Below are 65338 nucleotides of genomic sequence, written 5' to 3' on the forward strand. Positions count from 1 at the left end.
TGTGGAACAAGATGGTATGGACATAGAAGAAATAGAGCCAGAGTGGACACGATTTAAGGCAGATGTGTACAACAGGTATCACTTCATTTCTATTTATATCAATGAACTAGGCTAGCACTAGATGGCACTTATGGTATTTATCATATGTGTACGAGTTTATGCAATGAAACCTAACTTATTACTTTTTTGTCAAAATACTTAAGCAAATTATATTCTCTCATTGAAAATCTATTCATTAAACATGTCATTTTCAACAAAATATTTTAATGGTGCATTTATTATTTCATCAGTCATTAATATCAGTATAGCTTTTGTGCTTTTTCTTTAGCAAGAAGAACATGATAAGATCTCTGTCATGGTCCACATTGTGGGGGTCTTCATCTGAAAAGTATCCAAATTTATTTGGACTAGTCAGTTACCTTCTATCTGTGCCATCCAGCTCAGTTGATGCAGAAAAAGGCTTTTTCTATGTTATTAAGATATTAATTAATTATATTAAGATATTTCGTTGTTCATAAGTAAATATTAATGCTATCATAAAACATTATTAGTGTGTCTGTCTTGCTAAATGATTGCAAACTCCTGATAGTGGTACATCCAGTTTTATCTGTAAAAATTAAACAGAATTTAACACATTATTCATTTAACTATATCTTTAAACAAGGGATATAGATACATAATAATATATCAGTAATGGTCAGTACATGTACTAGTATAGTATTTACATGACAATACATTAACACTTGGATCAATACACATTATATTATATTATTGAAGTAGAATTCGTATATAAAGAAAATGATTGACTTCTAGGATTAAGATTCTGAAATCAGATTGGCGGTAATGCCTGTCAGATAGGCGCCTTACTGATCAACTTCTGATATCCACAGAAGGAGAAGCAATAGGGGACTTTGATCCTGATCCTGCTATGGTCCACTGGGAGTCTTGTGGTACAAGGCAGAGAAGGCCATTCTACAATGACTCTTTCAAGCCAAAGGTACTTTGATATTGAATCCATTGTTCGCTGGCTTGATAAACTCTCCTAAAAGCAAAATACTCTCTTAGAAGTGTAATTGTAATTTAAAACGTATATTCTAACATTAACAATTTTATCTGGGACAAGTCTCCAATTTATATGTTAGACATTTAGTATTTGAATTGTGTTTCAGAATGCTTCAAGTTCATCGCAAGTTGATTCAGTGAAGAATCAGATAAATGATGCTGGGTGTCAACTATGAGCAGCTAGTGGATGACTTGTCAACTTGTGGTGTGGATAATGATGATGACTTTGAATAAGAGGCTAGCCGGGACCTGCATATTATGCAGAACAAAGCTTATAGACTGTAACTTGATCTCATGTATTTTTGTTGTTTTTTGTTTTTGTTTTGTTTGTTTGTTTTTTTCAATAAATTTGAAGAGATCTGATGCCATTGTTTTTTTACCTTCAGATAAATACACTCAAAATGCCTTTAAAAAGAATGAGAAACATTGTTTTATGTTTAACATTGAGGACGACCTAGATTTTGCAAGTACTACCTGATCCTCAAAGTAGGTAGTCCTTCTGACTACCTCTAGAAAAAAGTTAGTGCCAAGCCAAATGAAGTTGAAGTTGAACAAGGTGATTAAATATAAAATAATGAATAGCTAGCTAATTTACCGTATTTTGCGTTATTACAGCAATATCTCAAGGTTAAAAAATATATAAGCAAAAACGGTATACCTAAGAGCTCCAAACCGCCCATGAATACGTCCCCCTAGCACAGGCTTAAGCAGAATTAACATTGCTAAATTTTGAATTTCGAGCACCAAAGAAATGTTTATACGGTTGTAATAATGTAACTTTTATATCAGCACGCCTCCAGATTCATCCTATTTTGCGTGGAAATTTTGAAAATATATTTAAACGTAAAATATTGTAAAGTGAACAAAGAAAGAAGTTGACACATTGCAAACAGCACTTATAGTACATATAAATTACCAAAAGGAGGTCAAAATATGCAAAAAATAGCCACTACTGCGTTAGTAACGCAGTAGAAATATGGTGATAAATACTGCAAAAACAAGTCATTTATTGCACACAAGATATAAATTATCACTTGAATCTTTAATTTTTTAGTTTTCTTAATATCTTAGTACATTTTCCGAAAGTTTATTTTTCTTGAAATATTTTGGATTAACGAGGCATGCAGTTTAGACGTATTTAATCATTATTTATAGGAATAAGATACCTTATCATTGTGATTTAAAATAAGGAAAATCTAGATTAATATCGCTTTTGAGTACTAAGTCGGTTCAAAATTGTTTTAGAGCGAAAGTAAAACCTGATTTTAGGAAGCGTGTTTCCCATCAAAACTTATCAAAGAAATTGACAGCAAACGTCTTGATAAATAAAATTACAAGTTGTTGCATAAATCATTTCGTCTAAGTTAATCAAAAGTGCACGGGATTTTCGGTTATGCTAACAAGATCACGAGGAAACATTCATTATTTATTAATTTTGCATTTGCAAATGTCGTCGTCTTTCCTACTTGTGAAAAGAATACTTATTTGAAAATGAAGGAATGATGGGAATGGTAATGGTACACAGAACCAACAAAAAATGCAACAATATTCTAAATAATCGGTTTTGTCATGATTTTAAACGTCTTATAAACTTAAAATTTATTAAGAATAGTAAAATAATCGCGTAAACCTTTTTTTTTAATTTACTGAACATGAAAATTTTTTGTGTTTAACCAATTACCTACTGATTTCTTAGCAGCTTCCGGCCCAAAATCGCACTTTTTAACAAATAAAATAAAAATCTGTCTACGGACGAGTCAGAACAAAGTAAGGTACTTGTCCAGAATTACCATGTTTTCAAAGTTGCTCTTTTACTTTACTTTTAATTGGAGTACAGGCCTGAATGTAAAACCTTTTCTCGCTTTTATTCAAAATTTCATAGCAGTTTTTTCGGACCTTTTTTATATTTAATATAATTCAGTACCAGTAAGAAATGTTAAGATGATTTTATCAAAGAAATAGAACTTCCTAACCTTTTCCGTGTCGTCTGAAAATATATTGTTCAAAAGTATTGATTTACCTGGTATGGGGTCTCAGTTATTGTGCATGGGCATTCAAACTAGAATCCCCCAAGTGTTTCTTATTTTTAAATGTCGAAAGTTCTCTAAGGTATCTTTAAACATCAGAAAAAACTTCAAAACAATCGGTAAAATTACTATATAAAATATATAACGTATATAATATTTTAAGAAGTGGTTAATTATGCAAAAAAAAATCAATTCTCGTTTTATTTAGTGTTTTTTTTTTACTTAGAATTCACTTGTTCAACTTTGAGTTACATCTGAATGAACCATGATGCTCCAGTTTCTACCATCATGATACGTAACATTTATATTTAAATGACTGAAAGTTGTTCAAATGCCCTTTAATGTGCAACGATATAGTAACTTTATTTTTGGGTTAACCAAACCTAACTTCGTTTTTTTTTTAAAAATCGATATTTCAACAAAAAAAAGGTCCGTTATTATTATTATTATTATTATTATTATTATTATTATTATTATTATTATTATTATTATTATTGTTATTATTATTTTGTTTCAGTTTTAAAAGGTTACTTATCTGCCGTAAACCATTATACCGAAGTCATAAGATTTGGGTTTTTATATGGAAGTAAAATTTCACTATGTTTACTATTGCTCCTCGAAAATTGTTTCACATTCAGTGTCATTTCCGCATCTCACATGTTCTAAATTTATTGCTATAACATTGTAAAACATGTTTGTTCTATCTACAGAAGGAAAGAAATATTCATTTCTGAGGCATAATCTGTCCTTAAAATAACTGGAAATAAACGGAATGATAAAACTGCAAAGCCTAGTATAGTTTTTCTTATATTGTAATTACACAATTTAAATATGCATGGGATTTCAAAAGATTTTTTCAGATGGAAAAAAAAAATTCAGATAAAAAAGATAACAATTTCAATACAGAATATGCAATTTAAAGTCGTTATTGATATATTTTATGCTACAAAAAAATCTGCCATTAAATTTATAACACATGTTTAGGCAAGAATCATATATGTTTTGTGTTAAGTTTTTGACAGGATTACAGACTTATCAAATGGATATTAGACAATTGGTAGAAATAATGATATTAATATATAAAATACTATATCAAATATATAACTAATGATTTAAGTAGTGGTTTATTACGTAAAAACTTTCGTTTTATTAAGTGCTTATTTCACTTTGTATACACTTGGTCAACTTTGGTTTATATTTTAATAAACCATAATACTCTCCAGTTTCTACCATTATGATACGTAAGATTTATATCAAAATGACTGAAAGTTGTTAAATGCCCTTTAATGTGCGACTATATAGTAACTGTAATTTGTGTTAAGAAAACTTTAAAACTAGTAACTTTTTTATTAGAAAAAATCACGTAAAGATATTTCTTTTTTTTTAAGTTTTCAAAAGGTTTTTAATTGGTCATATATCCGGCTCATCTTTTGCTTCTTGTATTGATTTAGGTTTTTTGAATGGAAGTTAAAATGCCACTATGTTTACATTTTGTTACTCTAAGATTATTTTATTATTTTACATTTATTTCCTTCTGAAGATACCAGTCTCACATGTCCTAAATCTAATGCTACAACATTGTAAAAAATATTAATCTGTCATTAAAATCACTGCACTGATGAGAAAATTTCAATACAGAATAAACAATATGAAGTTGTTATTGGTATATTTTATGCTCCGAAAAAAATCGTTTCTGCCAAAAATGTTATAACTCGTGAATTTGTAGTTTTATTGTGTACATATTTACTAAAGACTACATACACGAAGAGTGTTTAAACATAAATGCATAAAAGTACAGAGAGAATTGATTCTTCAAAAGTTTCACTGATTTTTTTGTTTTGTTCCCTCAAAGTTTTCACCTCCAACAGATATACACAATTTCAGTTTCCGAATCCAATCTTTGAAGACATTTCATTAATATGAGAACACATGAATATTGCAAAACATGAATATTCCAAAACAGATGTGTTTGTGCTTAACCGATTTTCGACATGAAAGGTATTTTTTAGATTTGGAAACAAAAAGAATCACAAGGGAATAAGGAGGATGTGGAGCACAACGACTTTTCTGCTTCAGATATTATTGCACTATAGACGCCTTGTGTCTTTTCTGAATAAGATATGAACTTGTATCCATAACCATTTTATGGTAAATAAAGGTTCAATTTTTTTTCTCAGATTTTAGATGGGAACTTGTGATGATTTATTTACTGTATGAATATATAATGTATCCTGATAGATAAGTTATCTCTGTATCTAATGCGTTTTAATGTTATTACATCAGATTTTAGACATGAACAAATAGGTACTGTCTGATGAAAACAAGATCTCCCAGGGTTCCTTTACGGTTATCACGTGCTTTATCTTTGAGATTGATGGACTCTGAAATATATCGGTAAAATGCTCCTTTGAAATGATATAAAATTAAACTTAAAGGAAATTGATACAGTTTTTTCACTGTAAGAAACTGTCAGTTACTATCCCGATACGTAATTCCGTACCGCAAAAAGAACTTGTTGAAATGTAATGCTTAACCTAAATAATAAGGCTTGGCGAACTTAACTAAAGACACGGTATTTTGTAGTATAATTTTATTTTTCCGCAAGACAGAGTTTTGCTTTTTCTTGGCCATTCTTAAAAAAGGAAGACATACAAATCCATTTCTGATCATTACAAAATTGGATACGAGTATCCATTTAGCCACTGTTCTTGTAAATTTTGGGTATGTTATAATATTTATTAATGACAAAAGTGTTTACAGGAAGCAAAATAAATATAAACCAGTATGTGAGAAGGTTTTAAGAAGATTGAGCAACACGAGTAAATGTTACAAGGCATCGATATATTTTTATTATTTCTCTTTTCATTTTTATTTCAAAGTAATGCGGGTGGCGTAAGTATGGTTTTACAATCACAAATACACGAAATATTTCCAACATGTCTCTGCCATTCATATTTGAAATAAGATATGCATGCATCTCATTAAATAGAAAAATTATATTGCATTCCTGTCATAATATCAATATGTGAATTCAATAATCACTTCAGTTTATGATATTGGGCTACATTACGGTCCGCTCACTAAATGGTTGTTTGCAAGTCTGAATGTTTTTATGGACTTATATCATTAACTTCGAATTATAAACCGAAAAATTTGATATGCATTGTAGAGAAATATTGGGTTTTAACAAAGTGTCGATGTTGCTCTAAATTCTTCTTGTAGAAAACTGATTTTCATTTAACATCTTCACCATTTTGGGCGTTCTGTTAGTTATCAATATTTGTTTCAATAGTACTTTAGTCATCATAACCATAAACATAAGGCAAATGTATGAATAAAAAATGGCTGTAAGGTAAAAATACTACAGGGAGGTTCTGAAGTTAGTTATGAAATTTATTTCTTTGGTCATTGATTTGTAAATATTTTTATCATGGAAGATAAGCATTACAAATAACAACTTGGATACATGAAATACGAGTGCAACTTATTTTGTAACCTCTAAGAAAAAAATATATACTATTGTATGATTCACTTGAAGAAAACATGTTGTGTACAATATTCGATTTTTAGACATAAGGAAATATAAATGAATATAAAATCATTTGAATAGTTTTACAAAAATGCTTCAGACATTTACAAATCCATAATATTTTAAACACATTTTACAGCATGTTAATATGCTATTTTTGTCAGTCAGTGCACACCATAACGTTTTAACATCTATATACTTACAAACTGCATATGTATTATTCATGTTTATAATGTAAGACAATCATCTTTACGAAAACAATTCGTATGCTTTGTATCAAAGACGTGTGTTTTAAAACAATATCTTAAAGGGGAAAATATAGGATATGAGAATATCATCTCAGGAACGTTTGGACCTGTCGAGGAACAGACTGTAAATTGTAAGCAACCTTCTACGCTCCCTAGGACCGGAAAATCATATCTTCATGGCGTGTGCAAATATGGTTATAGACGGGTTGTTTCAGACGGCTTTCATTTAAACATTTAGGATTGGTTCTTGCAAACGGATTCCATTCATCCAAGATAAAGTGTACACACGTGTAATTTATATGCATGCAACCTTACAATTTGTAGTATTTGCAGTCTGTTAATCTATACCAATCTGGAACAGGTACATGGTATTTAGGCCATGATTTAAGAACATGCACAATGCATTTATTGTGTAATAGGTTTAATATACATGTATTATTGATATAACTCTTGAATTGCGGTGAACAACATGACTATGTCCCAAGCTATGCACCTTTATTCATGGCTAAGATAAAAGATTACTTCTTCAATACGCATTCGAACCAACCAGTAGATATCTGCTGGGTGATACATTTGCAAATTGGAATCACGGTGAAAAACAACTGTTGAATTTCCTAGATGATATACCGGGTAAATCAATAACATGAAACTATTTAATTTACATACAGTTATTTCCATTAAATTGTTAACTTTTTATTTATGTTTAAAGTACGAAAATTCAAAATGGTGAACTTGAAACAAGTGTGCATGATAAATAAACGAATTGTCATCAATTTATCGAATTTTCAGCCTTCTGGAGCCTTATCATATGGTGGCTGATTTGTGCTTTCGCCCCGCTACCCCGCCAAGCGCAATGTCGAGAATTTACAAGTTTAAACGACCATCTGATCTTAAAGATACGTGTATACTGTATTGCTTCTAAATGTGGTCGATCTCGGTTTAGTCACTGTACATACATAAATGAAACATACACTTTTTCTAGTACTACTGTCTCTTGCAGATTCGATATGAAATCCAATTTAAAGTTTTCTTCAAATGATCTTATTTATCTAATAATTTGTAACAAACAGAAACAGAAATCTGGCACCTGCAGATCTTCTTTTGTATAACTTCTATATTGGTTGAACATGGTACGTATAGAATTCAGTTAAAAATATACAAGTAATATTGTTCAGAATTATTTTTTTTTATTGCACCGAAAAATGTTTAGCAACTCTTACAACTTTCTTTGTAATAATGCTATATTTATATTGTAAGTTTTCTTGAATAAATCTCCAAGTGTGAAATATTTATATAATTATATGTTCCTTGTGCAGGTTTATGTTTTAAAGCAGACCAGATTATAAATCAATTTTCTAGCTTTTTGTGTGCTATTATTATGCATTCATCAATTAAATTGTCTACCAGTTCTACCAAAAGGTGAGCTCTAAAAGCTTTTAAATATTCTTCTGAAAGTGTCTGGAATGTTGCAAAATAAACATTTGCAATAGATTTTGCAATTTATTATGTAACTATAAAAAATTCGTTGGACATGGTACGTAAAGAATTCTAATATTCAATATAAAATACGTATATATATTTTATTGCACCGAACAATGTTTAGCAACTCGTAAAAACTTCTAATAGCTTTTAAATATTCTTCTGAAAGTGTCTGGAACGTTGCAAAATAAACATTTGCAATAGATTTTGCAATTTATTATGTAACTATAAAAAATTCGTTGGACATGGCATGTAAAGAATTCTATTGTTCAATATAAAATACGTATATATATTTTATTGCACCGAACAATGTTTAGCAACTCGTAAAAACTTCTAATAGCTTTTAAATATTCTTCTGAAAGTGTCTGAAACGTTGCAAAATAAACATTTGCAACAGATTTTGCAATTTTTTATGTTAGTATTTAAAATAATGGAATAAAATCTTTCCCATTGTCATCATTTGAATTTGAGCGAAGAGTTTCTTCCATAGTTATAAATAAGGCTTTACTTATAGATATGGCATTATCACAAAGTTTTTTTTCTGAAGAAGACTAAACGTCAAAAGCTCAAGAAAAGCGTTTGTTTTCATTGAACTGATTATATATTATCTTAGTATACGCATAAATTATGAAACGGTGAAATGCCGGTTTTACAGAACTTCAAAAAATGGGTAAATGAACATATATGAGTGTGGGTATAGAAATGTAAGCTTCGCGTTGTGTCTTGATTCTATCTTTTAAATTGGTTTACATTTACATCCCGTCTTATGTGAGACACAAGCAATTTAACGGCACAGAGCATCGAATTTAAAATAATCAGAACACTGAATAAACTTAATTTAATACCAAAACTCAGTCTTCCTTCTTTAACTTAAATAAACCATTCCGTTAACAACATGTTTATTCGTAAAGTATTTCAACTGAATTGACAGCTACCATCTAGATAAAAGAAATAATTAGTAGTAGTTTGTATTCTTTCCTGCAAATAAATCACAAGTGTTGAGGATTTACGGTAATGTTCATTGTCGCAATCCATCATAATTATCATTGATTTATTTGATTTCACATCAACAAAAGTCAGGATTTTTCCAAGCTTGTAACATTTCATTGTTTTATGAATAAAATGTTCTTACAAAAATATAAAAATAAAAAATGCAGACGGATTTATATCCCGCATTATAATGGTTTTCTACTTATATCAGCGTCTTAAAAACTCATCTCAATTGATTCTTAGCTATTGTTACATCCTTCATCTTCTATGATAATAAAGTCAGTATTCAGATCTGCAGTATTTAAATGTCGTTATATATATATTAGTATGTCTATAGATTATTATAGACTATAATACCTTTTTATTTTATGCATGCTTTTTAGTGGATTACTGATTTATCCGTGAAAATTATATTTGATAATTTCACAGTGAAAATTATCAAAATATAATTTCACATTTTTTAATGACGAAACTACTTTCTTAAGATTTTCCCCATGTAGTACCTCAATTTTATTTTTGCTGACAATTCTGACAATGTCAGGCTGTTCAGAGAAAAGCAAAGCTGAAATTTATAAAAAAAAAACTTAAATGTCAAAAATAAAAAAAGAAGAAAACTTACTTCTATTCATTCAAATTACCAATCCCCAAATATCGTCTCTGATTTTTTTGTTTCATTTTTACAGTCTGAAAAATACATTGCTTCCACATGCAAAACTGCTCTTGATGACATTTGGGCATATTTAAGTATCCTACGAGCAATAACTGCCGTATGCTTTATGAACACTTGAAAAGCAATGACAGCCATCAGCCCGAAGAATAAATAAACAACCCAGCGTTCGTTAGGCAGCCTTTTTCAATTTCCTAACCGCTTTTTGAATGTTTACACTTCTGTCAACACTTATTTATTGTCTGTTAAATCCTCAAATATTTTTCCTTTCTTTTAAAAAGGTGTATGACTAACAAATCCAAATAATATCCCTCTGAATCAAACACAATTATTTTCCTCCTGTAAAATATACAACTTCTAAAAATGGCGGCCGCTTACATTTAACAAAGCCAGGTCTAATATAAATTCGCAGTAAGTAACAGAAATATGGATGAATGGTTGGACTTTTTCTCCTACTATAATTGTTTGTTTTTTATTATTAAAACAAGCGATCATTCATATTTTTTTATTAAAATGAATAATATCATCGCCATTTAACGTTGATTGTCGAACTTATTTATTTTAGTCCATGACGTCTTGTATTTTATGAAAAATTCGACTAATACATGTACATAATAGAGGCTACCAGTGGGGAAAACAGATTTTAATATTAAGGTTAATATCAAGGAAATTTCGTTTTAAATTGTTTTAAGATAAAATAAAAAAAATGTTTGTTGTGTAAGATGTAATTCTATTTCATCTCGTGAACTCTAAAAACTGTTTTTAAAGCCCACGAGATGAAATAAAATTTCCTCTTACACACAAACAAACAAATATCCTCTATATATTTCTTAAAATGCTTTCTCATTCACAAATAGTATTAAAATAAGTATTCAATATTGATATCATTGCTTCGTTTGGTGTAAATTTCATCTCGGCTGGGTTTTTCAAACGGCGCGTTCTTATGTGGCGCGTTGTCGCGATAACGCCCTGTCGCTTGGCTTATATATATACAAATAGCCAATCTTTCAAATCCCTGTTTCCAGAAAACATATATGTTATATTTAGGCCTACATTTTTGTTTAGAAATACCAATAATATAAGGAGAAATATCATTATTGGTTTAGAAACGATACGTGATATAGATTAGTAAGGAATATAAATAACTGAGGGAGTGGGTAAAAAGTTTGGAATACTTGAAGCGCCAGTTCAAATCGAAAAATAAAGACAACAAGGTGATTAATAATTAAAATATTTGAATAGTTAATTTACCGTATGATGCATTCTTGGATTAAAAAATAGAGAAAACCGGAATCCATAAGAACGCCCAAACGCCCTTATATACGCCCCATAGCATCGGCTTAAGAAGAATTCAAAGGGCGGCAAAATTTTGAATTTCGAACACCTAAAGATATGTTTATATAGTGTATTCTTAAATGTGTTTAGATATATTTAACCACTACTTATAGGAATAAGATACTTTATCATTGTGATTTAAAATAAGGAAAACCTAGACTTAAATTGCATTCGAGTACTAAGTAAACTCAAACATGTTTTTGAGACAAAATTAAACCTGATTTAAGTAAGTGTGTTCCTCATCAAAACATATCTAAATAATTTACAGCAACCGTCTTGATAAATGAAACGACAAGTTGTTGCATGAATCATTTCTTCTAAATTAATCATCAGTGCACGAGATTTAGCGTCATGCTAACAAGACCACGAGAAAATATTCATTATGTTTTTAATTTACAATTGCAAAAGCCGGGTTTCCTACTTTAATTGAAAATGAGGGATGGTAATGATACACAGAACCAATTAAAAATATAACAATATCCAAAATGCTCGGTATTGTAATGATCTTAAGTGTCTAAAAAACTTAAAATTGATTAAGTATGGTAAAATAGTCAATTTACTGTACTGTAAAACGGTGGTTCTACTCAGGTTTATTATGCAAAAGATACAATAACGGTGCTTTTTCCTTTTATCTCTTCTTTACTCGTGAGGGATTTGCCCATATCTAGATTTTGAAGTCAATGGGTTTTCTTCATGACATATAAAAAATGGCTTTTCACTGGTTTTTTTTTGTATGTGCTTCTACAAGTATATGACTTTTCGATAAAAAAAAATCAAATGTTAATTTCAGAGTTCCAGACGCTTTCAAAACATATCTAAAGGCAATTAGTTCACACCGTTTTACTAGAAGACAATGTAATTGATGTATGCATATAAATAGCAAACAAAAAACTAGAAAAATTGATTTATAATCGTGTCTGTCTTAGAATATAAACCTGAATATTATAAGAGCATCTTATAATTATATGCATTTGTTTCACCGCGGAAAATTTGAATAAGAATCATAAATAATACATATCGTTTTAAGACCTGATAAAATACTGTTTGATGCAATGAAAATGTTATTATTTCTTATTCTGAACAATGGAATAATTACCAATTACGTTTAATTACTTCGCGTGTCATTCAGAACATTACAAAGGATCAGAAGATTCAATATGTTTTTTATGTTGTTGTTTGCCAAATAATGTCAGTATAAAATAAAAAAGGCTATTCTGGGGACATAAATTAAAATAGTATCGCATGTGGTATAAATTTATGAACCATGCTAGAAATATGTGGCCACTTAAAAAATCATATTAATGGTAATTTGTATATTTTCCAATCAGAGATGCTAATTGTAATAAATTTACATCTAAAAGTATCGGCTTGCGTGTTCTAATGACACATTAATTTTAGTGTATGCGACCGGGTAAAAGAAACTCATTTAGTCACTTAGATAAAATTGCATAACGGTTTCCCAATCTAAACATAATTAAAAGTAATTTTCTCAATTCATTACATTATATTTCTTAATATTTCTTGTGTGTACTCTTATAATGCAGCACATACGCATACTGCAAATGCATATAAACTGTTTGGCAGATGTTTTAAATATTTGAAAAGCTGTTAGTTCATAATGCTCTTAAAACTGATCTGATATATGATGCATCGAAAATAACAAACAAAAATCTAACAATAAAAAATGATTTATTACGTTGTCTGTTTTCAGATATGAACATGAATAATACAGATGCACATTGTAGATGTACAGATGTTATGCAGCTATGGTTTGTAAACAGATAAATGTTATTTGATTAACAAAAACAAAGCACCCCTTGCCGTAGAAATATGCTTAAACTATTACGTATTTGTAAATGTTTGACGCATTTCTTGCAAAACTATCAAAACATAATTTTCAATTCCTTTTCACTAACCATTGTAACACAAATCATTCTTGCATCTCTAGAACAAATTTGCAAATATTTTTATTTATTTATTATTATTTTTATTTTTATCACTACTACTACTACTACTACTACTACTACTACCACTACCACTACCACTACCACCACCACCACCACCACTACCACTACCACTACTACCACCACCACCACCACTACTACTACTACTACTACTAACACTATCACTACCACTACTCACTACCACTACTACCACTACCACTACTACTACTACCATTACTTACTACCACTACCACTACTACTTCTACTACTACTGTCCTTTTTTAATGGAATGGCAAACTTGTAGCAAACAAAACACATGGCGAGGCTTACGTTTTTATGTCTATTTTTCGCTGTTTTTTTTTTTTTTTTTTTTAAAAACGTTCTTCTACAAAAAGCAAAGACATAAAACTGTATCCATTTTCTTTGAATTTTATTTTTATATCATTTCAAAGGAATAAATATAACCGATATATTTCAGAGTCCATCAATCTCAAAGATAAAGCACGTGATAACGGTAAAGGAACCCTGGGAGATCCTGTTTTCATCAGACAGTACCTATTTGTTCATGTCTTAAACCTAATGTAATAACATTAAAACGCATTAGATATAGCGATAACTTATCTATCAGGATACATTATATATTTACTGAATAGCTAGCTAACATTTACGTGTGCTGAAAGTAATCATGTTCAATGATTTGGTATAATATATTTCAGATATCACTATCTTGAAAATTTACAGTTGTCTATCGACATATGCTGTTTGTCATTAAACCAATTATACCTTTAATAAACCTACCACCACGGGACGAAGGAAAAATGATTTATGGAATGTCGCCGGTGCTAGGGGGATGTAGACGGAAACTTGCACTGCCCAGTATAAGAACAGACTCAATCAAACCGAGCCAGCAACATTTTCAAATTTGTCGTTTTGGGCTTTCTTTGGGAATTCTTTATTTCTCTTTATTCAACTTCGGGCCTGCAAGTTCACCAAAAGTATTGACATACGGTTGGTTTAAACAGATTTATTTAAGCTCGATTGCGAAACAAGTTCTTGCAATTTACATTAATCACTTTCGAGGCACTTCCTGGAACCAACCAGTACTGGTATTATATGAAGAAAAATGATCGTGACATGATTAGGACTCGACCCCATGCTCCCTGTGTTGATAGACAGACACCTTAACCCCTAGGCCACCGCTCCCCTTAACATAAGGTTAATTTCGACACATAATATAAATAAAGCAGACAAAATAATAAAATTTATTTGTTTATATACATCAGCATCACACTTTACAACAGTTGTGAATATTTGTTATGTGAAAATGTAACTTGTCGCGTTTATCGATACAAATTCGAATTTCTTACAAGAAGAAAAGAAAAAATATTAAATGATTATATATTGAGAATTACAGCTATATCAGTTCCAGCACATCAAAGGCTCCCTATTCAGTATATACACTATAAATTTGGTACGGTGGAGTAATTTCCCTTGTTGCGGATATAATTGTATCTATAAAAATTGGTTTAAGTTAAAATGCATTAATCTTACTATAAACATTGAGTATGCATATCATAAGTATAAGTGTTTTGAAGAGTATTTTTCAAAATATCAAAAATCGTTTACGATATTTTTCAATGCAGGCAAGAGAAATCATTTCAGCAATCTATGATCGTAGGTGTCCATCCTTTCTTACTGTTGTTTTACCCTGTGTGTAATTGGATGTAAACGTTCGAAAAGAAATAAGATTGTATAAATGGTAAAATGTTTTGAGTGGTAAATAGTCTAAGGCCAGAAAGATTGAATATTGTATGCAAGTACGGATTTAGACATAATTAGAGATTGTTATAGGACTGATATTTCTCCTCTCCTAAAATTTCCGTAGCTAGCAGAGCTGATTTGTGTCATTTACTAATCGATCAAAATCCATTACAACTATGAGATATCGTTGAAATTGACATTTCTCGAGATTAACAGTGTTATAAAATGACAGAGTTCTTATCTATAGGTTCTATAGGTTTGCAGTTTAAAAGATAAATATTTGTTCAAATAGAACACTTTAAGTTCTGTTTATTTAAAACTTTCTTAATTTATTTTATATCATCAGAGCATGATTGTTGTCTTCATTTCAGTATAATGGTTGCAATGGTGACGAAAATAATCAAATTTTGACTACTTCGCAATAGCGGGTGCCAAGTGCCGGTGCTAGGGGGGAGTGAGGGATGTTGCACTTTACCATTATTCATCAGAATCAGACTCAATCAAACTGATTCTGAAGTTTTCATGTAATTTTGTTGTTTCATTGTTTCCGAGGGAGCAACCCTTTTTGCAGATTTTTAAAATTCACAAAAGCTGGTGTCAAGTGCCCGGTCGCAGCTGAAGAAAGTTGCCCTGTACTTCACTTCAGTGTTGTAATGTTTTTCTTGTCATTGATTTCAGCACATTAAGTATAAAGGATTGAAAATCACTTTAGCTGGTTCTGGAAGGCGGTGAGGGATGTTGCACTTATTCATTATCCCTCATGAACCGACTCAATCAAAAATCCCAAAAAAAGTGAAGCATAAATCAAAAAGAAATCACATAAAAATTGAGGACTAGGTTTGATTGAGTCTGTACATGAGGGATAATGAAAAAGTACAACATCGCTAACCGCCTCCAGTACCGACTTAAATGGTTTTCAATATTTAATACTTAATGTGCTCGCGCCCTGTAGCACTGGCATTGACTCAATTTTCAAAACTTTAAAGTAAGTCTGCATTTTTTACGTAATTTTGTTATTTCAAAGGTCTTCCGACGGGATCACTCCTTATCTAGATTTTGAAATAAATCAGAACAAATTTGTATGACCATTGCACAAGTTAGGTTAATAGATCATAATTACATATTAATAGGTTACATTTTTATCATTAAAGGTGCAACCAAATTTGTTTTGAAAAGATGTCACGACTCGCATTTACATTGTGTTATTTCGTGGTAGTATGACTTGGAGGCATTTGCAGACATTTATTGACAAGTGCAAAGGTTATTATTTTCGAAATGACATAATAATTTGTCAATATCGCAATTTACCATGTCATTGAATTTATTAAAATAAATAGAAATCATTTATGCGTTTGATAAGGAAACTATCTTTGGTTGTCTTGTAATTAGGCCAATTAATTGTCTACAAACGAGGTTATTTAATCATTTTCTTACATCAAGGTCAATACTAAGTAGGCCAATTGTTTCATATCTTCATACATAATCAAACAAATTGAATTAATGTTATGCTTGATATTTTATACGATCTATCAGATGTTTTACCAAGAGTCGAAATAATAATATTTCAAATTAAGAAATGCAAATGTTTTGCACTGCTATACTGTATACAAAGTATATATACTAATAAAATGTAAATTACTAATGTAATCATACTAGAAATCCGTAAATTTCAGGGTTGTAATTTGTCCAATCCCTAATAATGCGAATGAACTTGAAAATAGCTCATACACCGTCTTTTCACTAGTTGGTGCTGTTGCCGACCTTACCATAACGCGCATGCTCCAGCAAAACTATAGTAACAGGCACCATTTATATGCACATACTTACTAAACGCAATAACAGAAGAATTCAACATATAACTTGAACAGGTAAAATTTTGAATTTAGAAATATCCGCAGATGTAATCATACGGCGGTTATTATGGAACCTACAATGTGACACTTTAGTGGCATTCCATGAAAAGGGGTATATGGTCCCCAAGTAAAAATATGCGTGTGCCCTAAATGAGAAAACAATGGGCAAAACTAAATAAAATCAAATTTTGAAAGGGGATCTGATGTTATTATAGGTCGTCAAAAGACAAAATTAAAAAGCAGGCAACATATCCTAAGGGCTATTAAACAGTATTCAATAAGGAAATACCGTAAACACCAGACTAGAAAAAACTTTATGTCTTAAATAACCATGGACATGGACTTCAAATAATAATGCCGTGGTGAGCGATCTTTAAGGATCGGAAATATTACATCTTTGATTAAATGAACGGGGGAACTTTTCACAGCCGCCTCAATCCACAAAAAACTGATGTGACAATAAAATGGAGAAAAAAAGAATCCCAAAAGAAAACCCAACACGACAAAAATGCTGCAGGCCCGATTTAACCCTTTCCCCCATGAGCATATTGTGAAAAATAACCATTTTTACTGAAAAGCCTCCTCTTACAAGTTCAAACTGCTATGAAACTATGAAAAATGCTTCAATACTAATCAAACTTGGCACAAATGTTGACTGGACCGTTGCCTTTGTGACGACATGCTCAGTCTTAAATTTCCTGTTACCATGGCAACGAGGGGACATCTCAAAATTGCCAAAAATCACTATTTGCCTCGATTTTTTCCATCAAAATTTATTTCAAAGTGCTGCAACTTTTCAAGGGATTGATATAGAGTCAAAGGCTTTTCAGCGTTGGTTACACGTTACGTTATGATCGACCTGGGGTCATTTTAAGCCTCTCACAAGTCCAAAATTTTCTTGGCGAAGAGGGGGACTCCGCCCCCTTCAAAGCCCCCTAACAGAAGGGGGCACATCCCCCTACTGGCAACCCCCTGATGTATCTTTTTGATGGGGGGCGGCGCCGAAAAAGTGCTCAATTTTCTGAGCAACATTTCTCATACGAAAACATGTGTTTGGGCCCTAAATAGGACATTTTTTCACTATTTGAGGCCTAAAAAAAGGGGGGTCGAAAGTGCGTTGTTTCGCGTATATATGTGGTAAAGGGTTAATTGAGCATGTCCAAAAAAATCCAATTTAATCAAAGTATAAGATTAGTTATTTAAACAGAAAGAAGCTGACAACTTACAAAAAAAAACACTTATGTTACTTATATTGATCATGATTTTAGGCTCGGCTTCATTTGTATGTTTTATGAATTTAATAATATTCATTATAAGTAAAGAGATATAATTAAAGTATTTAAATAAAATGTACACTTCTAAACAATGCTTCAACGCAAATGTTTCAATACATATTAATTCCGGGAAACTGTGTAAATAACTGAGAAACAAAACCAAATTAGGTATTAATATTTAGAAACTCTTAATTGAAACCAATATTAATTAAACCAATAAAAGTATACATCAGTGTTTTAATTTTCTTTCTCTTTTGAAACCTGAAGAAAAGATAATCAATGTACGAGCATCTGAATATGACTTTATAATCGTTATCCCTTTCCCTACTTATAAGTTAACCACAGAAAACATGCTCTATTATTTTCACGATACGGTTGTCCCGATACCACCAATTTGCACAGTGGTTTGAAGACCCTGTTGGACCAGCAAGTAAATAGGTTTTTTATCTCTTCAATTTTATCCTAGTCATCATTTCTCTTCCTCTCCTTAAAGCTTCATGTTCTAAATTTTGATTCCATAACAAAAAAGCTCTGACCACGACACTGAATACAAATATACAATACACTGAGTTTAAAGTGCGTATCAGATGAAAAAATATGTTTCGTATAATATCTACGGATATAATTAAGACCTTCCATATTTCTAGGAAGATTTTAACAAGAGATAACAACTTGATAACAGCTTGATTTTAAAATAGGGCATGTACTGCTTTAATTACGTATAGGCTAGTTTTTGTCAGAATAAGACAAATTATGTTTAAGAGGGATGCAGCCTGGCAGCCTGTGAATTAATGCTGACGTAAAAACACTAACCTACTTAGAGGTTCAAATTATGTTTTGAATCTTTGATAAGATGATTTAATGGTACAGTATATAATGGCAATTAAGTGTCAATTAAAGTAATCAAATCGACCAAATAGTTGGAAAAATGAAGCTATTTCATTAGTTCAGCCACTAAGTATGTTTAAATAATCCAAATGCTAGCGACAAAGCGTTAAATACTGTGTTAACTTTGATTTATGTCATTATCTTGAGGGAAAATTAAAAATCTGATCTTTAACTGTGTAATAATTGCAGCCGTTAACATAAAGAAATAGCTGTAATAGCTGTTTTTATATAAAGAGTTAAAAGACAAATCAATTTGAAATGTATTTAGATATTCTTCATAGTAAGTTTAGAACTGTTCCATCCCGATTACGCCTTTCGTCCCATCAGCTGAATATTGAAGTTGGTCGGCATGGCAGAAATCGTGTGGATGGAAACCAGCGTTTGCGTCTATTAAGTGATAAAAATGACGAATACCAGTTTGTGTTAAGGAATTTTAGGAAATGTTAAACCGTATTTTTATAATAGACCAAGTGTTCATAAGTTTGTTAAATTGATGCAATCTTCTAAAAGGCATACACAGCTAAATCTTGGAAAATTTATCTATGAAGCTTTTTCCTTGCGCAAGACTAGTTTATTGGTATCTTTAGTATCTTTAATTTTTTTTATTTATTTTCCTTTATATTTCCATACTTCTACTTTCACGTTTACATGAATGTCAATGTAATTTGTAGTATCATGATCTGTAACTGGGCAAATCAATAAAATGTATTGTTGTTGTTGTTGTTGTAAAAAGCCATAAATATAAAATTGCACTTTGTTTTTGCGCATGTTTTACTCATGAAGTTGTTGGGAATCTCCATAACGGAAACATGCATTCGAAAATAAAGAAAAACGGAATCACTAAACTGCTAATAAAGAACGTCCAAAACGACAAAATTAAAAAAGTTGCAGGCTCTGTTTGAATAAGCATGTTCATAGACGGTATTGATAATTAATTGCAAGCACGCCCACGCCCCCTAGCACCGGCTTAAGAAAATCTTAACATTGGTAAAGTTTTGAACATGCTCAGATATGATTCTTTTTTTTATCAATGAAATATGACTGTGGTTAAGAGACTATGTTATTTCTGCAAATCATATATGTGAAACAGGAACATTTGAATTTTACATATTTACCTTAAATCCTTTCTCATTACAGATACTTGTTAAAGAGGGCAATCAAAATAAATTAAGAAGCACGTTTGTTTGAATATACTAATTATGTACTTTCTTTAACAATTTGTCTGATAAATGACCTGTTGTTGATTACGAATTATATATCTGTTTCGTACTTGAGACACGCATTTTCTTTAAATCCGACATACATAAAAGTTAAACCTACAGTATGAATACGTGTATTATTTTCATAATAACGTTTTTCCTTTTTTTTAATTTCAAAACATGCAAACACGAAATGTTTCATTCTATTTTTTAGTTTACAAAGAAAAAGATTTCCTAGAAGGTTGAACTTGTAAAAAAGTTTTCCTCATTATATAACAAAGACTGTGTGGCGCCGTTATATGTCGCAACGCCGCTAAATGTCGCACTTGCCGTTAAATGTTGCACCATTGACGCTAAATGTCGCAACCGCCGCTAAATGTCGCAAAACCATTTGACGTTAAATGTCGCAATGTTAACGTTAAATGTCGCAAGAATTTCCCTTACCGTTAAATGTCGCTACACTACCGTTAAATGTCGCAAGATGTAAATTTATGTTGAACTCAAGTTTTATTGTTTTATCATATTAATTAAATCTGCATACTCAATTCGAAAGCGAGTGAATTTATTATAAATGGAACTGCGCTGCAATTTATCCGGCGATAATACTGATCTTGTAAATAAATGTATATTGTTTTGCGTTAGATTTTTAGCTGATCCTATGCAAGTACATATTGATTATTATACAATTGTCTACTATTTGTATGAAACTGCAAAATTGGCATTGTTCTGTAAATAGTTTAGTACAATTATGTCTGTAAAGTGGCAGAAGAGACAGGCTGCCTGAGGTGGCAGTCTGATGGCCTAGTTGACTGAGGAGGCAAATTGTCTCGCTGTCGGAAGAGGAAGCCTAAATTGCTGACGATCTGGACCTTAAGAGTTTGCCTAACGACATGTAATCTAACAGCTTAGAGTCGGCAGCCTAGTAGCCTAAAGTTAGTGACTTATATTATAAATATGGAAACAATTTAAAATACAGTAAAATCACTATGAAAGGTCATGCAAAAGCACATACAATGCATGATTATGGACAAAAACGCCTTTACCTTTAGGGCACTTAACTTTGTAGTCTAATAGCCTAAAGCTGACAGTCTAGGAGCCTGGCAGCCTAAAATTGGTGTCATGTTATAAAAAATGGAACGATCAAAATAATAAAACGGCAAGTTTGGTTTTTCCTAAAATCTACTAGTACAAAGGGCTTCATAATTTACACATTCATTTATCAATACAATAAACTTGATCATGGCAAGTAACATAGTTATTGCATAAATTTTAATCAAGTTATTGCCATTTTCAACAGTTTGAGAATGAATATCGTTAACCTAAACCGGCAAGTTGGATTTATCTAAGTACTGTCTATACTTATGGCTTCATAATTTCCACACTTACTTATTTAGAAAAAGTTCATGATATTGCCATCCATTTTTCCAAGTTATATTCCTTTTTTCACTTTGAAAATAGAACTTTGAATGGTTAACCTATTTCGTTAAGTTGGATTTATCTTAAAAAATTATTTAATGATATCTTCCATATCTGGTAGGTGGATACCATTAATGGCCGTGTATTTTTTATGGAGTAAGGGATCTCTAGTGTTAAGGTCACTGGTGTGATTGTTTTACATTAAGCCTTTATTGTTAAGATTATGTATTTCATGTTTAATACAAACGTGCCAAGGGAGGTCCTCTTCCTTTGAGTTTAATTGGGGGTCCTGTGGGTAAAGGCCAAAGTCACCACTGCCAAAAATAGATTTTAACATTTTTAAAGGTGTTTTAACATTATTCTTTTGAAAGATGTCTTTTATATTTGGTAGGAACATGGAATTGAGGTATTCTCCTTTGGATGGAGTTATGGTTCAGTTCGGTCAAGGTCACCAGTTCTAAAATAGTTTTCTACACTTTTACAGCCTTTATTTATTGACAGATGTATTTCATATTTGGAAGGTAGATAACTTGCATGGTATTCTTCCTTTATATTGAGTAAGGGATCAATGGGTCATGGTCACAAATGCTAAAATAGATTTTAATTTGCAGGATGAAGTTCACACAAACAGTTTATGGTTTTATCAACTTTGCTAGTCGTATGCGTGTTTTTATTTCCATTTTAACGCCAGAAAGGCTGTGGTCATTTCATATTATTGTTGCAATAAATTAAAAAGATGTTTTCTTTACACAGCTGTTCCATTTTTTTTTGTTTTGGAAAATAAAGTTCTTAAAATTATCTTAAAAAAGATACACTATTGTGCGTATGTTTGTATTTATGGTCATTTGAACTTCACTGTGACGTACTCGACATGCGCATTTTAGGACGAACATAAAAGTGGTAACATATGTCTAAAATATCGTCGTTACATATGTACGAGTATGATTCATGTCTTGTGTTTTTCAAAAATTCATTGAAATATTTATAATGAAGCGTTACAACTTAAGATTTTCATTACAGCAAATATAAAAAGCTTAAATTCTCTGGCTAGCTGTCTTCCGCCAAACAGCAAGGCCAACATGAGCTTTGTAACGCCGCAAATCGTCCGTACCGCAAAACGTACGCGTGTGGACGTTTTGCGGCGCATATTGTACACATGTGGACGTTTTGCGGTGCATATCGTACTTGGTACGTTTTGCGGCGAGAGTGTGCCTTTGCGCCGCATATCGTCCATTTTTTCTGTATTAAAATATATTCATTATAAACGTTACTTTTATTGGTTCTGTCACTTTCATATTGTTTCAGAGAAATAAACATTCAAGTGCCATATTATCAAGGAGATGGGACCTTTAAGTCGCCTTGTGAGAGCTTTTGACGCGAGGGGGGGGGGGGGGGGGGGGGCGGAGGTGTGGATGAGGTTGCTTTTAGCCGCCTAGTCATATTTGAGAGAGAGAGATAGAGCTTTTGTTGAGGGAGGGAGATTTTTGCCGCCTTGTCATATCTGAGTGAGCGAGCTATTGTTGTGATGGGGGACGGGCTTTAGCCGCTTAGTCATATTTGAGAGAGAGAGAGAGAGAGCTTTTGTTGAGGGAGGGAGATTTTTGCCGCCTTGTCATATTTGAGTGAGCGAGCTATTGTTGTGATGGGGGAGGGGCTTTAGCCGCCTAGTCATATTTGAGCAAGAGTGCAAACCGTTTTGTTTGAATGCCATAATGTAATTTTATAATTGAACAATGTAATTTTATATTTGAACAAAGCAAAAGGTCACGGTGGCTTTATATCGTCCACCTGCCTACAAAGGCTCCACATGACAAGGGTAGATAACATTGAATTTTACAAATTAAAAGCAAGTACATTTCATGTACTTGGTCAGAATCTGGGTAACTGATATCAGTACTCAATTCTACGTCTGAAATGGTAATCAATATCCAAATATCTGTAAATGACAAAGATGTGGTGATTTAAGCAAAATTCAATAGTGACCTTGACGTCAAGGTCATTTCAAGGTCAATATTATAGTTGAATTATTCAAGATGTCTGTCCTGTCATAAATGTATGAATGACATCTGATCATTGATAACAAAGAAATGGCAGTTTTATCACAATTCAATAATTTGACTTTAAATTATGTCTTTATTTTTTTTATTCAAAGGCAAATAACTCTTGACATATTCAGTCATTTTAGCTCATAAATAAACTTAATCGAGACTTATTGTTATACATATTCTGTATAAAAAAATAAGAATGGAGAAGAAACGAAAGCACTAACAAGGTGAAATAAAGTGCGTTTTGTTGTTGTTGTTGTTGTTGTTGTTGTTTTGGTTAGATTTAGCCTATAATCTAACTTTGATGAGATTTTTATGGTCATAGATATTCTGTTGAAAATTGTCAAGATTGAAGAAGAAATGAAAGCGTTGGAGTGGTAACAATGTGAAATAGACCAGATATTGTAATTCAAGGGCAGATAACTCTAGACATATTGCTTAGGCTTAGGTGAACTAAAATTAACACTCAATAACACCTGATAATAACTGGTCAAAATTAACGAAAATTATATAAACTTTAAAATATGGACGTTATGCGGCAGGACCATGCCTATTTGCCGCAAAAAGTACGTCAGAAAAATGTGAACGATATGCGCCGCAAAACGTTCATATACGTACGTTTTGCGGTATGGACGTTTTGCGGTGTTACAGAGCTTAATGAATTATTTGTATTCTTATTATATGATAGTTACTGAGAATCCTTCATAGTTTAAAGCGACTTGGCGAGTAAAATATCACTTGCCACAATGTCAAAGCGTAAATAGTGTTTGACAAATCGTAAAATGTACTAAATCTTGTGTACTTAATTTAACTTTGACATCTGCTTACTGTGTGTGAATCTGCGTTTATTTATACTCACCACCTGTTGCCAATATGAGCGAGTCCTCCAGAAGAGTACAAGCCATTTTAGATTTTGGAGGATAGTGCAATTACAGATATAGAAAGATGCCCCGATTCCAGAAGCTTCCCCTGGTTCTTTAACGTGCCAAGTTGTTTAAGCACCCATACACAGGACCTCGATTTAAAGTATCATCCGAAAGACTGATCAGTAATTCTAGTTGGTCAGCCCGGGAATAGAACCCACAAGGTCGAGGTTACAAGTATCGCGCTCTATGCGGGCTGGCTGCTTACAAAAATTCCGGTGCATATAATCGTAAATTCTAGCACCCGACTGCGTATCGAATACTACATGATCAAGGAGTACTAGATGATATTTTTTTCGATTTTCGTATTGACCGTGCATTTCATACTATGTTTTTCACGTATTTGCCGTTTCTGTTAAAATAAAAACTGTCTTGATATTCAATCAAGATTTCACGTTTGAAGTGAATATTTGTGATGTTTTTTGGGTTTTTTTTTTTTGAAAATATAACAAGGGAGATATTTTAGAAAAAAATACCTTTCAGGGCCATCTGTCCTTTAGAAATGCATTAGTACTTTCATATGAAATAAGTATTTTAAGTTAAAAGTGAATATGTTTGAAATTAGCCGTAACCAAAAGGTTAATCAGAGCGAAAACGTCTTAGAGAAATAAGGGGAATAACTTTGCAAAAATTTAACTAGGATTATCTGCCTTTTGATATTGCATCATATGATCATAGTGAACAACTAAACTACGTTTAAAGTAAATTCGGTAGTTTCTGAGAAAATAAATGAAATTAATCAAACCAAATTCTGAGAGTGACCATACCATAATACCTTTAATCTGTTGTCAATCAGGGTTACAAATGAAAATGTTAAACAAAAGAAAATACTTATCTATTGAGAATTTAGTATCAATTATCCTTTCTAGCCTAAAGATTACATTATATAGTAGCTCAAAACCTCGATATTTATGTTCGTTAAAGAAACCAAGTAAGACAAAGATAATTTTTGTGTAATGGCAATTACAATTTAATATCTATGAGAATGTTAAAAGTAATATAATTCTACTTTAAACATGATTTTAACATGAATTTACATCTTGCGACATTTAACGGTAGTGTTGCGACATTAACGGTAAGGGAAATTCGTGCGACATTTAACGTTAACATTGCGACATTTAACGGCAGATGATTTTGCGACATTTAGCGGCGGTTGCGATATTTAGCGTCAATGGTGCGACATTTAGCGGCAAGTGCGACATTTAGCGGCGTTGCGACATATAACGGCGCCACAGACTGAATTAAACAATCAAAGGTAAAATATTGTCGTTTTAAGGTGTAGAATTTCTCCAAGTTGTGTGTTCGTCTTTCATTCGTTTGCAAGTTTAAATCCTCGGGAAAAGAAAAGAAGAAAATTAATGCGACATGGCACATAATTTACATTTTTATGTTCTTTTTTCTGTATTTATAGCTATTTAAGGCATTTTCAAAATAAAAAAATACATTAAGATAAAAACTTGAAAATACCAATCCTAGTCTTGTAAAGTAAAAGTACCGTTGAAGCTTAATTAAAGATAAATACATGCATTTAATCAAATCTTAATTAATTGTTCCCTTCCATATTTTCGTTAAAAATGCACACGAATGGGGAATGATTTTTAAGAATTTCGGATATTGAAAGTATAATTTTAAAACTATTGTTAAATATATTATTAATCAAATGTATTAAGCTGCTTTCTTAGACAGAAATAATACATTATAACTTTGTCACAATACAGCAAATTTTTAGATGTATCCCTTTTCCCTACAGAACACCAATGATGTAACAAAAATGATCGATACAGTAAACTTATCTAGGTTTCACTATTCAACATCGTTTCCGCAAATCATTCACTGTATTTTAGAAATGCAGGACATGTATAATAACGGGAATTCTTCAATACAGGTGAGTATTTTTCAAAATTACACCACTCATTTCCTACTTTCATTTTCGGTGAACTGTCAGTATAAAACCTAAATATAGCAAACACATAAAGATAAACATTCACACATAAAGATAAACATATTCACACATAAAGATTTCCTACAAAAGTTCAATATTTAGTACTCAGTGGCCACTTGCATAACCAATTTAATGTGAACTTAGATAAACTACACAAGGCGTGTGTAAATTGCATTTTTTATTTCTATAAAAAAAAACTTTTATTGCCACAACACAATGTAGAAATATAGCTATAAATACTGCAAAATCAGTCATTCATTGCTTAAATACATGTTAATCATTACTTGAATTGTGAATATTTTTACTTTTCTTAAAATTTAAGTATATTTTTCTAAAAGTTGATTTTCCGGAAATGTTTTGGCTCATCTGGGCGGGGTATTCTGCTTAAACTAACTTTTTTTTTTACCGAAAAAGAAACTGGAAATTTGATGCAATGCATTTTCAGAAAAAAATACTTTCGGTTTGAATAACAACAACTTCATGAGCATTAGATTGTTCGACATTCTCCAAAGTTTTGTAAAATATTTCATTATCAATTAAGTTTGTGATGGACTGAGCTGCAACAATTCTGATCAAAATATAGTATTAGTAACCAGTAGATTATGCAACCACGTTTTGATGACAATTTTATCAACTTTTTTTTTCATAAACAGGCCAGTATTTTTCTTTTTTCATTTTTACCATACCAACGTCGCAATATTTTTCTACGTCCTTAATAATCAGAATGATAGCATTGTTTTAGAAAAAGACATACTAACATAAAATACTGAGGAAAAAAAATGTAGCCAGCCCACGAAGCCTGGAGAGCCCTTTGGTTATCAACGTCGCTAATCTGTGTGCATTATGTTTGTGCCTTAATAAATCTTGTGTGAGCCCTATGGGAGATTTGTGCTGTCAACGTTCAACCTACAGGTACATTTCGCTTTATCAATCAATTAATAAGGAATCACCTTATGGTCAAATGTATTTCGAACCATTGGACGTCTTTGTCTTCAAGTGAAGAAGAAAAAATGCAATGTATTTGTGTTACCCGCTGTCTTTATTTCAATTCAGGTATAAACTTTTTTTTGTTTCCTTTTTTAAAATATTATGTGGTTTAATAGTTTTAACATTGCGTCTGATCAAACTAATTGCTGTATGTTTTTTATAATGTAGGATATTTTGTATATCCTTGTCGTCGATTTATCTTTTTGAAATGCTATAACAGGAGGAACATGATGACCCTCTTATCATTCACCATGAAAAGGTGAAATAGGAGTCCTTCTTTACATTTACATTTAAAATCATAACATTGAAAAACAAACAAAAGTGATTTTTAAAATATATTCAAAAATGTTTCTAGAAATTGCACAAGTTATTGGTATAATAAGATGAAATATTGCACTATAATTATAGTCATAAAGTAATAGTAAAAAACCACATCGAATCAAATTAGTTTTTCAAATTCATAAAACGTTTAAAAATCTTTAAAATATATGTACTTTCAATTTAAGAGAAAATCAATGTTTACACAAAAGAAATACAAAATGTAGTTCATAATAAGACTAATAGGTCGGACTTAATTGTCTATCAGCATAAAACTTCACATGTAAATACAATATAGTTCATATTTTCAAATGTTAGAGCGACACATGCTCAAACTGATCACGACTAAACGACAATAGTCTACGTTAAAAAGCACAAAGATATATATAAACAAAGCAGGACGATAGTTTTTCTACAAAGTGTAATAGAATTAACTACGATAAAATGATACCAGGTATCACGATAAAATAAAATCAGTTTATTCATAACAATCATCAGAATCGTAGTCGGATTCATAATCCACCAATTGGGAACCACTTGAACTTTCCATTCCTGCCCCCGTAGAACAAGCTTGGAACGATGCGGAACCTCCTTTCAACAACGGACGGCCATTGCGTATCTCGACTGTGTTTGCCGGCTGCCCGTCCCAGGTCTCCTTTCTGTACCTCCAAAACGGATTGCGCTTTGCATGTTCTCCTCCAACAGGTTTCCTTCGAACGACAATAGATGTGCCTTCGTTTTCGGTTGTAAATCTGAATGGTTCGATGTCTTGGACTTCAAATGTAATCTTCTGATTTCCAGGAATAACGCCATTCAGACGGAGCTGTTTCAGAACCCAAAGACTTCTGTTGTTTATCGTGTACCATTTGTCATTTTGATTATTCCAATGGCCAATTTTCATGTTTCGTAGAAAATCATCGACAGTTATTTTTTTATCACAAATTTCATCCAAAACTTCACCAATAAGTTGTCCTTTGAAAAAAGCAAACGTATTATTTATATTGTCTTGCGAGAAGCGTATCTCATCTGGCAGAACAGAGACATACATTGTTACGGTGAAGCTCAATAACAATTTGGTATGCAAACAGATTGTATTTGACAAGGTTTAAGCGAGCGTTTTTGTTGGTTTTTGTTTCGTCGAAAACGAAAGTGGAAACTTTGTGCAGTGCATTTTCAGGGAAAAGTACTTGCCGTATCTCCATATACATGCAATCGAGATAGTCATAAGAGAAAAAACTTTGTCATGTGAAATATTTCATTATCAAGTATATTTTCATTGGGATGCATGGATTGAGCGGGCCAAGACAGCTTACAATCGCATTTTCTCGGCCTATTCCGTCAAACTTCGGATAAGGGTATAATATGTTCCGATTGCTATGTGCATTTCTAAACTAACGGAAAATATTTTATATATTTTCAAAATGCAAAACTTTATGATTGAAGACATGCATGCATATTTTAATTCAGAATTAAAAGACTATTATACAAAATGTAAATATAACTGTTTTGTTTTGTTCTTACGGACAGCATTTACTTCTAATATAACAATGGACGTTCTGAATATTCATATCGAAATATGCATTATAGATACAAGTATATACAAGGGGTGAAAGGTATTGTTTAACGGTATGTTTTGGCAGTGGATGACCCGCTGATACCTAGCATCTCCTATTACTAAGTGGTTTGTCCATCATTATATAGAAAACGTTGTGCTCTAAAGTATTCTTATCTCGAATTCTTGGTCTGTTTGGTCTTGGTGCGTGTTCAAACTGTGGTTCTTACTGTACATTTATTTCTTTCATAGATTATTGGAAAAAAATACTTAGGACAATTATGACCAAACAATGGATTACACAATATAATTTTCATTTGAACTCACTAAATTGTTAAATTAAAAATTTAGCAGAGGGAGTAATTAGGAAGGGTGAGAGAACTCTTTGAGAGTTATACGACTGCTTTATCATAGAAGTCACATACATTTATTTATTTATTTCTTTTTAGCCCGTTTGTTATAATAGCGTGAAGCTCAAGTCAAATAACTTTGTGAGCAACTGGTACTGGTGTGAATAAGGTAACATTGTCATGCCTCGAGTAGGTCTCAAGTCGTAATCCATGGTTTGAGAAGAAGGCAATATAAGGATTGCTTAGCGAAAAACTATTTCCTACTGACAAGACGTTAGTGGTTCTTTTGAAAATCTTTAATTTCCAATGATGAGTGTGCTTTTTGCAACAGCAATCAACTATCAATATTTGCAACAACGGTCACAAACTGTTATGTGCGACCATCTAAAATGAATCAAAAAGAACAAAAATTGTGATTTTGTTATCAGTCATTTTATTTATCAAGTCTAAAATTTTATATTTGATTATATGAAAAAATACAGGATGGATCAATCAATGCATATGGTTTATAAAGGCAAGGTGAAAGAACAAAGCTCTTTGACACAACAATCTGTACTGTACAATATGACTTCATATTTTGTTAGTTGATATACTCAAAGGCAGTTTAACTAGATATACACTATCTGAATACTATATGCCATAATCACTGGTATAGGCTTGCATATGTTACTGTTAGCCACTCAATTTCAAATATATCATTGACAAAAATACCAAAAAAATACATCTGAATATTCATTTATCATTTCATGAAAATAATAATAACATGTAATATCTAATGATCAAGACTAGAAAATTGTTGAAATTATGTACATATAAATAAAACTAATTTATAAATTTATCTGTAAGAGAATTATTTCTTCTTATTTAAGGACAAGGGATTGAAAACATTCTTATTATGAAAAACAGGATTGAAAACATTCTTATTATGAAAACAACCTCATTATAACAACTAGATAACTTGATAATATAATATGTTTGGAACTGCCCTTCAGTATATCAACACCAAAGTATGAAAATATTAAAGTAGGTTTCACGATAATATATTAACAAGTGCACCAATATTTAAATCATCTTAGAACATGCATAATGTAACAATACACATGACTTGGTATAAAATAATGTATAATAACTGTATAAAAATGTATAAAGGTATTTTAATAGCATCTTTTTACAATTAAGTACTTGTATATTACTTTAAGGACTATACAAAAATTCAAGTTTAAAACTATCATGACAGAAGCCAATCAGGAAGCCTGATATAAATACAAGAGCCAATCAATGACTCTTGACACATGATAACCAATCAGAAAGTCTGATACAAAGGTAAAGAAATATTTCAAACAACAAGACGTCTAATTGGATGTTCTAATATAACAAGGTACCTGATTGGCTCTTCTAACAATTAAAACACATTCTTGCTTTTTAAATTTTGGACAGTTAAACTGTTTTTTTTTTCACACAAATCAACATGTTATAACAATAATACTAAAAATCGTATTTGGATGATATCAACCTTATTCTATAAATACAAACCTTTAGATGTAAGACAGGTTACACCCTATGAAAAAAACTTTCTTATTAAGGCAATCCATTTTCTAATAATAACAACAACAAAATTTTATCGATTTTTAAAAGGAAAAAAAAGTTACCTTAAACTTCTAAAGGAGATGCTATGTTATGGATGGACTTAATTTACAAGGCACAACTTTAATGGACGTTTCAATAAATTTCTTCTGACATTTGAAGAAATGCATAGTCAGCATTTTAAAACATGTAAATTAAGTGTACACAACCAATTGAATGACCATATTGAACAAAAAACATCCTTAATTGCTAACACATTACCGTGCAATTACTAAAAGTGAAAAGAAATTTTCACATTTCATATTTGTATTTCTACAGATCCGCTAAGTAAAAAATACCGAAGGAAAAACAATATTATTGCATCAAAGTTTATAAAACTGCCAATAATGATCAAAATAAAAGCAAATACACAAATTCTGTTGCATATTTCTATTTAGAACATATATAAGCTGTGTAAACTAAAAATGTGTAACAAACAACATTAAACTCTTTTCAATTTTCTTCAAGTTATAAACAACATTAACCTATTTCATAATTTTTCCAATTTCATAATTAAGGTTATGTCATAAAATAACAATACATAAAGAATGTCTACTTGTTTTCATAATAAAAGAAAAAAAATACACACCAAAACTGTTTGAACAAATACAAATGTTTATGTTTTAGTGATACATGACTGACAGGTGAAAATACTTCATAAAATATGATTTTTTTTGCTTACTACTTTTTTCACATTTGTAAAAAGCATTGTCCACTAAATTAAAAAAATGAAATAGTTAAGATATTTTACTCTAGTAGTATTATCCAAATCTAACCATTGCTAAACAATTAAACATTTTGAAGTGTCGTCTTCTGAAGTCCTCAATAAATTGTAAAACGGTGTAAAATTGCATACGTGTCATAGATGAATGGTTTTCTATGAACTTCAGATCGTTTTCCATAAATTTCATAATTTTTTTTCCATAAAATTCATAGTTTTGCATAAATCTCATGGATAGTTTTCAATAACATTCACATTGTTTTCCATAAATTTCATAGTTTTCTTTAAATTTCAAGGATGGTTATGCATAAACTTCATTCATGGTTTACCAAAACCTTCATAGATAGTTTTGCATAAGATTCACATATGGTTTTAAATAAATTTTATTTATTTTTCCATAAACTTTATGAATGGTTTCCATAAACTTTGTGAATGCTGTGTTTTCTATAAACTTCATGGATGGTTTTCCATAAACTTCATGGAGCATTTTCCTTAAACTTCAATCAACTTTAATCATGGTTTTCTATACACTTCATAGATGGTTTAACATGTTTCAAGTTAACATAATGATAATGACAAAATTATTATAACTACATGCTCTTTATCTCTTGAGTAACGTATGTGTAATATTTCTTTGCAGTTCAAAAATACACAAAAATGCCCTTGTATGGATTTCTTTACAATATTTTATCAGTTAAACATGTATGAAAAAAAGAAAACAAATTACACTTCTTTACTTCAAATAATCAAATGCTGTAATAATATAAATATTCTTTCCCAAATGATTTGCCATGGGAACATGGACGCTTTAGTGTTCAAACATTACATCATGTAAAACACTTCTTGAAACATTATATAAACAGTAAACAAAAGTGGATATTCTATTTTCCATAACTTTACAATCAAAATAATATATTTCAAGTAACTTTGGAAAGATGCTTTATTTTATAATACAAATAAGGGGGAAAAAACATACAATATCAGAAGTAGCAGATCTTTTACAAGAAGCTCTTTACACTTAGCACTTTAGGGTTTTTATTATTTTACACTATTTACATAATGTACAGATTCTTTCCTTATTAGGCAAGCTCGAAATTAATATGTGTATCTCATTTAAATTATTTACTACGAAAACAATGCAAAATGTAAAGTAACGTGTGTATATAATATTTGTATTAATCAATTTCTTTTAAAACACTTTAATGTAAATTCTATTATGATAAAAGCGGTCTTCAGCTTTTCTAAAGGTTAAATATGTTATTTTTAGATTAATCATTTCATGTAATTGCCAAATCAAAAGAATTAAGGTGGCAAAATGAAATTGCAGTTGATAAAATACATAAAACAATAAGGAAACCCCTTCATACCTCTAAACTACTCTAATCTGATCTATATATGTAAATTATTAAAACTGACAATTCGTTTCCCAATCTTATACTTTTAGCACAAACATCACTGGCACGCTATAAATAGCTCTCGGGACGCTGTTTTGAAGTAGACTTAACAGATGCATTTTTCCCAGATAAATTTACTAAAATACTTAGTTTTAATATAAAATACTTAGTTTTAACAACACAGAATTGTGTTTCAAAAGATAATATAAAGAAGCCGAAGGCCGCTTTAATAATAAAATTCAAAATTTGGTGAATAAGTATAAATTTAACAATATTGGTAAGTAAACATTAGTTACTTATCATGGCTAATTTTCTTCTTTAAGAAATCAATGTCGTTGTTATATGAAGGCACACAAGTTTATTACTATTCCATTAGGACATATAACAAATAAATTACACTTATATTTATATATATATTTTGATATATCATACTTAAACTGTGTATATAATAACCAGTAATTTGAAAGAAGTAATTGTTTACAACATGTTTTACAAGTTATAGTGAAGTGTTCAACATTTCCTGAATTTTTTGGAAAGAGGATAAAATTAAAATAAAAAAATAACTTGCAGAAAAAATAACAACAAGAACATAACATGAATCCTAATTAATATATAAAAAGATTACTACAACAAATTTGGAGATTGTTACTAAAACCAATGCACAAAAAAAAAATTACGCCAAAATAATTTCATTTTTTATATAACAGAACAAATAAGTCATCCTAATAAGTTGAACATTTTCTTATTGTAACTAAAATAAGTACGCAGTTAAAACAATATCAAGGATATTGCTTCCGTACATGGTACAGTAAGTGGGCAGAACAAAATAATGGTGAAAATATTTTATATGTATATGATATTTTAGATGACAAGACTAACATTCAATGAACATGTGATCAATGTTAAATACACAGAACTTTATGAAGTCAGTTAGGCTGGAAGAAAGCTCTGAACACCACAATACTTGGCTCAAAGTAGTTTTTAAGCTGCTTTTTTTAAATATCTGCTAAATTTTCTTGAACTTTTGCTCCTGAAATTAGCCTTCAGCTCTTCAAAATGAGCCTAACTGCTGCAGATCAACCTAAAGCTCTTCAAATGAGCCTAATTCCTGGAGATGAGCCAAAAGCTCCTCAAATGAGCCTAATTGCTTGAAATAAGCCAAAAGCTTATTTATGGATGATACAGTGACTGTAAACTTGTGAACATTACTACATTTATGTTGCATAGTGAACAATAACTACTGAGATCAAGTATATTACAAAAATACCTTTTATTCTTAAATGTCAACAACTGGACACACACAAAAAATATTCAACCTTATTTGTGTCACTATTAACAGGGAAGGTTAACACATAGCAACACTTGTAAAAAGCAACAAGACTAATCTTTTCACTACTTTTTCCTAAAACTAAGGCAAATGGTACCCGATAAAACATTCCTCCATCAACCTTTATTAAAATCAAAACACCAACAATATAACCTGCCTCACAGGCCCGTACATGTAAAATATCGAAGGAAAATGCCTGAAAATGTATGAACAGTGACTGGCACCATTTCACTATGACGTGATGTAAGGGTAGAATGTCTGCACAGCAAATAATGAAAATTATTTATATCCCTTAACATTTTATAAATTATATACTGAATGACACAATAGTAAAATTTACACCAGCACTTATCAATTTATCTTTAAATCAATGTGCTTCAGAAAATAATTTTCTAATTGTTGTTTTCGCAAGGTCACAAAGCAGTTATGATATTCAACAATTTTTACATAATTCTATGTCTTAAAAATCTAAAAAGTTAATTTTTTTAAGCCTTTATAAGGATATGATTTTTAACCAGCATATTTACAGGTTTCATTCAACCATCAAGTAAAGGATACTGTTTTAATTCAACTTAAGAAAACTGCTGCAACAAAACCAATACATCTATCTGTACATGCAAATTTGCGATAGAAATAAACCTAAACTTGGACGTCATGTCAACATAATTTTTAACATAACCAAGCACTTGTCTATTCCTATCACTTCATTCAATGCTACATTCTTACATATAGTATTTTTGGCTCAAGTCTGTGGCATAATATTTTGATTATAAATCAAACAATCATCGGGTCAGCATTTGTTGTACAACTGATTTTTTTTCTGGGTTGGAACCCTAGTCCTACATTTATAACTTGTATGTCACAAACCTGGGAAAAATATTGCTATGTACTGGCAAAGTAAGTACTTAAATCCTTTGCATCTTGAACATTATGGAAGACAAAAATCTTTTTTAACTAAAGCGTAAACCCAGTGTCAAAAAAATATTTTTTAAATTTGCTTCATTTATTTATATCTCTAAAAGTTTACATTTCAGTTAAATCCTTGATTCAGTGTTAAGTAGAATAACCCATTTATTTTGGTTTTGGAACTACTTTTTGACGTGATTCTTCTGGACTACATTTTTTAATCATTCTGTTGCCCTTTCTGAACTAATTTTTTATATTTTTTCTGACACTGATACACCGGCTAACATTCACTGGGGGAAGATCACCTTTTTATCTAAGTGCTGTCACTGTGTAAATTCACAGTTTTTAGTCTGATGCACCATATAAATGTTCTCTTCTTCTTTGTTAAAATTAGCAGCACACATGGTCTGTATATGTATTCATACACAAGTGGTAAAGCGTCAAATCATGCACTATTTTTTGTCGGAGTAAGCACATCAGTCTTTCACCAGCTTATATATATGATGCTGTGCTCCGTGTTCACTTGTTGAAACTTCAAACACATATGCAATACATAAAACAGTCTCTTGTGTGTCTCTATTACTGACAACCTGTGGACAAAAAATTCAAAAATAATATTACTACATGTATATTAAAGACGTAACAAATAGACTCCTAAATCAATCAGGGAAATTGGGAAAAAAGACCATTTTTGATTGGAAATGAGACCTTATTTTAGCTCCTAGTGATAGGGTAAAAATGAGCTGTCAATAAGTGCTGACAAAAAGAGAAATGGTTCAAGAGAACCTGTGACTTGTTAATACTGTTTGGAAGGAATAAGGTAAACCGCTGCATGATCAAACTTTCTTTGAAAAGGAAAGTCAGTGCAGTAACCTTACAAAACAGACTCATTTTAAAATGCCTCGATAAAAAAAAAATATTTTTTTTATTTGCTTATCTCTTGCCGAATGACATCTATCTGATTTATATTATCTGTACCATGTAATTGTGAAATGTATACATACCTGTAAGATGGTGAAATTTTCCAGTACACTATTCATCATATATTTTTCTGGCAGGTGTTTCAATTTGTGTATAAAGTTGATCATATATTCGCACATTGGAGACCGATGAATTCTGTACACAAACCGGCCATTCTCAAACCTTGGATACTCGGTCTGTTAAAAAAATCATTATATATATTAACAACTGGCAGGAAAAAGTTTTTTCACCAAGATTTGAAATAAACATCCTGTTTTCTTAAACTGTAAAAAGGTTCATAACTTTTTTGGTTATTACTTCTTACAAACATTTTTTTCTTTGAATGAAATAACAAGGTATCACCAAAAAAATAGTCACACTTTTTCACTCAAAATCAAATACATCTCTTTCATGGCACGTGAAGTTTACTAAATACCTAAACATCAAAAAAATATTTATTTGAAGACAAGATAAACATCTCAACAAACCAGCCTAAGAAAAATAAATAACAAAATTCCTTAAATTTCCTACTGCAAAGATAATCTTAATCTTCTCTTACAAATTTTTTTATAAATCTTTCCCAAATTAATGTTATCGTTAGAAAACAGAAAATATACATATCTAATCTGCGTACACCGCTTGCATACACAGGTATTTAGTATAGAGATTTTCCTCATTTATATTAAAGTTCTCATTTAAATTAAAATACAAACATAAGATGAAAATGGGAAAACATATAACAAGTTTATTTTTAATACAAGCCGTTAGCTTCCTGACAAAAACATAATTCATTCTCTTGTGGGATTCAAACCCGGATATGAGGGGCAATTTCAAAGTTCAAAATAAAATAAAACAAGCAATTATCATAGTATTGCAAGCAATCCATAAGTCCCCTACCGGTAAGAGCCCAAGCAACATTCTATGGGCCATTGGCCATTCACTTAGGTTCCTATTTAAAGTAAATTTGTTGAAAAAGTTCTTTAAAAGTGATCACAGGAAATAGTTTTTATGTACAGACAGACTGAAAGACACTCTAAAGTTATTTTTTAAACTTCCCTGTTATCAAAATATAACATTTTTAAAATCCTATCATGATTGAAGAAGTTGGAGTAAAAATTACCAATTTCTCAAAAAAAAGTCTAAGTTCAAAAGGGGCATAATTCTGGAAATAATCTTGCTAGAGTATTGAACACTCACAAATGTTGAGTGACAATAAGAAACATTTATATGAAGTTTGAAGTAGATACATTCAGAAAAAGAAGTTATTAAAAAAAACAATGTTTTTTCCATGAAAATTTCAAGTTCAAGGGAGGTAATTCTGATAAATTTTGTGCTAGAGTTGTAAACCTTGTCACATATGATGTGGTTGATGAAAAGCAACTTATATTTAAAGTTTGAAGAAAATACCTTAAGAAATAAAGAACTTATAGTGAAAAAACTTAAAAACTAGAATCAGAAATCTTGAAATTCAGTCTATTTGTTGCCATAGCAACCAGAATTTTCAACATAGGAAGATAAGAAAAGGATGTGAATAATTTCCATACTGCCATCTGCCCATATGTCAAGTTTCATAAACATATTTTCAGTACTTTTTGTGTTATCACTGGATCCAGGTTATGTGTAAAATTTGCCATATTTTCAGTCTATTTGTTGCCATAGCAACCAGAATTTTCAACATAGGAAGAAAAGAAAAAGACGTGCATAATCTCCATACTGCCATCTATCCATATATCAAGTTTCATTAAAATATTTTCAGTACTTTTTGCGTTATCGCGGGATCCAGTTTATGTGTAAAATTTGTCATATTTTCAGTCTATTTGTTGCCATAGCAACCAGAATTTTCAACATAGGAAGAAAAGAAAAAGACGTGCATAATCTCCATACTGCCATCTATCCATATATCAAGTTTCATTAAAATATTTTCAGTACTTTTTGCGTTATTGCGGGATCCAGTTTTGTGGACGGACGGACTGACGGACGGACAGACGGACGGACAGACGGACGGACAGACGGACGGAGGGTAAACCTAAAGTCCCCTCCGGTAAACCGGTAGGGGACTAATTACCAAGTGGTTTGATAAATATATTTATATGCTAAGTACATTTTGAAGCATTAACTCACCTCTACTTTTTCAACAACCTGCTTTCCAAATGAACACACTTTTGTAGAACATGTAATAGTCATATTTTCACTAGATTCATACTGACTGTTAACACCGTAAAATGCTCCTTGTTCATCCTGTACGTTTGTGTTAATATCCGCCTGAAATTTACATGTTGACACTTAAGTACTGACATTATATATGTTTGCATTTATATATATACAGAAATTTTCATGTTTTGAATGTCCGCATCCAAAATTTAAATATTTCAATACCTTTTTTGTCTGTTTGCTTCCTATTTTAATTCAATTTTAAACATATCTAAATTAAATATTTCAATACAGTTTTTATTTTTTTAGCTCCCTGTTTTCTCAATCCCTGTTAAATTTTAACCATTAATGTTGCAACAGACTTGTCCAGCTTCAATTTTTGGAAATATCCTTGATAAGTTTTAGGGTTATCAAGATGAAAATTCAAAAGTAAATTTTTTATCTCAAGTTTATTGAAGTTAATCATTAAAGGTAAACTTGGCGGGCACGTCCGTGTGGTTAACCCATCGGACTTGTAATCTAATGATCTCTAGTCGCATGGGTTCAAACCCCATCAGGGGCAAGTTGTTGTTTACTTGAGCAAGAGACTTTACTCTCATTGCTCAGTGCTGGTTCATTTCAGGAATAGATTCGAAAGTGTGTCTATAAGCTTATAGCTTCCTACATTATCAAACTAAAATAATTTCTTTTATAATAAACTAAAGGTAAACTTACCCAAAATTTGACAAGGAAAAATGCTGGTTGTGGACCTTTATCATATAATTCTTTAAGACCGCCTTTCTTTTCTGGAAATTTATCGTATATCTGTCTTATGTCAACAGCCTGTAAATATCAAATATTCATAACATCTTTTATAATATATTACCTTTCATCATTACTTTTTTATCATTCTAAGTTGACAAATAATACAAAAATTAATAACTTAAATGTTGTTCAGGTTAATTTTATATTCAGTGATACTTTTAGCATAAGGGGAATGGGGAGGGGTCACTTTTAAAGGAAGAAATTTACTTGCAACACACATTGTGGGACCAATCCTTGAAAAAGAAATGAGCCCCAAGTTCAACCATAATAATATGCTTCTATTTCATGTTGTGGTTTAACTGTTACACAATAATCTCTAGCTTGCATTTTTCCCCTTCAAAATTAATTGGCAACTACAGCCAGCTTTACACTTACAAACCCTATTACAAGTAGAGAAACTGATAGCGAACAGCATGGATCCTGATCAGACTGCGTGGATGTGCAGGCTGGTCTGAATCCATGCTGGTCGCAAACCCATTACGTTGGTTTTGTCATGACACGGCTCATATATATATTTCAACAGAAAAGTACAATCTCATCAACTTACCTCTAATAAAGGATCTGCATATCCAGCATTGGAGTTTATATGCACAAAAAGATGTTTATGATACTGAAAATATAATGATGAAAATCATATCATAATCATTTTTTTAAATTTGAACAATTCTAAAACATTAATTTTCAAACCCAATCATTGAATTGAAAGAGGTAAAAGTGTCATAGTTCAATATTTTATATACCACTAGCATTATGTTATCCTAAGCATGCTCTTGCATAACTTGCATAATTGCAAAACATGGGTTAAACTAATGGAAAAACCAGTCTGATATGCAAGAATAAAAAATTTAACAGTATAATACCTGATCACCGTCCCTTTGCTGTTCAAGGTAGGCAGAAAATTCAACAAGACGTAATTTTGGACCGGCAATACTTCGACCCTGCCATGACGGGGTCATTTCACTGTTCATTGATGTAGGTGGTTTTGTATCAAGCCCGTACCCTGGGGCACCATATGGTGGCTTCACACTGCACAAAAGGAATAACAAAACATGAATATTTCAAACTAACAATTAATAAAACGCTTCTTACAGGCTCCTAACATTATTTGTATGAAATATTTATTATATAATTAGCACTTGGTTCTCAAAATAATAATAAATCATCTTCTCCTGAACTACATAAGGTCTTATCATTTGACAAAAGAATTTATAACTGATTACATAATAAACTGTGCATATTAAACTAAAATTGTGCGAACTGGCAATATAGTAAAATATAATTAACTATTATTAATATCTTTATCAAAAGAAAACAGAAAAGCTACTCACTCTCCCTGAGCGTTTGGATGCTGCCAAAACTGAAATACAGAGTAAACATCTCAATTTAAAATTTTTCATCATATTTTTAAACTTAACAATTTCAAAATATTTAAAACATTCTTCTAAGTGCATTAAGAAGTGAAATATTGTATCTTGAAAACAATTTTTAGAGTTTTGCGTGTGAAAGATGATAAAAAATCAAGGGCTTAATGTAAAACTGACAAATATTCTCTTTTATTTTTAATCAGTATTGAACTTTTTCATAAAACACTTGAAATATGTAACACCAGAAAAGTATCATTTGATGACCTAACTTTTCAAACAGACAGAATGTTTGAAACACAAACTTACTGTATTTGGATGCAATATTAATTTTTACATTTAAGGTTGTGTGAAAATTATGCTTCTCCTGCCACCCCTTACCCTATCTTTTACTGTACATGCCTCTACACTCTTACATAAGAAATTACAACAATTTTGTTTTGTGGGGGGAAAAACATGTCAGTGGTTTAACTTTATTCAGCATAAAAAGATGTCTAACAAAACTCAAATCTGACATTTCAAGACTGTTCATCAATGTTGGAAGACAATTCATTGTGCCAAAAGAAAGGTAAAATTTCTTAGTTCTTCCAAGGGTTTTAAATAATACAAATGTCACTTTAAGAAGTCATTAAAGTAACTCTCTAATTTAAAACATTAAGTTGATAAACAATATTTTTCTTATTGATAATGAGAATCCTGATCCTATGGTACTTAACCTGATCTTGAGAACCAGTCCCCAAAATGCAACCATTTCATTGGCCGAATTTGAATCTTTCATTTTAAATCAACCAATCAGATGCTCAAATTTCTCAGACTGGTCTTCAGTTTCAAGTTTCTTAACCATAGGCAAACAACTGTTTTAAATGTTAATGCATGCACAGTCAAATTCAGGACAACATCAAAGAAACAAGCAACATTTGTTTGAAACATGAACTAAGTGGGAACAACATTAACATGCTTTTGCAAATGAACAAAGCAAAATTTGAACCAAACATTGAAAAACTAAACAGATAAACATTTTTTCTTATATTTACACAGTCCAGGAAATCTAGAAATATAGTAGTAAAATATTTTTTAAAAGACCCTAAACATTCTGAAATATAATGATCAAACTTGATCGAATATGATCAAAAGTTATATTAATATGTTAAGTTGAAAACTGGTCCGACTGAACTTTATCTACAGGAGAGAATTTTCTTTTCCTCCTAATTTGATATGCAGTATTATGAAAATAATAAAGGATGTAATACTAGATTATAATGTACCAAAGATATATGATTGATAAATGGACAAAAAAAAACTTCACACATTTAGTAATGAAATGATAAAAAGATGGTGAATGAAGAGTTAAAGGTGGTTGTAGTGTGTTTTGAGTCCAAGTGTCAACCTCCAGTTGTTGTTGTTACCTTCCGAAGACATTTGATGAAGAATGACCTTTTTAATTTTTCTTTCTAATCTTTTTTTTTAGAAGTAACAAAAGCTGTCCGAAGGAATGAAGGAATATCACCTTTCTTTATTTTCAATTTTCTAATTAAATTTTAAAAACATTTTCCCATGACTCATTGATAATGAAATTTCTTCAATAACCCCCCACCCCCCCCCCCCCACCCCCAAAAAAAATATATTGGAATAACAAGCAAATTGGCAACTGTCAGGCACTTCACTAGAACCCACGACTTGATAATGGTGATATAATGAGTGATAGTGATAAAATGGTATACAAGAACATCACACCGTGTTTTTTATGTTTGTTTTCCTTTCAAACACTTACATTTGGTGGGGCGCCGGGGTAGCCCGGCCGGACGGATGATGGATTGAACCCTGGCGGTAGGCCCGGGAGACCAACAGCCTTACTGTGTATAGCACTTGCAGAAACTATCTGAGCAGACGACATGGCAGCCATACTTTGTAAAGCCTTGTCCTTCGCTGCCTGGTCCTGAAAGTTTGAAAAGTTCTCCTGGCAAAAGGAGAATTAAACTATCAGTATTTGGGGTACCAGTAGCATCTTAAATCATTACATCTGGGTACCAACGGAATTATTTGGTTCCCTGCTTTAAAATGTAAACAAGCATCCCTTGTTATTCAAAGCTGGTACCAGCATGTTTCATAAAATAGCTATATAATTAGAAGAACATAAAACATAAAATATGTAACATTTAATGTGTATTCAACCATCTGAAGCATTTAAATCATATTAATCATAACATTCCAAACTTTTTCAAGCTTTTCCTAAGCAACAACAAGCAAAATAATATAAAGCTAGTTGGCTCATCATGTCTTTCCATAATTTCAACTTTTTAGTTCATTTGTAACATTATTGTTAAAATTATGAGGAAATAACATCCACAACAGTCAAACCTGTCTATTAAGGCTTATTGTTGGCCAAATGGAAATTGTGTTAATAAAAACAAAGTTTTATATTTGGAATAGTCATTGCTACACGATACAAAGTGATTTGAATGTGCCTTTTTAACTGTCAACTTTACCATGGTAACTCAAAAAGGAATGCTAGTTCTTTAACTTCTTCAACTTATCTTAATGGAATCATGGTACCAAGTTTAACCAGATGGTTGACAAAAGTAATTAGTATAGATATGTAATTAAAAAACAACTTCATATAATATCAACAAAAATTGATTAAAGCTGATTGGTTTTTAATTATACAAAACTTAAAGCTATGCTCTTTTTACAAAAACATAACAGAAAAGAAAACAACATAGTTTGCTGGAATTGATTCAGTAAAGTAGATTTTCATTTCTTCATATTAATTCTGAAAAACTAAGATCACAATTCCCATTATCTTGTTATTTTAATACAAGACAATCAGTAACTAAAAACTTCAACAATCAATTCCAACATTCTAGTTATCTAAATAATAAAATAAAACGATATGTCATGCAAAATGCAACAATAAGAAACAACATTCAAATCAATTAAAGAGTGTCAACTTTGCATCCCAAGTTCTTTGAGCAAAATTTCAGAGAATATCAAAGAAGTTTCAATGCAAACAAAACTTAAAACATATAATAAGATGAAGAATTTCTTTATTTTGTGTTTATATAGGACATAACTTGTATTAAAATGCAAGGGAAGTAACTTGTGCTGATTTAATCAAATTTCAAGCCAATAGTTATCTCCCACCTTTCAATATCATGCATAATACTCAAACGAGGTCTATTCATAAAAATACTAAAATTATTCAGAAGTATTCTAAAACATCATCAAGATTGTAATTCTAAACAATTCATATATGAGCCGTGTCATGACAAAACCAACATAATGGGTTTGCGACCAGCATGGATCCAGACCAGCCTGCGCATCCGCGCAGTCTGATCAGGATCCATGCTGTTTGCTTACAAACCCTATTACAAGTAGAGAAACTGGTAGCGAACAGCATGGATCCTGATCAGACTGTGCGGATCCATGCTGGTCGCAACCCATTATGTTGGTTTTGTCATGACACGGCTCATATATGTGTCGTTAATGATTAAAAGTCAATGTCAGACTAAAATATTAGCTAGGTATATGCATGACTTGTTTACTCTCTATAAAATACTTTACAGTAATATAAAATCATGCAAACATGCTGAAATATTCTAGCTATCGTTTTATTATCTTTAATTGAAAACAAGATTGCATTTGAGAAAAATGCTATGCCACCGCATTAATACAACACTAAATAGTAGTGTTGGAACAGATTTTTTTGTGTTTCTATACAATTTTGAAGATTGTCATAATGCATAGATCCCTGACCTATCTTATTCTTATTATCAGATTAGTGGTTAAATATGTTGTTAACTCAATAAAAGATCAGAGTAGGAATATATCAATGCACTCGAGTCTAGTGAATTTGGTGGTGAAGGTCATATTTCACACAGCCTAAATTTCATGACTACATCAAAGAACAGTAAGACACTTTGTCAAAATCTAGGTCAGCTGATATCAAAGTTCACTTTACGTCTTAATCTGTGCACATGGTTTAAATTTCATAGCTGTACATCAAAGGACAAGAAAGTAGGTCACATCATCAAAATCTAGGTCACCTGATATCAAAATTCAATTTTACAACTAAAACTGTGCACATGGTCAAAATTTCATTGCTGTAAATCAAAGGACAAGAAAGTAGGTCACTATCCCCTTTGGCAAGGCAAAATTCTGGACCCAAGGGTTTCATTCAAAACAATCTTGATACAGGTCCACCAAACAACATTTCAAGTCAAATATCTAATCTGTAGCTTTCTCCCATTCAGAACACATTTGTTTTATTTTCTGTTTTTACTATGTATACATAATGAGAATCACTGCCCCCGGGCAGGGCCAATTTTGACACCAGGGGAAAAATTTGAACAACTTTGGAAGAGGACCTATAGATGATATTATATAGCAAACATCAAAGCTCTATGCCATGTACCTTTAGATAAAAATATATTTTTTTATTTTTTCACTATATATATATATGTATATATATATATACATATAAGGAAAGCCTATGGCCCCCTGGGCGGGGCTAATTTTGACACTAGAGGCAAAATTTGAACAACTTTGGTAGAGTTCCTATAGATGATATCATTTAAAAAATATTTAAGCTCTAATAAAGACAATAAGATTTTTTACTATAAGAATATATTGAAGATACATATAAGGAAAACTAATGACCCCCCGGCGGGCCGATTTTGACCCCAGGGCTATAATTTGAATAGTCTGGGTAGAGGTCTACCAGACAATGCCTTATGCAAAATATCTAAGCTCTAGGCCTTTTGGTTCTTTGCAAGAAGGTATTTTAAGTTTTTACTATATGTACATATAGTGAAAAGCAATGACCCCGGTGCGGGGCCGATTTTGACCCCAGGGCTATAATTTGAACAATCTTGGTAGAGGTCTACCAGACAATGCTTTATGCAAAAAATCTAAGCTCTAGGCCTTTTCGGTCTTTACAAGAAGGTATTTTAAGTTTTTACTATATGTACATATAGTGAAAATCAATGACCCCCGGGGCGGGGCCGATTTTGACCCCAGGGCTATAATTTGAACAATCTTGGTAGAGGTCTACCAGATAATGCCTTATGCAAAATATCTAAGTTCTAGGCCTTTTGGGTCTTTACAAGAAGATTTTTTAAATTTATTCTTATAATTCCTTTTGGTTGCCACGGGGCGGGGCTGATTTTGACCCTAGGGCTATAATTTGAACAATCTTGGTAGAGGTCTACCAGACAATGCCTTATGCAAAAAATCTAAGCTCTAGGCCTTTTCGGTCTTTACAAGAAGGTTTTTTTAAGTTTTTACTATATGTACATATAGTGAAAATCAATGACCCCCGGGGCGGGGCCGATTTTGACCCAAGGGCTTTAATTTGAACAATCTTGGTAGAGGTCTACCAGACAATGCCTTATGCAAAATATCTAAGCTCTAGGCCTTTTGGGTCTTTACAAGAAGATTTTTTAAATTTCTTCTTATAATTCCTTTTGGTTGCCATGGCAACCAGATTTCTGCATGGAATGGAATTCTTTGAACAACTTTGGAACCCCTTCACCCAAGGTTCAACCCTGCCAAGTTTGGTTGAAATTGGACTAGTGGTTTTTCACAAGAAGATTTTTTAAGTTCACTATATAATCTATATAACACACACACACACAAACACACACACACACACACACACACACAGGTGAATCGCTATATGCCACCGCATCGCAGATGCTGCGGTGGCATAAAAATAATTTCTTCTCCTATAAAATAATTATTCTAACGAGAAGGCATCCAATAAAACATATTCTCCTACTTATATAAACTTTTAATGAAGATAACGCTGACTGATTTATAATCAATCTTCTACAATAAATACATACATCTCAGGAAATGCACAATATGTTGTTTTAAATCATTTGAAATTTATTATCAAAGTTGCCGATATCGCAATCTGCTAACAAGTGCAAAAACACAAATAATAAGTGCCAAGGAATAGTGATAAAATGCAAAGCGATAAAATGCAACCTGAAGGTGCTCACTTATAATTTGTTGAAAACCACAAAAATAAGCTATCAATAATCATTATTCAACTTGATAAGATACCAAAGTATTAGATGTATAAACCGTATTACACAGTATTTTAATTTTTTTTTTTCAGAAAGATGGGTTAGCATACAGTATGAAAGAATATTTAACAATATCTAGATGTCTGAAAATGGAACCAAATTTTTAAAAGATTTTTTAGTTTTCAAGGGAAGGCAAACTGGGTCATTATCATCAATATTTACAATTCAAAAAGCTAAATGATGACCACCAGTTTCCATGGTTTCTTTAGGATATTCAGTTTATAAACACTTTTAGTCCACTTTATTATTTCTTTTGAAAACTAGCTAATGTGAAATCAGATTAAATGAAACTGACATACAATGTTATGTTGGCACTGACTCACTGAAAATGTGTTAAATGGCTCTTAAGACTTTTTTCCAAAAGTTTCTAATAGTTCTAATAGTGTATCAATGATGATTAGGACTGAAATTATTGAAGGTCACAGAGTAGTTTTGCCGTCAGTCTTTCTATAGTAACAACATGCAAAATCAACCAACTGTAGATGTTAAAATTAAGAATTAATTTGGGGAAAAAAAACAAAATTTGTGCTCATACATTCATATATCAATCATACACTTACTTTAAATGATGCTTGAACCTCTTTTGTTTTCCGCCGTGCAAGAACTTGTATATGACTAGAAACTTGTTTCCTTGACCGCGTCTTGCCGGTCCGTAATTTTATATAGCGAGCTATCAACTCATTTCGACCTGAAATTAAATAACAATTCAAATCAATGATAAAATAATTTGATTAGAATTTAAATAAAAATAATGGGGTTATCAGTAAGTGTATTTCATATTTCAGGAAAAAAGTAATTTGTGATGAATGATGAAATATTGGATGAAGAAAAAACATTGTCATTATTGAAACATTTTTATAAATTTCTTCAGGCAAAGATTTCTAATGAAATATCAACTGGAAGATCCAGGATATACATGTATTTTGTTTATAAGGGAATTTCCTATAAATCTAGACCTGTTTTTCTATAATAAAACAGCATTTTTTAAGGTTAATTTTCCATTAATATAGACCTGTTTGTCTATAATAAAACAGCTTTTTGTAAGCAATGATCCGAAATGGAAACAATTCTTATTCATTCTGCAAACTTAACACCTCTTCCACAGGACCAAACACAACTGTATTATACATGTATATGATTGTATCAAATGAAAATATCAAACTTTGCTAGAAAATAAAACACAAATTTCTTGCACTTTTTTTTTTTTTAATTTTGAACTAAGATCTTTCTCCCCAAAAATAAGTTTTAATACTTTAACAATAGCCACTTGATAAAGATTTGTTGAAGACAAGGTATTGTTGTACACTGAGGTCAATAGTACCTTTTTATACCTTGTTCAAACATACTGACTAACACTATATGTAAATATTTGCTCCATAAATTATAAACCTATTTAATAAACCTTATATTGTTATCATTTTGGATCATAAAATATTATGCCACAAGCCCTAATACAACATTTCACAAGCGATAAATAAGGCCATGAAGCTTTTAGTCTTTTATAGGACAGGTTTGGTAGGGTTAAATTTTAACTCTATTAAAGTGGTTACTTGGTCTAATCATTATTTTAATATAGAAAATATCAAATCAATGTGTTTGCTTGGTATCTTAATTGATTGATGCGAATTTATTCAACAAATCATTATGTAATGAAACGACCTTTTTTTTATTTACATTCTGAGAAAATGTTGCCACATGACATGAATTTCTAGGGGTAGCTTTAAAAGAAATGCAAACAAATGAGGATATCCAGTTTCAAAGCAAAACAATCAAATTACATAAAGAGACAAAATGTAAGGGATAAAAAGAAATCCAAATGATGCCTTGCAAATTTTCCTTATTGCTTTACAAAATGTTTATAACTATTATTTTTTACCTTAAATCTTGAACCACACTAGCATTGGTGCAAGCTAAAAATATCAGAAAACCTAAAACTCTGAATTTAGTATTATTTCAATTGGTTTCATATTATATAGAAATCAAAAAGAGAGCTTTCAAGAGTAGAAAAATGCCTGATAACTTGTACCCACCCATGCACTTAGATACAACAGTAAAGACTCTTTAATAATTGACCATTTAATACCTTTGGTCAGTGGGCCATTTTACAAATGTATGAATCAATGACCCAGCTATAAACAGCCAGATACACCTGACAATCTGTGAAGTATGATATATGATTACTAACAGTTCAATACATCTTATAGAAATTGATTATCTGTCACCATCGGGACTAGTGTCATACTGAAGGAAATATTTTTGAAAAGTCCATCTCGCCTTTAACAGGGCCGGCAAAATCTGAATTTGACTTACTTGTCTGTATTGCCTGAAACATATTTTTACTTGTATGTATGATATTTAAGAACTATGATCTGGAAAAATGTTCACTTGTCCGTATAGGCTGGCTAATAAGGCTTTGGGACAACCTGGGTAATTTGGAGAATTAATTAACTGTCCCTGTTAAATGATTCTCTATAGTTCATCTTCTTATTACTTAAATGCTTATATTTCATGTAAAAGTTGAAACTTTTAATATTTCAAGTTTCAAGTATGATACCTTATATATCCATGGATGGCTGACCGCAAAACTGTTGTAAGTCCTTCTTTATTTTACATTTTGTATATAAGTTATCAGAGGTGGTCAGTCACATTAGATGTGAAGAAAAATAATTTTGTCAAACATTAACCAGTTTCCTATGAAATTCAAAATACATTGTCAAATTGGCTTTACATTGCTCCTTATGGCATGTCAAGGATTTGATTAGAAAAAAATTGAGGAAAAAAATTGTAATAATTTTAACATGAAAAAAAAATCAATCTATTGTTACATGTAGCTTGTAGAATAAAATGATTACAAGTCGGACTTTGTTACATAAAAGCCAATTAACCAATTGAAGCAGATTTCTTAATTAAGATGTCATAAAAGATTTTGTCGTCATTTATTTTGAACTGAATGAAATCTGCATGTTTTTTTGGAACACTATTATTACTTTCTACATTCCCATAGAATTAATTCAAATGTACAAGAAAAGCCCTTAGAAAGAATTTATTATATAATGCACTAGAAGTAACCAAATTAATATGACAGATGCAAAAAATTGTAAAAACCCCAGAATAATTAAATGCTAGAGGGACAAATAAAGATTGCATGAATTGATTGCATATTGTTGACCATAATGAATACTTAAAGCAATCATCATTCTGATTTTTAAGTAGTTTTTATGTTTAAATTATTAGTTATAGAGGCGCTTTTTTATTGACAAAGAAATGTCCCTTTTTATAGATCCCTATAGAAGTCAGCAGGTCTTAAATAGCGAAACCAAAGTTTTCTGAAAGGTATCAATTAAGGGACGATTTTAAACAATGATCGAAAAGGATTTAAACCTTAAGTTAAAGTTGAAAGTAATTTTTTGCCTCATTTACGAAGCCAGTAAACTTTCTGCATAATTGAAAGTAAAGTACCATCAAGTGCACAACCCTCTTGCATTTCAGTGCACTTTGTAACAATTTGGGTAATTTATTTCCAATTAAACATTTAATCCTTTAAAAGTAACCTTAAAATTGATTAAACTAAAGAACCTATGAAAAAACAAGCATTAATTTTATTAGCCAAAACCATGACATGTTTTTAATAGTGTTACACGTTATTTATATGTCTGACCAAAATTCACATAATGACATAAAACAAAGTAAATATAGCTGTTTCATAGACATTAGCTTAACCATTCACCCTTGTTATATACATCTTTTCCACTTACTTTCAAGATGAATTTTACAGCTCTTAATGGTTTTGTTATGTTTTACCTTTACATTATGTTTTTTTATGATCAAAGCTTTTTAACAGGACTTTTGAATAATACACCTACATCAATGTTTTAAGTGTGTAAATGTTACACCTGGTGATATATGTGTGTGTGTTAAAAAACCAAAGCTTGACAAGGGTACAGAAAACCAGAGTGTTTAAACCAAGTTGTCAATGACATTTATTATTTGTACAGGTGAATACATATAGGTAAACTACACAGGGATTGCCAAACATAATTACTCAACTTTTATGACTCATCTAGATTTCGGGCTATAGGAACTATATACAATCTTTATATTTTGCTCTAATTCAAGGTAAACGTAGATGAGATAAATACACTGTAGTGTAATACAAGCAAAACCTGCCTAAAGCTACTGCAGACAAACTGATACCTACAAAACAACTTGTTGTATACAGCTTGTACAAATTCAATTTTGCAGGTAAACATGCAAGGCCTGTAGTAAACATCTAATGAAAAGTTTTTATATATAGGACAGCATCGCTGCATTTCCAAGATTTGTGAAGATTTTCAGGGTTTGATAAGATTACTAGTTCTTCAAAATGCAGCAATATTTCTAAGATCATATACTATGGTAAATTTTTAAGATCATATACTATGGTAAAGCATTAATATCATTTTACAAATCTAATCTATATTCTCTTACAATTCTCAGATTTATAACTTTAATAAAAATACTGGTAGGTCAAGTAAACATCAACAAAAACAAAGCTATGAAAATTGCACCAATTTTGTAAACATGACAATTTCAAACTATTCTCTTTCAAGTCAACGGATGTTTTCACTGCTGAATGGTAAACTGGTAAAGGGTGCTGACTTTAAATTGACAATTGCCCTGCAAGCTGTTGGTTTGAATCCTGCTGTAAGTAAAACATCTAGCACATCTATTGCAGGCTGGTTGTTACACCCATTTACTGCAATTGATTATGTGTCTGAAAATATGCACAGAGGAGCACCAGAATTCTTCCTCTCAATGACACAAGGTAAGTCTTTATAGAACCCTTCCAGTTCTGCTATGACTTTCAGCTACTGGTCAATTTTACTACCTAATACTTAATCTATTAAACCCTAAATAGACTATTCCAAATTTACAGAAGGGCAATTCAATTGCATTATGTACAGAAGGGCAGGGCAATTCCATTGCATTATTTACAGAAGGGCAGGGCAATTCCGTTGCCTTATCAGAAGGGATTCAATTTGTGTTTCATAACATTATGTTACCTTGTGACCAACTGGATAGTTTCATAACATAAGGCTACCTAGACTGTTAAACTGAACAAAGGCCTGTAGCTTCTTATCAAGAATATGATCAGTAAACAGGATTTACCTCATTACACTGTTATAGCAGATTATACTTAAATATATAACAAAAGCTTGCTTGTATGTATCATCATTCTGAAACATAAAGCTCCATGAAATGTTTACATCAGCAGATATATGCTGACATCAGCAAAACGATTATTCACCAAACCAAAATCTGACATCAGCAACGTGTTTAAACCATGAAACACCGATATTCACCGCATCTACCAGCTAATAAAAACCTTAAACTTTAAAATTTATTGCAATTTTCAACGTATAAGGTCATTTTAAACCTAAAACTTTAATGACAAGTTTTGAATGGATAAAAATCTTCAAAGCGTTTCTGACAAGTTAATTTTCCGAGGCAAAATAGTATTTTATATTACTTGTCTACAGACTTGAAGGATATAAAGAAGACTCTTTAAAAATAATAAGACTTTGTTGTAATGTAACAAAGCATACAAAAACTTAAAAACTATCATACACAAAAAAGGGCTGTTTCAGATGTATTGTTCAGTTCTTGAGTTACCATTTTTTATGTGATCTTCATCTTAGATAAAAACATCGTTCTATTCAAGGTAAATGACTCATGTCTGTGCAAACAAAAACAAGAATATCAAAGACATAATTAGAAGTTGGGGGATTTTTTGTGGGACTGTAAAAACAAAACAAAAACATCATCTTAAATGACAAGCTTTGAAGAGTTGTAAAAAAACCAGTTAAAAAAACTCTATATTTTTGCATTTTTTATCCCTGAACTTTGTAATCAATAATAATTAAATAACATCTGATGTGTGCTTTGATGTTATTTAATACTAATTAAACAATTAAAACATTGATGTTATTTATAAATTAAGGGATGTTAACAGAAAATTTTTAATTTGTTTTTGTGTCTTTTCATTGTTATAATTAAGCAGGCACATCAGTCTGTGCCGTCTGCACTGTTAACTTTTCAGTCATTACATATCTTGAAATTTTCCATAAAATAATAAATAGTTTTGCCTGAATTGAAAGATGGAGGAGTTTCATCTTTTGCTTCTGTTGCCTTCCAGCAATTAGTACAGTTATAGTGATTTATTATTTTGTAGGAAAGTCAAAATACTACTTTGTTTACATTTTGCTATTTTTATGACAAATTATTTCACATTCAGTGCTACTTTCTTCAGACGAAAAGCACCTAACATCCTCTTAAAGAATTGTTTAAACATTTTAAATTGTTTATATTTTCCCTTTCTAAAGAATATATGAGCTATGTCACGACAAAACCAACATAATGGGTTTGCGACCAGCATGGACCCAGACCAGCCTGCGCATCCGCGCAGTCTGATCAGGATCCATGCTGTTCGCTTACTAACTCTATTACAAGTAGAGAAACTAATAGCGAACAGCATGGATCCTGATCAGACTACGCGGATGCGCAGGCTGATCTGGATCCATGCTGGTCACAAACACACTATGTTGGTTTTGTCATGACACGGCTCATATTATATTTTGTTTGTTTCTGATCTGAAGCATAATGTGCCTTTAAATATTAACAAACTTATATATGAATCTAATGTAAATCCATAGCATAAGTAACTTAATTCTTTAGAATATTTCAGTGTGAATATCCTCATCTCTTAAATTCAAATCTCAAAAGAAAATGCCAAATAAGCAACTTTTTTAAGTCTGATAAATGATACTGTTATATTTCTTTACTACATTATTAACTATAAACCTTAATTCGTAATGTTAACTATAAAATCTTCTTTCCTTAACAAAAAAACAACCCGTTTAGCATAAATGTCACATAAAGGTAATAGTAATACCCTTCTTAGACACTATCGTTTGATAGTGAATCTAAATGGAAAACCTATCCCCTACTATAACCAATTTTCCCTGTAAAAAAAGAAACCTGTATGGTAAACAAGTCTTATTCACACAAGTGTATACATTATATTCTGTGAAAACAACATTTCGCTACATATATCATGACACACCTTGAAGTTAAAACCATAATTTTATCACCTTTTTCGTTATGATAGCTGGGGCAAGTAAATAGAAATGATTTAGATGATACTCCATGACTGACATGTCATTATTATATTTTAATTAATAAACATTTACAAGTGTATTAATGTGAAAGTATCATGATTATAATACAAACTGTATTGAAAACAATTAGAGATATATATATAAGCAATTTTATAAATAAAATTTTAGTTTTTAATTATATGACATACATAAATTTATTTTCTTGTAAGTATTTATTTTATTGTAAGTATAAATGAAAAATTAGAGAGATGTTTGTTACAATTATCATTATTAATTGCAAGATGAAATTTCCCTCCTGAAAGTTTTCAGTGTATTAAATTTTTTTCCCATTTCCTTGCAAAAGATTTGTCAAGTTGTTTTTTCCTTAACCTATAATGCTTTGACTACAAAACATTTTTTTAGGATTTACATTCACCAAATTAAAGCAAAATTACAAGAACTTAAATTTTCTTTTAAAAGATATGTTCTTTTTTTTATATTGAACTTGCTTTTAATGTGTTTGCTAATGTAGCAAATGTATTAAATAAATTTTGTTAACTAAATCTACAAAGTTAAACCTTTAAAGTCGTATACATAAATTATAGGACAAAACACTGATTATTTTGTATGAGTCAGACGCTACAAAAAAGATCAGTTACTATAAATACCCTTATTTAAGATCTGGCCTTGTTAAGAACATATAGAAACCTAAAGCAGCTACAATTGTTCAAAAGTCTTATCAACCCAACCAATCCTTACAAGATAAAAAGATTAATCTAGTTTTCTGTGTTCAAATTGCAGTTCAAACACTGCCAAAACAATAGATTTTTGTTTTTAAATCATGGCCATGTATTGTGCCAATAATAAAGCTTATATAAAACACCTATTCATTGCCAAAAACAGCCGAAAATACGTTTCACGTCATTAACCATGGTAGAATAGCGAAAAAAAAACACTCCCACAAGATCTAACGATAGATCTATTTTACGCAATCTATGAAATATAGGATCCTTTACAATGGGACATTTCACGATTGAGCAGATTTGGATTACTACGGATTTCTTCAACATTACTTCCCGATACCTATGTGGCCATTTAACAATACCAAAAATTTCAAACATTTTCAATTCACACTATATCTGCAATCCGTACATATTTCACGTTCCTTAGATAGTGTAGAATGGGGGCAATATTTCATTTATAGCACAATATTTGTTTGGGTTCAAATTAAATAGAGCAAAGCATTATAAATTTAATTTTCAAATACAATATTTAAGTGCATTATTTGGATGACTTTTGACACAATCCTAGTGCTCTAGCTCAGAATATCCAACTGAAATGGCAGTGGCATTTAAAATGCCTAAATAATTGTATTAAATGGTATCCTTTTTTTTTTCTTTTTTGCTATTTAATGTAATGTTTTCCCTGAAAAATGTTTTCATTTAACTCATAAGTATTAAAGAATACCTACCATACATTTTGCCTTCATCAGATAGAATAATTTTCCGCCTTCCACACGGTGGATAAATTGCTAATGCCTCCTGAAAACTCTGTTCAATATCCGGACTCCAAACCCCCTCGGCGTCATTACCCAATTCATCATCGTTCAAATCGTCCTCATTTTCTGATTTTGGTGGTGGGGGAACAGAGGGGCCATTGTTTGGCACTGATGGTGGGACATCCATATTGCCCCAGGATTTGGACATAAAACCAGACTCTGATTTCGGTACTCCGTTGTTGTTGTTGTTATTGTTGGGTATTGAAGATGGATCAAGATTCCCCCATGATGTTGTTGACATGATATGGGGAACAAATGGTAAAATCCTGGAAATAAATTAAAAATATATGAATACTTGGTATTCTTTTAATAACAAAAGCATTCAAAAGTCCATAATTAGATTTGTCCTAAAAAATGTTTCAATTTCTGACCTTTAAGTTTTCTCTCCACCTACACAATGAAAAGACTACACACAAAACACAAAAAATGATAACCAATTCAGTATCTATTATATTGCATAAAAAATGATTTTTTTTTAAAAAATACAAATTGTACAAATGTGCAAAAATAGAAGATCTTATGAGAGCCTTATTTCCCTGTGTGCAAAAACATGTCAAATTGATGGAATTACAATTTCTTCTTTTATAATTAAAATATAAAACTTCTTGTAAATTAAAAAGAGTTCCATATAAGAACATAATTTCTTAAAGCAAAAACAAGCATTCATAAGACTATAAAAATGATCAGTACCTTGATTTCCTGGCTTGAAAGCCATCATAATTATCATAAGGATGAAATTTAGATCTAAACATTACATTTTCATAAGAATTATATGTAGAGCTATCAAAAAAGTCTCTATAGTCATAGCTTTGATTGCCGTACATATCCATTGCTAGTAAACGATTAAAAACCATCAGAAAAATCATTCAAATATCTTTAATTCCTTTGCCATACTCTCTGTAACGAAATATTTTGCACTAATTTCTTAATTTCGTAGCACCATATAAGTCTGTTATTAATCCATAATAACTAATTGCAAATGATGCCGAATTCACCATACTCAGGAGAATGACAGCTATATGTTACCAATCAATCTTCTATAACTATAAATATTGAACAGATGCATTAAAAATAGATTGTACACTATTTGAAGCATTAGAATTAACATAATTATAATAGTTTCTCAGGACAAAACAATCTAATTTCCATTCACCCTCCAATAAACGAACAGCATTACAATTATTACACAAAGTATCAAAGCCACTCTTAAATCAATTTTACAAAGATAAATTCAAAGTTGAAATACATAGATATTATTTCTGAACCTAATAAGGTTATAGAAATAGGGAACTTGGCTGCACTGTAATGTAATTCATACATCATAAAACATAGCAGTTATGATGCTTTCAAACACATTAAAGACAATCAAAATCCTCTTAATATTGTATGTTAACCAGTATAACTATAATTCATTGGAAGTAGCAAGCAATACAGGACACATATATCTCACTAATGCACTGGAAAAAGGTAATGCTGGTTTCAGAAGTATTTTCAAGTGTACAATGATTTTTCAGAAAAAAGGGGCATAACTTTGCCAAAATCTAGGGAAGAGTTATGAAGCTTGGCATGCTGAAAATTTGACCCTCCAGTTTCAAATTAAAACCTGTACTCATTTCACAATATTGAAGAAAAACTGTTGACACAGGATGAGATTAAGTGATTCTTAAAAAGCCATCCCCCCCAATCACTTTGGATTGTAGCAGAACAAAGCAGAAGGATCAACTTAAATAGCATTTGTTATAAAACAGTCAGAGGTCATTTTAGAATAACATATATAAAATATAATTTATTCACAAGTAAAACTTATTTGCAACTGTTTTTCTTTACAATTTATTTAATAGAACAACTATATGTTATTTTATCTTAGCCTAAGTATTAATTGGCACCGAACAAATGTTTACAATCATCTGCCAAAACTGATGCATCCATAAAGTGATGTCCTTACGCAACAAAACCTTTGTCATTACAAATTCTGAAAAGTTCACAACAAAGTGGTGCTGCATGGAATATTAAATGTCCAGATCTGAAATTGAGATAACCCTGTCATCTTTACAGTAAAGATGTCACTTAGATCTGGTGTGAGTAGACACACCTTTCTATTTACAACTTTCTCTACATAGGCTGTTTATGATAAAGGAGCAGAAATCACAGCCTTCAATAAAATCATGTCATTCATTCATGGAAATTACGCCACTCATAATTCAAAATATCCTGCCTAAAAGGTAAATACGTGAGCTGAAATGGAAAGTAAGACATCACCAACTCATCATAAACCCATTGCCTTTTCAATATATAAATAAACATGGCTTACAATTACAAACTCAAGCATTTTTTAAGGTTGAATGCTAACCTCTGACTCAATCTAAATACCATTTTATCTAGAGCTAGATAAAATCAAAATTATACAGTCTAAATATGACATAAATATGGTAACATCAGCCAAGTTTTCTGTAATTCTCATTCCAAACAGTCCTGCGTAGTGCTAAAAGCATGCAATATTAATATCTCCCAAGCCACTGGTTACAATATAACAGAAACTGATAACCCCAGCAACCTTTTCTTGTGACATTATCTGTTACTGAATCATGATACAATGTTGCATATGTCACAAAATATCATTGTACGAAACAATACATAGTTATGCAAGTGAAAATGTCAACTAAAATGAAAATGATGGTGAAGTTATTACAATCATAACACTGGATAAATAAATTTGACAGCAGCATCATTATTGGTCACAACGGCATTCTTATCACAGAGTCATTTGTTACAGTTCTAGGAAACTGGAAAGTGACTCAAACTATTATCATGTGTTATTTAAATGATGTCCATGCCGTCATTTAAAAAAAAAAATGTACATTTGTATAGTTATAGCTAAAGCCAAAATTATCAATGATATACTGATATATCAAATTGTATAGCTAGTAAAGTGACAACCATTTGAATACATGAATTTTTATACTGGCCCTACCCTGCAAAAGTAGTCAAAAGGATTTTAGCAATCAAAATAACAAATATGGGAAGCCTGATCAATTTACCAAAAAGGGTACAAGCATTCAGATAAAAGTTAATTCTTAAAATTAGTTTCATACATAAAGAGATTTAAAAAGTTTCAAGCCAGCATGTGATCCCTTAATAAATTCTTTATATAGTTAATAAATACATTTAGAACATATTAATTATTTTAGCAAGAACATATCAATCTTATCTTTGACCAAGAATTGTTGAACACTAAAAGTAAATTGAGATCATTGAAGAATATGATGCATCTATTTTTTTTTATAAATATCAAATGTACCAGAGACATATAAATTATTCTACATGACAAGGTAAACATGTGATGAACTTAAGATTCACCTCATTGTTAAAGAAAACAAATATATAATAAATTTCTTCAAACTTAAAATTTCCATTTATAGATCCATTTATCCAGTGTTTAGACTGCTTAACAATAGGTCATGCATTTGATGAAATACAAAATGAACTTACATGATAAACAAGAATCATACAGTGATCTGGAAATTTATACAATACATATATACATGTTGATATATCTATTTTCCCATTAATGTTCTAATTAAGATACATAACAATTGATGATTGTTTTGCAATGAAATAATACACATGTGTGTGTACATTCTTTTAGATAATTAGTACTTAGAAAATAGTACCAAGTGAACCCCTTAATAGAAATGTCAAATGGCAACAAATTGGATTCACAAATATTTTAATTAAAATTTTAATTATCTTTCAATTTACTACATGTATACAGGTGTAAAAAATACATATTAATACATGAAAGAATATCCCAACAAAATTGTGTACATAAACATCAATTTATAAGACGATTATTGTGTACATGTATATATAGATGTCAGAAACTGTATATCAGCTGTTTGGTCATGTCAGCTTTGACCTATTTTCTTCCAAATAGTAGACAGGTGCTCAATTAACTTTCATAAAAATAGAGGTATTAGCAATTTTCTATCGAAACAATTTGCAATCATATAATGACAGCCATATGCATTATGAAGCTAATAGCACCTTCTGTAGATGCTTGCAGAATCGCATGCAAACACTGCGGCATACTCGTCTGCAATTTTCTCTCTTACCCGTTCTTTTTACCTCCCGCGTGCAACAAGACGCGATTTCGGCTGGCGAAAACTCCAAAAACTGGGTCATATCCTTTGAACGAGTATCATACTCGTATATATCTAATATCACTTTATCAAATATCTTACTGTAACACTTTAAATCCATCTTGAATTCTGTTAAATCAATATTTTTATGTGAAGACATTTCAAAGTCATACACCCGCCGGAAGTACTGTCTAGAAGTATGACAAATATTTCAGTGATTTCGAATCTCGAGCCGACATTTTTCACTGTCCGAGCACGATTTCTTCCTTTAAAACGAATGATTCTTAAATTTTTAAAGGCAAATGTACAAGTACTTACCGTTACTAAGTATCCGTAGGGTAAATGACCACCAATAATGTTTTAAAAACTTAATTTAAGTCAAAAACTGCAGATTCAAAGGTATGTCAGGAATGATACAAAGAATCTCGACTACGTACACGTTCACTGCGCATGGCCCACGCGCAGGGGTGGACCAGGTGTAAATTGGCGGCGCTTTTGATTGGTTAAATTACTCGACTGTGTCTATTATGTCGTCATATTATGCTAAAAATATCAAAGGTGTACAACTTATACACAAACGAAGACGTTACTGTGTATTTAACCGCAAAGTGCGTTATGAGTCATTGATATATGCATGTATAAAACATAATAAAACTGATCTGAAAAGACAACTTTAGTTTAGTTGTCGTCTTTTTGTTCATGCATACATGTATCGTTTAGAAAATATATGGTGTTAGACTAGTGTTAAGATTTCTCTTTAACTATACATGTTTTAACGCGCGCACATTATTAAACCAGCGCTAATGATTATCAGTTTGTATTTTATTTAAATTGCAATGTAAAAAAAAATACTTTCAATGTGCTGTACCAATAAACTATGAAAGTATCCAATTTACAAATAAAAATATGATATAGATGTATATGGACCAAAAGCTTAATTATTTCAAATTTTCACTTTCAACATTTTTTTATATATACTGTAGAATCTACAGTTATTAAGATTGATAAATCTAAATTTATTCATTTAAACGTATACAAAATGCACATTATCGCAAAAAAAACATGCACGTGTTTCATTTACACTAGAATTAATTATAACATAATTGTAATAATGCACTTGCTATTAACAATATGACGTTAATCTTTTATAAAGAATATAAAGTAATGAAGTAAAAGTAATCGGCTTTTCAATTTTGTTGAAATGGTCTCGCATAATAATTATGAAAATTTAGTAAGAAAGTTAGACGATACAAATCATTTGAGAGTATTAAGTAACAGGTTGAGTAATAGATTTGAGTCGCGAACCGGTAATTTTTAGAAATTTGAAATATTGAAAAAGATCCAAATTAAATAGGTCAACCTACGAATAAAATGGTTGTCTGCCGAAGAATATCGTTTTTTCTCTAAAAACCTCCCAATATAAACTTCGTATTTACTTATCACGAGCACGTGGGGGCCTAATCATAATATGCACGTGTGTATTGGGCATGATCAGCTGGCAATGCTGGTGACCGATTTTTATTTATTTTTTTTTTAACTTATTCTAGATTTTTATCAAGATGGGTAGACAAACCACCTCCACAAACCTGTACACAAATCGATAAAACGGCCGTAAAACCTGCAGTCTTGATCATTGATAAGGATGTTTCTTGCACATGTGTAGAAAATCCCTGGTAACGGGGCACCCCGGGGTCACCATCAATCATATCTTTATTGTAAAACGTCAAACTACCCTTGTTATCTCTGTCGCATTTACGATGGATAATTGAAAGATACGACAAGAAACAAGTGTGAGACTTAAAGGATGAAAATTGATCCACCGTGGAGCATCTAATCGATTGTCTTTTTGACAGCTATTGACACAACTAATCGGAAGTGTAACGGGAAAAATTAAGATCAAATTTTGATGTTTAAAAAATATATTGACAGCGATATTATGTAAGTAACAAAAAGGGCATATATTTGCTGATTGTTCCTGATCCTATATCCGCTGTCCTTATCACCAGGAACTGAACAAAATATTCCTGAATCATATCATTTCCTAAATAATAATGCTGTATAGTATTTCAACGGGTCTTTCTTACCTGGTCCAATGGTTGAGAATTCATTGCAAAAAATAGCTAATTTTTTATACAAGTTACCACATAACTATACGTACATGCACGTGAATCATATCAGAACATCTTTGAACTTAACGGAAATGGAAGACATGCAAAGATCTCAATTACTTCATTAAGCAAAATTAAGCGCACAGTCATCGAAACAGAACCGATATTTTAAAGACAGACACAGTATTTGATTAACCTATGAAATGTTGTTTCCTTCATTGACCCTGTCAGTATTGTGAACTGCACATGACATGTTTGGTCTTAACGTTTTATCATCTTTTCATTTAGGAATATTGCATTATACTGCAAAATTGCTACAACTCAGAAATAAATGTTAAAGCAATAATATCAAAGTTTCTTACTTTTTTTTCAAATATTGCACCACATGACAATTCGTATGTATAACATTCAGATTATCTATGGATTCAATTTGTAATCTTTTCAGCACAACTTATTGCAAAACCTAAAAGTCTAATTGTGGTTTCCAAACTGACAGTTCCATCTTAACGATCCAAAATTTATAACTTTATATATAAGGCACTATGTAAATTAAAACCTGTCTCTCTAATATTATAAAAGGTTAAACCTGTTAATTTCTACATGTTCATATTCGGCTTTGCAGGTGGAGGGAGATTCAAGTTACTTCTCTGGGCCTTATTTCTAAGCATTGTGGGAACGGAGTAGAATGACACTGACCCTGCAACCAGCTTGGGTAGACTCGTGTCAATCCTAAGTTTAAGTATTAGCTGCATTGTCACAGTATAATCTGGCCTGGCTTTCACTAACGTTTTCAAACTGAGACAAATCTCAACCCGAGACTGTCTCAATATTGACGGAGATTCTAACTCATTCTGGTCACCTATCAGCAGTCTGATTACACTGGTGGTTGCTACCCTTAGCCCAAGTTTTTTTGTAATAAATTTTCCCATCTCATATTTTTGGAACGGTCCATTATTAGTCCTGGGGATGTCATGATGAAAACATGGTCAAGCAACAGTATAGAGTCTGGTCAGACTGTACCAATGTCCAACATGGCCTGGCTCTATACTGGTGGTAAATGGTACTCACTTTTGTTCCAGCAGATTCAGGGTTAATTTCAATATTTCGATATGAAAATTATGTTAACTACAATTGGATAATTCAAATTTATGTTAACTACAATTGTATAGTAACATATTCAATGTTGGAAGACTCCATTCAAACAAACAATTCAGGAGGGTCATTTAAAGTGAGTCAAAGTCAGTTACCTTGGTTAACAGCTACTTCTTTTTTTCGTCCAGTCATTTTAAACTGCTTCTTTAAATTTATGTGCACTTTTTTACATTAAGTACATGAAGTTAGCAAAATGATACTGTTTACAATAATAACTGGACAATTCCAACCTTTAAAGTGGGTTAAATAATCAACACAAAGTGAAAAAAAATTTTTTTTAATTTTATTTTTCTCATTTTAATTTAAATAGTTTTACATATTACAATATACATAGCACCATAAAAGTCTAAAAATGGTATAATAGAGTTCTTCATGTATATTCATGTATATACTAAATGATAAACAATTTACATCTTAGAGAAACCAACAGGAAACAAAACAAGAGCTGTCCGTAAGACAGCGCGCTCGACTTTTTTATTGCTTGCCAATAAAAAAAGTTTTTGCAGTAAAAGGCAATACAAGAATCTCTGTATTTTTAAAGTGAACAATGGCCATGAGCATTAAGATATTTAGTGAAGAATTATTTTACTGAATTGTGTGATACCCTTGAACACTGCAGCAAAGTTTGAAATGTTTAAGTCAAAAGAGGGCTGGTAAGAAAGAAAAAAAAACTAAGTCGATAAAAGGCCTTAATTTTTAAAACAAATCCTTGACAGAGTTACCTTCTCTTGCGTACAGATGGGGGTAATGATGTGAAATAGCATTAAAAGTTTCAAAGCAATATCTCAAAGGGTTAAGGCAATAAGTGGATTTTACCCATATTCAATGTATTTTCTAAGTCAAAAAGGGGCATAATTCTGTCAAAAACCTTGACAGAGTTATGTCTCTTGTCTGTTGATGAAGTCGTGATGGTAAACAAGTATGGTCAGTTTCAAAGCAATACCTCCAATGGTTTTGAAATAAAGTGAGGTGGTACAAAAAACTTAACAAGCTCAATACACTTTCTAAGTCAAAAAAGGGCCATAATTCTGTTCAAAAACCTTGACAGAGTTATGTACTCTTGTCTGTAGATGGAGGTTATGATGGTGAACAAGTATGGTAAGTTTCAAAGCCATACTTGTAATACTTCTGAAATAAAGTGGGGTGGTACGAAAAAACTTAACCAAGGTGTGACGCCAACGCCGACGCCGACGCCGGGGCGAGTAGGATAGCTCCCCTTTTCATAGAAAAGTCGAGCTAAAAATGTTCACTTGTAAAGAGTAACAACAAAAAGCTTGATTAGTTGTTTACTATAAAAGCTTTATATAAATATGCATGCAATGTACTCACTATGTAGTAACAATTATGACAAAACACATAACATATGAAAATGTTACATATGAAAATGTAACAAAGGCTATAATTGAAAAAAATATCCTCCAACAAACATTATCCCCTTTATTAATCTCTTCACTCAGGCAATACTATCAATAAATTCAACAAGTCAAACAAAGTAACTAGAAATAAGACTACAACTTAGCTTAATCAAGTAAGACAAAAATTTTAATATTAGTGGGCCAAATCCTCTGATTCTAGTCTACCAAGCCAAAAAAAAAAAGACCAACAAAGTCCCTTTAAATCCATTAATATTTTCCAAATAATTCAAATTTTAGAAGTTACAGTAACTTTTATGCAGTTTAACCAAGTTGAACAAAAATTAAACGCTTATGAAGTTTACCAAGTTAACAAACAGTTGACCAAACTTTTGTGTGGTAAAAGTTTACATATTTTAGGAAAGTACAAGTGGTAAATGCCCAGACTAGTAATCTAAGGATTGCTGGCTGCATGGGTTCAAACCCTGTCATGGACAAGAGTTTCTTCTTGACCAATAAATGTGGATAACTTAAAATTGTAACTAATCTCTAGTCATCATTCCCCAACCTGTTGGAACCAAAACTGACTGGCCTTTGCCATTTGAATAGAGCCAAGCCTGCCTGTATTTTGCTTGCAGACTAACCAGGCTCTACCCTGTAGGTTCCTAAATTTCTTTTATGTTAAGATTGACATCTTGACTGTTCCAAATTCAAAGCTGCACAAATTCATTAAACAAATTCAGCAGGCTCCAGGTTTACAATAATTGAT

At 31.3% G+C, this 65338-nt stretch overlaps 1 protein-coding gene across 3 annotated transcripts; it reads right to left on the reverse strand.

The window, feature by feature from the left end:
- Nucleotides 1-30204: 30204 nt before the first annotated feature.
- LOC132725583 (transcriptional enhancer factor TEF-1-like) lies at nucleotides 30205-60433 on the reverse strand. 3 transcript variants are annotated; one of them, XM_060710719.1, is made up of 11 exons: nucleotides 60276-60433; nucleotides 55732-56084; nucleotides 47685-47812; nucleotides 42807-42992; nucleotides 41003-41031; nucleotides 40535-40700; nucleotides 40222-40284; nucleotides 39585-39692; nucleotides 38841-38981; nucleotides 36764-36916; nucleotides 30205-36349 (listed from the first exon to the last, which is right to left on the reverse strand). In XM_060710719.1, the coding sequence occupies exons 2-11, from the start codon at nucleotides 56057-56059 to the stop codon at nucleotides 36236-36238; spliced, it is 1416 nt and encodes a 471-aa protein (XP_060566702.1). In that variant the 5' UTR covers nucleotides 56060-56084; nucleotides 60276-60433; the 3' UTR covers nucleotides 30205-36235. The 3 variants fall into 3 exon arrangements, with proteins under 3 accessions (XP_060566702.1, XP_060566703.1, XP_060566704.1); XM_060710720.1 differs by lacking the exon at nucleotides 60276-60433 and adding an exon at nucleotides 59931-60146; XM_060710721.1 differs by lacking the exons at nucleotides 42807-42992; nucleotides 60276-60433 and adding an exon at nucleotides 59308-59328.
- Nucleotides 60434-65338: the final 4905 nt, after the last annotated feature.

The sequence above is a fragment of the Ruditapes philippinarum genome, unplaced genomic scaffold (assembly GCF_026571515.1).
Source record: "Ruditapes philippinarum isolate M1 unplaced genomic scaffold, ASM2657151v2 ctg425_1_1_1_1, whole genome shotgun sequence".
NCBI lineage: Eukaryota > Metazoa > Mollusca > Bivalvia > Venerida > Veneridae > Ruditapes > Ruditapes philippinarum.

Excerpts from the sequence above, each read along its gene's own strand:
- LOC132725583 (XM_060710719.1), bottom strand. The coding sequence starts at position 56,059 with ATGTCAACAACATCATGGGGGAATCTTGATCCATCTTCAATACCCAAC. Across the intron at positions 40,285-40,534 it reads AGCAAAGGGACGGTGATCAG|TATCATAAACATCTTTTTGT; the intron begins GTATTATACTGT and ends TTATATTTTCAG. Across the intron at positions 36,350-36,763 it reads AAAATTTCACCATCTTACAG|GTTGTCAGTAATAGAGACAC; the intron begins GTATGTATACAT and ends TTTTGTCCACAG.